The sequence below is a fragment of the Bidens hawaiensis genome, unplaced genomic scaffold (genome assembly GCF_021521415.1).
Source record: "Bidens hawaiensis isolate Kalapana, Puna unplaced genomic scaffold, B.hawaiensis_p1.1 tig00002181_1, whole genome shotgun sequence".
Lineage (NCBI taxonomy): Eukaryota > Viridiplantae > Streptophyta > Magnoliopsida > Asterales > Asteraceae > Bidens > Bidens hawaiensis.
The window spans coordinates 1,326,024-1,398,112 of record NW_027491116.1 but is presented as its reverse complement, the minus strand read 5'-3'; the positions used below and the strand labels follow the sequence as shown (position 1 = coordinate 1,398,112).

The following is a 72,089-nucleotide window of genomic DNA, read 5'->3' as shown; positions in this document are numbered from 1 at the left end:
CCGCCAACCCAATTGCGCCAACACCACCAGTCTACCCGCAGAACCCACAATCAATCTACCAAAACCCACGACCCAGGTCGTGCTATAACTGCGGTGATCCCAGTCATTTCCGGAACGCGTGCCCGAGACTACAAGTGCAAATCACACAAGCGAATCCGGTGAACCAGATTTCAAACCAAGTGACGCGTGGACGAGCTTTTAACATAACCGCGCACCAAGCGCAAGCGAATAATGACGTAGTTAATGGTACATTTTTGCTTAACGGATTTTATGCTTCTGTACTTTTTGATACTGGCGCCGATCGAAGTTTTATCTCTCGCGCCTTCGAGCAGAAGCTTGCGCGACCGCGCAACGATTTAAAAGAAGATTTTTCAGTTGAATTGGCTAACGGTGAAACTGTTTTAATTAACTCTGTGATTAAAGATTGCACGCTTAACCTTAACGAAAACGATTTCCTGATCGACCTCATCCCCATGCCTCTTGGAAGCTTTGATGTTATCATTGGTATGGACTGGCTTACGCATAATCGCGCCGAAGTTATTTGCGCCAAGAAGATGATTCGCATACCTCGAGAAAATGGTGATCTTCATATTTACGGCGAAAAACCCTCCAGTGGTCTTAAACTTATGTCTTGCGCCGAAGCCCAAAGACTCATGCGGAAGAAGTATGTTGCATTCTTAGCCCATGTGGTCAAACCTGCTGAAGAGAAGAAGCTTCGCGATATCCCTGTTGTGCGTGATTTCCCTGAAGTTTTTCCTGATGATCTTCCTGGTATCCCTCCCGCTCGTGAAGTCGAGTTCCGTATTGATCTTGTCCCTGGTGCTTCCCCCGTAGCTAAATCTCCTTACCGTCTTGCACCCGCTGAGATGCAAGAATTGGCCAGCCAACTTCAAGAGTTGACTGCTAAAGGATTCATTCGCCCTAGCTCTTCGCCCTGGGGTGCTCCGGTGTTGTTCGTTAAAAAGAAAGATGGATCGTTTCGCATGTGTATTGATTACCACGAGTTGAACAAACTCACCATTAAAAACCGGTATCCCTTACCGCGTATTGACGACCTCTTTGATCAACTCCAAGGTGCCTCTTGTTTCTCGAAGATTGATCTCCGCTCTGGTTATCACCAGTTGCGCATCCGCGATGAAGATGTTCCGAAGACTGCCTTTCGAACTCGTTATGGCCATTTTGAATTCTTGGTCATGTCCTTCGGTTTGACCAACGCACCCGCCGTTTTCATGGATCTAATGAACCGGGTGTGTAGGCCCTTCTTGGATAAATTCGTGATTGTGTTTATCGATGATGTTCTGGTGTATTCTAAGACCAAGGCCGAGCATGAGCAACATCTCCGATTGGTATTGCAAAAGCTTAGAGCTGAACAACTCTATGCTAAGCTTTCCAAGTGTGAATTTTGGTCTGATGAAGTACAGTTTCTTGGTCATGTTGTAAACAAGATGGGTATCCATGTCGACCCATCCAAGATTGAAGCAATCAAGAACTGGATTACGCCATCCTCTCCTTCCGAGATCCGTTCCTTTCTGGGCTTAGCTGTTTATTACCGGCGCTTCATTTCGAACTTCTCGAAGATCGCTTTGCCTTTAACAGCTCTAACGCACAAAGGTAAACCATATATTTGGGGCTCGAAGCAAGAAGAAGCCTTTCTAACGCTCAAGCGTTTGTTGTGTGAAGCTCCTGTTCTTGCGCTACCTGAGGGTAATGATGATTTTGTCGTGTATTGCGATGCATCCAACCAAGGTCTCGGTTGTGTTCTTATGCAACGAGGCAAGGTTATCGCTTACGCATCAAGGCAACTCAAGGTTCATGAAAAGAATTATACAACTCACGATCTCGAACTTGGTGCAGTTGTTTTTGCCTTGAAGATCTGGAGACACTACCTTTATGGTACTAAGTGTATCCTCTACACTGACCATAAAAGCCTTCAGCATATCTTTGATCAAAAGGAACTTAACATGAGGCAACGCCGATGGAACGAACTCATCAGCGATTACGATTGTGAGATCCGGTATCATCCTGGTAAGGCTAATGTGGTAGCCGATGCGCTCAGCCGAAAACCCTGCCAGCTTAACTGTATCTTGCCGCGCACCCAGCTTCACTTCGCGCCGATTCAAAGCAACCTTGAATCGCGTATTCGTGACGCGCAGCGCGCATCCATCAGTAATGGTAACTTTCGCGCCGAGTTAGCGTGTGGCGCGGAAGCGCACTTTGTCCCTAATCTGAGTGGAATTCTCTGCTATCTTAATCGCATCTGGATTCCCTTTGATGAGAATCTTCGCGCTAATATCCTGAGTGAAGCACACAAATCTCGGTATTCTATTCATCCTGGCGCTGATAAGATGTACAAGGATTTGCGCATTACTTATTGGTGGCCCGGTATGAAGAAGGATATTGCTGTGTTCGTAGCTAGATGCCTGACTTGTTCTAAAGTAAAAGCTGAACACCAACGCCCATCTGGTTTGCTCGAACAACCAGAAATTCCTACGTGGAAATGGGAATGTGTAGCGATGGACTTTATTACCAAGTTACCTTTGACAGCAAGCAAACATGATAGCATTTGGGTAATAGTGGATCGATTGACTAAGTCTGCTCACTTTCTGCCCATTCGTGAAAACTACCGTGTTGAGCAACTCGCGCAGCTTTATGTCAAGGAAATTGTCTGCCGCCATGGTACTCCTTTGAGCATCATATCCGATCGCGATGGCCGTTTTATATCTCGCTTTTGGAAATCTCTCCAATCTGCGCTAGGAACTCGCTTGGACATGAGTACGGCATATCATCCTCAGACTGACGGTCAGTCTGAGCGAACTATTCAAACTCTTGAGGATATGCTCCGATCTTGTGTTCTTGATTTTGGAGGTAATTGGGATTCGCACCTGCCTTTGATCGAGTTCTCTTATAATAACAGCTATCATTCCAGTATCGGTATGGCCCCATTTGAAGCACTTTACGGTCGTAAGTGCCGCTCCTCGATTTGTTGGAGCGAAGTGGGTGAAACTCAAATCACAGGACCCGAACTTGTTCAAGAGACAACCGATAAAATCGCCAAGATCCGTGATCATCTGCTGACTGCCACAAGCCGACAGAAGAGTTACGCAGATCGTAGGCGAAAGCCTCTCGAATTTCAAGTTGGTGATCTTGTTCTCCTCAAAGTGTCGCCTTGGAAAGGTGTTGTCCGCTTTGGGAAGAAAGGTAAGCTTGCTCCTCGTTATGTTGGTCCATTTAAGATTCTCGCGCGTGTGGGAAAAGTTGCCTACAGACTTGACCTGCCGCCCGCGCTCAGTAATGTGCATCCAACGTTCCATGTATCCAATCTCAAGAAGTGTTTAGCTGACGAGAACCTTCACATTCCACTTGATGAAGTTCAAGTTGATGAAACTATGCATTTCGTTGAGAAGCCTGTTGAGATTATGGATCGCGAGGTTAAGCAAACCAAGCGCAGTCGTATCCCTATCGTGAAAGTTCGCTGGGAGTCCAAGCGCGGAGCCGAGTTTACATGGGAAAGGGAAGATCAAATGAAGATCAAGTACCCGCACCTGTTCTCTGCGCAACCTACTTCGAGATAAATTTCGGGACGAAATTTCTTAAAGTAGGGGAGACTGTGACATCTGCCCCGATCCGACCCGACCCAGGTACCCGTTTCTCTGACCCGATCTCTTTCTTTTATGATTTAATATTTATTTATACTTATATTTTACTTTTAATAATAATAATATACTTTTCCCTCCCGCCTCTTTCTCTCTCTTTCTTTCCGCCGTTCCGTCCTTCTCCTCTCTTTCCGCCTTCTTTTCCCTCTTGTCGCCGTCCCGCCCTTAAGCCTTGAACCCTTTCCTTAACTCTTTGCTTGTCCTTTGGTTCTTCCCGCCTAAGGATGTCTGCAGCTCCACGCGCCAGACTCCTTACATGGAAGCCTGCGTGAAGACATCTTGTTCCTGCGATGCGTGAAGAGAACTCTTCTCGCAGCGCGCTAAGAATGCATGTTCTTCCCGCAATGCGCTAAGAATGTATGTTCTTCCCGCGATGCGCTTAGAATTCTAGTTCTTCACGCAGCACGCTAAGGATTTGTGATTCTTCCCGCAGTGCGCTAAGGATTGTTGTGCCAGCCTTCGCGCTCGCGCACTCAGCCTTCCCGCGCTTAACCCTTGTATCTTCTGTTTATTCTAGCCGTTTGCTTTTGTAATGTCTTTTCTTCTGAGCTGTTGACCTAACCTATCTAATGTCTGAATAGTTACTTTCGGCGCAGCATGCGCACCAACCCCATTGGTTGACAGATAAAGTGACTGACATAATCTTTTGAGAATCTGCTTTTGCCATGCTTGACCAGTACTTTATCTATCCTCTCCCTTGCCTTTTTCTGAATCCTGTCAGCCTTTTTCTCTTTTTCCCTGCTGCCATATCTTTTGATATCTTGCTTTTGGAATCTTTTTACTGTTGATATCTTTTCTTTTACTTTTGGAGATCTTTTCTAGGGTTTGTGTCCCCTAGGGTTTGCCTATATATAGTACTATTTTCTTAACACTTCACACACTACACTTATTATCTCTTCCTCCCTTTTTGCTCTCTGCCGTTGTCCTCCTGCCGCCTCCCTCTCTGCCTCCGTCTTCCTCCTTGTTCTTCCTGCTTTTCCGGTAATATATATTATATATAATAGTTTACTTATTAATTATGCTAACTTATAATCAAGACTTAAAACCAATCGTTAAAACAATAATCTTATTTATAGGTTAACTTGTGCTTGTTTAAAGTTGGTTCTTGCTTTATCTTACACCGCATCGTTTATCAAGTGAGTATTCTCGTACCTAATCCCTTTTTGCTTTTAATGTTTTGGGATGTTCATGTGTTCATACAAACTTAGAGTCTTAAACTTGTTTATGAACTTTAGTCGCGCAGTATCCCATGTGTTGAGGACGTTTACTTGGCTGTTTATTTGTATGTGTGTATCATTAACCGCTTTGTTCGGCCTATTCCGAAGTTTTCATGGATCCATTAGATGAACACGGGAGACCTATCGTTTACGGTTTTCTTTGTTTACACTTGCACAGATGTTTTCTCGTTTTTGTGCTCAATTGGGAGCACGGATTGAACTATGAACTATGAGCTATGATCTATCTAGGCTTGATCACAATCTGATTTCACCCTTGTTAAACACCAGACATACACGTGTTGCGCGCAGATTTATTGTTATCTATGTATTGTATTAAACTTGATTTCTCACCAACACGCAAGTGTTTGACGTTTATTTTAACACATGTTCAGGTTTGCAGTAGCTGTTTTGGAGCTTGTGGACACGTAGGACGTTTTTACTTTTGGACCTAGAATTAAAATGTATCAAGACAAGTTAATGTTGTTTGAATGTTATAATTTATAATATATTGATTTATGTTTGATTTATGTTCTTTATTTTCCCCGCTGCGCGTGCGTGATAAAATGTGTATTAATAAATATTGACACCAATAGTGTCGCGAGTAATGAAGCAATATGTGGCGCCCCGATGTATAATCCGCCTTTGGTCGGGGTGTTACACATAAACCTATCGCGATACGCTTATTTCAATTTTTGTACCTTTTATCAGTAATATTGGCTCATTTGAGAAAGTTGTACAATTATAAATTATATTTATAATAGTAATAAATATATTTGATTTTTTTTTTTGGAACGACCAACTAAGTAACGCCGGGTACTCCGTACGCGGCCCCCATTGGCTAAATGTAGCCTGAGTCGGCCACAAGTCCGGACGGACAGAGCCCCTAGCGATCCACCTATTGAGGGATTCCCCGGATAAAACGCGACCCCCACGCCCGCCAAACGGCACGACAGCGTGGAGCCGGTAAAACCGAGTGAGATCAGGACTCGAACCCTGGCAAGCCAGGGTTATCCCTCATATCTCCCATATAAATAGGTGATAGTAAGGTTTGAACCCTCTATCTCTCACTAGTAAAGTGAGTGCTCTACCATTGAGCCACATCCACTTAATGAAAAATAAATTAAATATTAAATTTAAAACAATCAATCAATCAATCAATCATACCCAGTAAAATCCCACCGACAGCAGAGCTATAGGTAGGGTCTGGGGAGGGTGGGATGTAGGCACACCGTACCTCTATCCAACAGAATAAAGAGGTGGCTTCCAGAGAGACCCTCGGCTCTAAGAACATGTGTATGAAAAAAAAAAAAAAAAAAAAAAAAAAAAAGTTTAACAGTTATAAAAAAAAAAACTACTACTAATTATAATAATATTAATAATAAGGTCGCAGTTTAACCGCAATATAAAAGCTAAAAATAATAATAATAAAATATGTAAGGGAAATACCATTATGGATATTCATGTAATACAATTAATTTCATACAACTAATTAATATTATTTATGCTATTTAATAAATGGTGAATACAATAATAGAATTAGTATTTATAAAATTTAAGAGAAGTGTATCTTAATTTGGACATTTATGTCGAGGTAGTTAGTAATTGTTATAGTATAAAATTTATTGGAATGGTCGGTCCACCTTCTCTTTTTTAGGCCCAACACATTTATTTTTTTAGTGGTCCAATAATATAAATCCGAAAAAATCACGCCATACTCCATACACGATTATAAGACCTAATTTTCCTTTGGCTATCTCATCAGAGGCATCTGTTCAGCAGTCAGTAGCACCGCGTGCCGCCGCAAAAAACCCTAATTGGTAAGCTTTTGGTTGCCGGTGCTAGAATAAAACAGCCGTCAAAAATTGAGGGTGGGAATTCTTATTTTGTTATTTATATTTTATTCGTGTTTGGAATTTTATCTGTAAGAATTCTATTTGCATTTTATCACTAACTTTTAGTTTTGTTACAACAGGACATGCTTACTTTAATGGGTTTCAACAGAAAGGAAACTGGGGTACTGAGATCGTATATAGCAATCATAAATAACATGTTGATTGTTCATAGCATACATATCAAGTGTTGTGAGATTTGTGAATTCACATGGTAATGTTAAAATTTAAAGTTATGAAACTTCAATTAAATTACCTATTAGATTTGTTACACTATGTCGCTACTTGAGATTGATTGTTAGTTTGTCTATGCTCAATAGGGACGAGCAAAAATCGGTATGGTACCGATTGGTACCGGTACCGAAATCGGTACCGATTTGGTATCGTCGGTATCGAATCGGTACCAAGGTTTTGAGTTTTCGGGACCGGTACTGGTACGATATCGGTATTTCCCGAATTTAACTTAAATGCTGGTACCATCCTACTACCGTACCGGTACCGAACCGAACATTTCGGTACCGGCACCGGTACCAAAAATTTGCGATTTTCGGGATCAGGATTTTCGATACCGGTACCTAATGCTCAATTAGAGTTTTTGTTTGATGCTATGTAGTTTTGTTGACTTGCTATATTGATTTTGACTCGTATTTTAATTAACTCTTTGCTTAATTAAAATTTACTGAATATGAATTTGCTTTTCACGCATCAAAATGTTTCCCTAAAGGTTATTCTAGATTAGCTATGCTCATAAAGATATATATTTTCTTTTTGTTTTAGCATGTTTTGACTTTTTAGTGATTTGTATATATTTTTGCACGATCGGACTTAAAAATTCATATCATAGAGGGTTACCCAATTAAAAAAAAGGCCAGCCTATATATATATATATAGTTCCCTTATTTATATTTTTTGGGAAATAATGAATTATCTACAAATGACAATGTCTTATTTCCTAAAACTAGATATTCCTGGTGATGTTATTCGCTTTATTAGAAATCATCATATCCGAGTGAGGAAGATCTATAAAATGTTTGGAGATGTGTTATTTTGTTTGGGTGTAATAAATACTATTTGTCAAATTTTAATTAAATTAAATTTATTTAGAGTTTGAATTCTATAGTATGAATCCGTGTTATGTATAGTAATTATAATGTTAAAGTTTCTTTGATCAAACATATTTTGTTAAGTATAAACTATTTTGAACTTACCATTTTGTGATTACTTGTTTAAGGGGAGCGGGCTAATGAAATTGTTAAATCTTAATCTCAGTGAACCGCCATCGGTTGATAACGAGCTAGAAGGCGGTCCAAGTAATCCTTTGATGCAAAGTGATCAACTAGATCATTTTCATGATTATGATGATGATGAAAATGACACCATCAATGCTAGGCTTCGGTTAAGCGAAGTCTTCAACCATAAGGGTTTGCACCACTAGCTAGACCAATGGTATGGCGGAATTGGATAGTGGTGATGAATAAGGTACATGATGAAGACACCGACCATTGTGACCCTTACGATGACAATGTTGATTGGTGATATGAATGAGCCGCTTTTTGTTGAACTGTGTAAACTCGACACATGGTTCACCATTTTCAACCACACGTGTGTGGAGGCGTGATGCATGGTGGGACTAGGAGAATGACAGATCTATTGAATGTAAGAATCTTTATTATTACTTAGTGATTTATTTTTTTTTAATATATTTATTATTAACAAGTTACTTACTTTTGAATGTTGAAATATTGGTTACAGGCTGTTTAGATCGATGCTAACTAGGTTTCCAGATTCAAACGTTACAGAGAAGGTCATCGAGAGGGAAAGATGTAAGTTAAGTGACATGTAACACCCCGGCTAAGCGGAAGTGTCTGAGTGTGACGTACAGATTGCTCAAAACATATGTGACACTATTAAGTGATAATATTATCATTAATTAATTTTAATATCAAGTACACAAGTTGTAACAAGAAATACAAGAAAATTTTGTGAACAATTAAAAAACTTGTCCATTTATTATTATAACCTAAGTTCTAGTGTCTTCCCCATGTCTCATCCTCTAATGACCGTGCATGTAGCACATATATAAAATAAAGGTTAACTAAACGAATAGTTGGTGAGTTCAAACAAGTTTTGATATATATAATATAAAAAAAACCATACAATTCCATGAGATATGTGTAAATCATGCAAATAAGGTCCTTTCCAATTGGTAACAACCAACATACTTGGATAATCGAGCAAGTAAGGTCCTTTCCAGTTGGTTGGATAATCGCAAGTAAGCTCCATTCCAGTTGGTAAACAACCAACGTACTCGGATCAAGGGTCCCTTTTTCACTCATAACAAAATGGTCATGAGTGCAAAGGGAGCGTATGATCATACTTATTGAGGATACCACGTGCAAGTAAGATTTGAGCAAGTAATCAAATAAACACACAAGTCCATGATACGGATTGTAGTTTTGTAAATGAATAAGTAAACAATTGAGTTGATAGGATATATATGCTACCCCAAAGTGTAAAAGCGTTAAAAAAAGGGGGTGCAAAAAACTCACCTCGAAAATAAGGATGATAGTTTAAACGAGTCGAACAAATGATGCGGAGAATCGTAGTGGATTATCCTAAACAAGTCATATGTATGCTAGATTTTAACACGAGTCTAAATGGAAAGGAAACTGTGACAAATTGGGACTTAGAGATTTTTTGATTAAAAATGAGTTTAACTAAAATGAAGTAAAGTTTATGTAAATCATTTGATATTTATTAGTTGAATAATGATTTGTAATGCATAATTATAATTTATTAATATAAGCTTAAATAACAAGATTAAAAACAATTTATAATTAAATGTTTTGTTTTTTTTAGTAACATAATAAGTTAATTTACTAATTAATTAGTTTAAAGGCTTTTCATAATTTATTTTAAGGATAATTATACATATTATTTTATTTTATAGGTTGAACAAAAATAAACAATAATTAATTTACTCAATTAATTATTTAGATATATGAAGTATATTAGTTCTATTATAAGAAATATTTGAATAAAAGTTTTTTTTTATAAATCATCTTATTTAAAAGAAAGTTTATAAGTTTATGTCATCAATTGATCATAAGATTTAGATAAATATTCATGCTTGTTCTTGAAAAATAACTATGTTTGATCAAATATTTAGAAAAAAATCAAAGTGTTAATCTTGGATATCCATGATCTTAGTGATTCTTAAAACCAAAATACAATATTTTTATTATAAAAGTATCATGGTTATGAAGAACAAGTTATGAACATTCAACATAAAATCAAAACAAAAACTATAAAATGCATGAAATCATAGAACTTACTTGTTATTGTTTTCAATCTTAAAGAAATAGTGTATTGAGATGTGAAAAAGATGGAGGATTAGTCCTCCTTTTATAAATGAATTTTTAGAGTGGCTATGTTTTATAGAATTTAAGAAATTACATCATGTTTAATATAATTAAAACACAAATTAAAAATAGTTTAATAGGGTTTTCAAAAGGTTTAACTTTTTTAATCAATTTTATTGAATTAAAACATTCATTAGGTTTTATTAGTTAAGTAACATATGAAAAGATGATAATGATGATATTAATAATAATAGCAGTAGTAGTAGTAGTAGCAGCAGTAGTAGTTCAAGAATAATTCAAGTAAATTGCATGGGACATGTACATGTATATATGATCTCGATTATAAATGTTTTACATGAGCATGCAATAGTACAAGGGTGATGAAAAATATAATTGCATAGAAATGATTGCATGATTGAAAGGTGAATTATGAATGTCACATAAAATACATGAAATGAAACTTGAGATTAATTAATAACATTATAAATAAATAAATATATATATAAATAAAAACACAACCGAAAATTTACAATGGGTCGGGTTTTCGGGTTTGAAAATTAACGAATGTTACATGACAGTGTGTGATCAACGTTTATGGGGTCTAGTCGTGCGGAGCCGCATGAGGAAACCGTTGAATTTCTTGCTTATGTTTCTTCCACAGTGTTAGATTATTTCATAGAAAAAAGGCACCTTGTATTGGGTGTGGAGTGTTTAACAACCGAGCAAAGGATAATTCAAGCGGAGAATAATCTGAGCGGAGGATAATCCAAGAGCAGAAGTTATCCTAGAGCAGGGATTATTATATAACGGTTATCAGAGTTGAAGTTATTCCTATAGTAGAGAATTAGTGCAGGGGATAATCTAGACGAGAGGTTGTTCTAGAGCCTAGTAAGAGCAAAGGTTATTTAATCAGCTGCTGAACAGAGAGCTAGCCTTAGTTTTTTCCCATGTAAATACTCTTTTGTTGTACCTGTAATCATTATTGGAGGCTTAGCACCTAATTGATAGATAACTAGTTCTGGAGAGCGGATGTAGATCAAAACTGATCGAACCACTATAAATCCTTGTGTTCATCTTGTTATTTCGGATTATTGTGTGTGTGTGTGTGTGTTAGGCCTCATTTTGTTTATTCATGTATTAGGATTTTGTATTAAATGAATATTATCATATATTTGTTTAATTAGCTTTCGTTTAGTCCAAGTTGTATTGGACCTAAGGCCATGAACATGCAATTGCCTAATTGGGTAGGCCCAAGTGGCCCATGGAATTAAACTAGGAGTGGAGTATAAATACCTGTTTATACTCCAAACTCCACAACTTTTGGCTATTATTCCTCTCTGTACTCCTACTTTCTCTTTTTAAAGTGTATGTGTGTGTTATATTCTTGATCCGAGATTGTATCTTTTTTCATCACTTTGTCTTTTACTCGTCATTGTGTATTTTTTTTTAATACTAATAGCACTGTTGTGTAATCTTAATATATAAATATAACGATAAAATAACAAAAAAATATTAAATAGATAAAACACAATTATGAATACATATTACACAATAACTTAAAACGTAAAATACAATAGTGAATACATATTACACAATGACCTGAAACATAAAACACAATGGAAAATAGATATTGTACAATGACTCGAACGTAATACACAATGAATCTAATACTCTTTTTCTCAAATTAAGTGAATAGCTCATGTCAATCCCGAACAAAAGACAATGAACGTAATACATAATGACTAAAGCACAATGATGAGTAGAAAAATGCAATGACAAATAAAAATTGATGAGCAGAAAGACACAATATGTAACATCCTAAAATTTATAATGTTGAATAAAGAAAGTTATGTTTAGTGATTTCACGTTTTAGTTATTTAACGTCGAGTAAGGAACGGGTCATGGGCTTAGATTACGTAAGATGGGTTAAATGAGAATGGGCCTTGGGTCCGTGGGCTTATAAATACCCATCCCAAGCCCAAGATATCATTTTATTTCCATCTTTCTCTTTTACACACTCAAAAGCACACATAACCGACCGAGATCCGAAGTCGAGACCCGAGATTTTTGCTGGTAGATCTGAGTTGGAAAGGTAAGAACTAATCCCGCAAAGCTAATATTACTGAAAATGGTTAGGATTTGACGGGTTAATCGGACCCGAAACACAACTGCCCAAATCGGACCCCTAAAACGTCGATTTTAGGCCGATTTGATGGTTGGGATTTGTAGGCGCCGATCATACGATTCCGTGGGTACCAAAATCGAGTTATTTGGCTAAGAAACGAAGGAGTTATGGGCAAACAGATCTGCAGCGCGACAACTTCGCCTTCATCTGGGCAACTTCGCCTTCAAGCGATGAACTTCGCCTGCAAGCTAAGTTCGCCTGATGAACTTCGCCTGCAAGCCAAGTTCGCCTGATGATAAGTTCGCCTGAAGCCAAGTTCGCCTGATGGCAACTTCGCTGAAATGGTAACTTCGCCTAAAAGCCAAGTTCGCCTGAGGTTTAACTTCGCCTAAAAGCCAAGTTCGCCTAAGGTTTAACTTCGCCTAAAAGCCAAGTTCGCCTAAGGTTTAACTTCGCCTGAAGCCAAGTTCGCCTAAGGTTTAACTTCGCCTGAAGCCAAGTTCGCCTAAGGTTTAACTTCGCCTGAAGTGAAGTTCGATTATAAAATAAATTAAAAACCTAATGGAAAATGTGTTAAGGCAGTTATCGAAAATAAAATTTTTCCAAGCTGACCTGGCAGCTTAACCCCAGCCAGGGGCTCTGCCCCTTGGACCCCGCTAGGGGCTGCCGCCCCTAGAACCCCGCTGCCAGGGGCGCTGCCCCCGGACCCCCGTTCGTTGTGGGTCATATATAGATAGAAATACAAAACGAGTAGTAGTAGTTAATTGATATGTGTAAATATTATACAGTTAGCCGAGCCCAGTTAAAGAAAGGAATTACGATCAACGGCGAACGTAACAGGATCCAGGTGAGTTTCTAGCCCCATTCCTTGTTATGTTTTCGGGGCTGTGTGCATACTTGATGTGTTGTTAATACATTTATCCTAAGTGATAAGTGTATGCCATATGTGATATATGTGATATGTATGAATGATTGCTTGATGGTACGTGAACGATCTTCGGATATTGCACGTACTGTCAGGTTGTAACGTTATAAATATGGTAAGTATGTTATGTATGAACGATTGCTTGATGGTACGTGAACGATCTTCGGATATTGCACGTACTGTCAGGTTGTAACGTTATAAATATGGCAAGTATGATATGTATGTTTATGTGTATGAACGTAATAAAGTTAATAAAAGAAGGAAATGACGGTTGTATGGTTGTATGGTTGCGAAAAGGGTACCGAGCCCTAATAATACTCGAGGTATGATGTATGGTTGTATGGTAACGAAGAGGGAATCGAACCCTACTAATATTCGAAAACAAGGGACCAGACCCTAATAATATCTGTGATGTTAGGGACCAGACCCTAATAATATCTGTGATGTTAGGGACCAGACCCTAATAATATCTGTGATGTTAGGGACCAGACCCTCATAATATCTGTGATGTTAGGGACCAGACCCTTATAATATCTGTGATGTTAGGGACCAGACCCTTATAATATCTGTGATGTTAGGGACCAGACCCTTATAATATCTGTGAGGTTATAGGGCGAAAGGCTCTTTAAAACGTATGATTATGAATAAAAAGAAAGTATGTAAGTAAGAAAGAAAGTATGTAAGTAAGAAAGAAAGTATGTAAGTAAGAATGAAGGTATGAGTACTTATGTGTGTATGAAAGAAAGTTATGAGGTTAAGTACGTATGTATGTAATAAGGTATTGTATGGTATTGTATGATTAACTAGAACTCACTCAGCGTAGCTGACTTTTAGTATGCACGCAGGTGAGTAGGTTGAGACAGCTGGCTTGAGTGGAGGACACATGGCAGAAGACTAAAGCCTGGCATCTGAAGATCTGATATGTTTTATAAGTTATGTTTTGATTTTGAAAGACAAGAGGAATGTTTTAAGACATGATTATGAATCGATATGTAATGTTTTATGAAGTTTTATATTCCGCGTAAAGTTTTTAATTAACTCTGATATTTAGAACTGTGTTTATGAGTAAATCCAACACGAAAGTAGGGTTACCGGTAACGGGGCCTTACAAGTTGGTATCAGAGCAAAGTTCGAGAGATTTAAGCATCCTACATGCTTAGACTCGAACAGAGAATGGGATTTAAGTAAGAAAAGAAAGAAGATGCCAGTTCAAGAATGCCATGTGTCGCTCAAGCAAGATCAGTAAAGGTGAAAGGTATGATTAAATGATATACGTTAATGAGAAAGAAAAGATATGAGAATGGTACGGATAGGAATAATTGATTGTTTTGAATTGACTAACTACTTAAGTAGAACCAGCACAAATAGACTCATAAAAGGAAGTGTATAGGACGCGGAAAGTAACGTGATCAGCTAATCACAACTGGCCACTGTTATTACCTGTTAGCCTTACTATCCTTGTACTAGATAGTTCCTTGAGTGATGATGTTTGTGTTTTCCCCTTTAGAATACTAATGGCTGGAGCTGGAGAATTTGTCGAAACTGGGGGTCGCACTGGGCGTCGTGGCAGTCCTCGTCTTTTCCGGCAACCCTCGGTGGAAGAAGCTTCCCACACCGAAGATGAAGGAAGCGCGGCTGGAGGAGACCAGAACAACAACGAAGAAGTTCAACTTAGCCCCGCAGTTCAAGCAGCCATCGTTCAGGCTGTAGTTGCTGCTGTGAAGAACCTGAATCCCGAAGGATCTGCTGGAAGCCGTGAGCGAACTGCTGAAGGGGCGGGTGGTGATGGTAGAAAGGATGGGGAAGGTGAAAGAGGGGCCTCGAGTGGGGATAAGTCAGTGAAAGTCGATGATAGGAGAGGAGGACAAGGTGGGTGCAGCTATAAGTCCTTCAAAGGTTGTGACCCGCCTAAGCTGACTGGTTTAGGAGACGCAATCGCTACTCTCCAGTGGATAACCGCTATGGACAAGGTTATCCGCATTAGCGAATGCCGTCCCGACCAAGCTGTGGGTTATGCTACTCAGTCATTCGTAGATGAGGCTATGTATTGGTGGGAGAGTGTGGAGCAGAGGAAGACCCGTGAAGAGATCAAAGAGATGAGGTGGGAAGATTTGAAAGAGTTGGTAATGAAGAAGTTCTGTGCAGATGTCGAGGTTGAAAGAACGGAGATGAAGTTCCAGAATTTGAAAGCCGGTATGATGACGCATCGTGAGTATACCACGGAGTTCAACCGACTATCTAGGTTGGTGCCTGACATGGTTGACACTGAGGTCAAGAGAATCAAATGTTATGTGAGAGGGTTGCCACAAAAGGTCCGCATGTTAGTCAGGGCGATTCAACCTGCTACTTTTGATTCGGCTGTTGGACTCGCGGAAATGGTCTTTGCTGACGTGGCCGCGGATGATAGGGTGGAAAGGGACGAAGAGAAAGAGAAGAAAGGGGTCACTCCTGCTAAACGACCCGGTACTCAGTTATGGAACTCCAAGGATAAGAAACAGAAAGTGTGGGAGAAGAGATCGTGTAAGACCTGCGGAAAGAGGCATGGTGGTGAATGCAAGTGGGGTAAAAGTTCTAATGTTTGTCTCAAATGTGGAAAGGCTCATGGTGGAGAATGCAGAATGGGGTCGAATGCCTGTTATAAGTGCGGGAAGGTAGGGCATTATGCCAATGAGTGCAGTGCGAAGCCAGCATGTTACAAATGTGGCAAGACAGGCCATATGTCAAGGGAGTGCACTGAAGGTGTAGCTGGAGGTAGTGGAAAGAAGGATGCCGATCAAGCTAGGCCCAGAACTAGAGCCTACATGCTGACCCAGGAACAAGCCAGGCAGATTCCGGATGTCGTCACAGGTACGTTTCTAGTGAACGATGTTTCCGCTTCTGTATTATTTGATTCTGGTGCGAATAGAAGTTTTGTAGCTACGACGTTTAGTAAACTAGCTAAAATGAAAGGCTGCCGAGTGTCTGAAACTTTTGTAGTAGAAACCGCAAGTGACACTTCGGTGAAAATAACAAAAATGGTTAAGAATTGTAAGATAGAGTTAGAGGGACATGAGTTCCCTGTTACTTTGTATGTTATGGCCTTAGGAGGGTTCGATGTAGTCTTGGGTATGGATTGGTTGTCTGAGTTTGAGGCTCAGATAGTATGTAAAAGTAAGATGATAAGATTAAAGTCATTGGATGGTAGTGCGGTGACGGTTTATGGTGATAAGGAGAGTTATGGGCTTAATGTCATTTCGATGATAAAAGCCGAGGGTTTGTTAAGGCGAGGGTGCGGTGCCTACCTGGCGTATGTTGTCAACGCTACGGCCGAGACGAAAGAAATGAAGAATGTTCCTATTGTGCGCGACTACCCAGAAGTATTCCCTGAGGATCTTCCGGGGTTGCCACCTGAGCGAGAGATAGAATTTCAGATAGATCTAGTACCAGGAGCCCAGCCCGTCGCGAAGGCGCCTTACCGTCTAGCACCGTCCGAGATGAAGGAATTGATGTCCCAACTGCAAGAACTCCTCGACAAGGGTTTTATCAGACCGAGTGTTTCTCCGTGGGGCGCACCGGTTTTGTTTGTGAAGAAAAAGGATGGAAGTATGAGAATGTGCATAGACTATCGTGAGTTGAATAAGCTTACGGTAAAGAATAGATACCCCTTGCCTAGGATTGACGATCTGTTTGACCAACTGCAAGGTTCGAGTTGGTTCTCACGAATAGATCTCAGATCAGGCTACCATCAGCTGAAGGTGAAAGAGGTAGACATCCCTAAAACAGCGTTCCGAACGCGGTATGGACACTACGAGTTCCTTGTAATGTCATTCGGTCTAACAAATGCTCCTGCAGCATTTATGGACATGATGAATAGGGTGTGTCGACCGATGTTGGATAAGTCGGTTATCGTCTTCATCGATGATATATTGATTTATTCAAAGAGTGAGTCTGACCATGCCGAGCATCTGAGAGAGGTATTGGAAGTTCTGAAGAAAGAAAGGTTGTACGCCAAGTTTTCGAAGTGCGCGTTCTGGTTAAGGGAAGTGCAATTTTTAGGTCATGTGGTTAATCCGGAGGGGATTACCGTGGACCCAGCTAAGATTGAAGCGATAGCGAATTGGAAGACTCCGCAGAATCCGACTGATATACGAAGCTTCCTAGGGTTAGCTGGCTACTATAGGAGATTCATCGAAGGTTTCTCCAAGATAGCCGCACCGCTGACCGGTATGACCCGAAAGACGATAGTATTCAATTGGGGAAAGTTTCAGGAGGAAGCCTTTGAAGAATTGAAGAAGAGACTCACGCAAGCTCCAATCCTTACTTTACCCGATGGTGATGAGGATTTCGTTGTTTGTGCTGATGCCTCGCATCAAGGGTTAGGTTGCGTGTTGATGCAACGAGGGAAGGTGATAGCTTACGCGTCTAGACAGTTGAAAGTCCATGAGAGTACGTATCCGACGCATGATTTGGAGTTAGCAGCTGTAGTGCATGCTCTTAAGATATGGAGGCATTACCTGTACGGTACTAAGTGCACTATCTATACAGATCATAAGAGTTTAAAGTACTTCTTCGAGCAGAAAGAATTGAACATGAGGCAGAGAAGATGGTTAGAATTGATAAAGGATTACGACTGTGAGATTAAGTATTACCCCGGTAAAGCTAACGTGGTCGCTGATGCGCTAAGTCGTAAGAATGAGGAAGTCCTTGCAACCGTGAAATCATACAAGTTGATCATGAACTCAAGTCTTTTTGAAGAAATCATCAAAGTGCAGTCAGAAGTGTTAGTAGACGAAGGGTTAGTAAAGAAAGAAAGGATTTATGGCCAGCAAGATGAGTTGATGGAAAACACTCATGGAGTTAAGACTAGGTTCGACCGTATGTGGATCCCACGCCATGGTGATCTTAGAAGTCGAATCTTAGATGAAGCTCATAAGTCAAGGTACTCAATCCATCCAGGAGCTACAAAGATGTACCAAGACTTGAAAAGAGATTACTGGTGGCCAGGAATGAAGAACGATGTAGTGGATTATGTTAGTAAGTGCTTAACTTGCTTACAAGTCAAAGCCGAGCACCAAAAGCCTTATGGGAAGATGCAACCGCTAGAGATACCTGAGTGGAAATGGGAACACATCACCATGGATTTCATAACTAAGCTACCTCGTACAGCTAAGCAACATGATACCATCTGGGTGATTGTGGACCGTTTGACCAAGAGTGCTCACTTTCTGCCCATACGAGAGGCCATCTCGTCAGAAATGTTAGCAAGCTTGTTCATCAAGGAAGTGGTAACCAAGCATGGAGTACCGTTATCGATCGTGTCTGATAGGGACACACGGTTTACTTCGAGGTTCTGGGAGAAATTTCATGAAGCTATGGGGACGAGGTTGAACATCAGTACGGCGTATCATCCTCAAACCGATGGACAGTCTGAAAGGACGATCCAAACCCTTGAGGATATGCTACGTGCTTGCGTTTTAGATTTTGGTGGAAGTTGGGATGATCATCTGCATCTGGCAGAGTTCTCCTATAACAACAGTTACCATTCGAGTATTGGTATGCCACCGTTTGAGATGCTTTACGGTAGACGATGTAGAACCCCGGTGTGTTGGGGTGAGATTGGTCAGAAAGAAATGGGAAGCCTAGAAGTGGTTCAAGAAACGTCTTCAAAGTTCGATCAGATCAAAGCAAGAATGAAAGCCGCTCAAGACAGACAAAAGTCTTATGCAGATAAGCGGCGACGACCAATTGAGTTTAACGTTGGCGACAATGTGATGCTTAAGGTCTCGCCTTGGAAAGGAATTATCCGTTTTAGAAAGAGAGGGAAGCTAAGTCCGAGGTACATTGGACCATTTAAAATTTTGTATCGTGTGGGGGAAGTAGCTTATAAGCTGGATTTACCCGATGAGTTAGAAGGAATTCATTCAACCTTCCATGTTTCTCATCTGAGGAAGTGTCTAGCTGATGACACGTCTCACGTGCCATTAATGGACATTGAGGTTGATGAACAATTGAACTACATCGAGCAACCGATAAAGATCGTTGATCGCAAGGAGAAGCAGCTTCGTCACAAAACTATACCTTTGGTAAAAGTAATATGGAAACACCGCAAGGGATCAGATGCTACTTGGGAAGCCGAGGATGAGATGCGCAAGTTTTACCCTAGTTTGTTTATATAATAGTTAGGTTTCGGGGACGAAACCTCCTTAAGGGGGGAAGACTTGTAACATCCTAAAATTTATAATGTTGAATAAAGAAAGTTATGTTTAGTGATTTCACGTTTTAGTTATTTAATGTCGAGTAAGGAACGGGTCATGGGCTTAGATTACGTAAGATGGGTTAAATGAGAATGGGCCTTGGGTCCGTGGGCTTATAAATACCCATCCCAAGCCCAAGATATCATTTTATTTCCATCTTTCTCTTTTACACACTCAAAAGCACACATAACCGACCGAGATCCGAAGTCGAGACCCGAGATTTTTGCTGGTAGATCTGAGTTGGAAAGGTAAGAACTAATCCCGCAAAGCTAATATTACTGAAAATGGTTAGGATTTGACGGGTTAATCGGACCCGAAACACAACTGCCCAAATCGGACCCCTAAAACGTCGATTTTAGGCCGATTTGATGGTTGGGATTTGTAGGCGCCGATCATACGATTCCGTGGGTACCAAAATCGAGTTATTTGGCTAAGAAACGAAGGAGTTATGGGCAAACAGATCTGCAGCGCGACAACTTCGCCTTCATCTGGGCAACTTCGCCTTCAAGCGATGAACTTCGCCTGCAAGCTAAGTTCGCCTGATGAACTTCGCCTGCAAGCCAAGTTCGCCTGATGATAAGTTCGCCTGAAGCCAAGTTCGCCTGATGGCAACTTCGCTGAAATGGTAACTTCGCCTAAAAGCCAAGTTCGCCTGAGGTTTAACTTCGCCTAAAAGCCAAGTTCGCCTAAGGTTTAACTTCGCCTAAAAGCCAAGTTCGCCTAAGGTTTAACTTCGCCTGAAGCCAAGTTCGCCTAAGGTTTAACTTCGCCTGAAGCCAAGTTCGCCTAAGGTTTAACTTCGCCTGAAGTGAAGTTCGATTATAAAATAAATTAAAAACCTAATGGAAAATGTGTTAAGGCAGTTATCGAAAATAAAATTTTTCCAAGCTGACCTGGCAGCTTAACCCCAGCCAGGGGCTCTGCCCCTTGGACCCCGCTAGGGGCTGCCGCCCCTAGAACCCCGCTGCCAGGGGCGCTGCCCCCGGACCCCCGTTCGTTGTGGGTCATATATAGATAGAAATACAAAACGAGTAGTAGTAGTTAATTGATATGTGTAAATATTATACAGTTAGCCGAGCCCAGTTAAAGAAAGGAATTACGATCAACGGCGAACGTAACAGGATCCAGGTGAGTTTCTAGCCCCATTCCTTGTTATGTTTTCGGGGCTGTGTGCATACTTGATGTGTTGTTAATACATTTATCCTAAGTGATAAGTGTATGCCATATGTGATATATGTGATATGTATGAATGATTGCTTGATGGTACGTGAACGATCTTCGGATATTGCACGTACTGTCAGGTTGTAACGTTATAAATATGGTAAGTATGTTATGTATGAACGATTGCTTGATGGTACGTGAACGATCTTCGGATATTGCACGTACTGTCAGGTTGTAACGTTATAAATATGGCAAGTATGATATGTATGTTTATGTGTATGAACGTAATAAAGTTAATAAAAGAAGGAAATGACGGTTGTATGGTTGTATGGTTGCGAAAAGGGTACCGAGCCCTAATAATACTCGAGGTATGATGTATGGTTGTATGGTAACGAAGAGGGAATCGAACCCTACTAATATTCGAAAACAAGGGACCAGACCCTAATAATATCTGTGATGTTAGGGACCAGACCCTAATAATATCTGTGATGTTAGGGACCAGACCCTAATAATATCTGTGATGTTAGGGACCAGACCCTCATAATATCTGTGATGTTAGGGACCAGACCCTTATAATATCTGTGATGTTAGGGACCAGACCCTTATAATATCTGTGATGTTAGGGACCAGACCCTTATAATATCTGTGAGGTTATAGGGCGAAAGGCTCTTTAAAACGTATGATTATGAATAAAAAGAAAGTATGTAAGTAAGAAAGAAAGTATGTAAGTAAGAAAGAAAGTATGTAAGTAAGAATGAAGGTATGAGTACTTATGTGTGTATGAAAGAAAGTTATGAGGTTAAGTACGTATGTATGTAATAAGGTATTGTATGGTATTGTATGATTAACTAGAACTCACTCAGCGTAGCTGACTTTTAGTATGCACGCAGGTGAGTAGGTTGAGACAGCTGGCTTGAGTGGAGGACACATGGCAGAAGACTAAAGCCTGGCATCTGAAGATCTGATATGTTTTATAAGTTATGTTTTGATTTTGAAAGACAAGAGGAATGTTTTAAGACATGATTATGAATCGATATGTAATGTTTTATGAAGTTTTATATTCCGCGTAAAGTTTTTAATTAACTCTGATATTTAGAACTGTGTTTATGAGTAAATCCAACACGAAAGTAGGGTTACCGGTAACGGGGCCTTACACAATAACGTAATTTTTGTTTTAACCTTTATATTTAATATGAGTACCAATTAAAAAACACGATGATCAGAACCTATAACACAATGCATCGAAAATTTAATTAAAAACCCAACAACCAACCAATAACACAATGTATAACAACCCATTAATTTTTTTTATTTTTATATAACAATATGATACTCATATTAAAGATAAAAAAAGATGCTTTTTATTATGGTGATTTTTTTTAATTATCGTACTAAAAAGTTATGAGCGTTTTAAAATGATGGAGGAATTAACATGTGTTTTGCATATTGAGAGAGAGAGAGAGTCAACAAATATGTGTTGCTTTTGGATCAAATACTAATTAAATTAGCGTGTTAACTGTGAGGATCAGTTAATGCAATTATATATACAATATAGAGTAATTATAGTGTAGTGTAATTAGAGCATAGTGTAATAACATTATGATGTAATTACATAACTATACTACTTATATACATATAATTACACTACTTGATTTTCATAGTTATTTGTACGTTAACTTTCCTCTTCTTTTTATGCCCTTTTTATTAATTATTTTACTTTTTTTCAAAAAGTAAACTTCTATAAAAAAAAGCCGACGACAAGAACCTCCCGGCAACAAAACCCCTCTCCACAAGCCGGAGAGGAGCACCAAGCAAACTTTATAGCAAATTAAGTTTACAATAATTCATCCAATTTATAGATTTATACTTTGACCTATTTTCGAACCAAAGAAACCAAGAGATCTAATGCCTCCAATTATATCAGCTACCTTGACCTCTTTGTCTTCAACCAATTCGTCCATCTTATTAATTTGTAGCATCCGACGTTTTAGAAATAATAAATAAAAAATTATTATTAATTATGTGTTATTATTCGTTGACGATTAGATAATAATAAAATTATATAAAGGATGGTAGACTTAAAATAGATGGACCTAGAGTAATTATGGACTTATGCGCTAATGGGCCTAAGGTACATGAGCTTAAGGTATAAATATGACTTAAACCCTTAAACCCTAGCCACTTTCCATTTTGAAAACACATACTAAAAAACACACACTCCTTGAATCCAAGAAATTTCAATAACAAGCCCTATACGTTTCAAGAAAACAAAAGATCCTCTAAACCGATTCAAGGTACGCTTAAGATATAAGCTCGTTCATTTATGTTCGGTTCATTAAGAATTTCAATATCTAGCTAAACCGGGTTTATAAATCGTTAAAGATTCAAACTTTATCCTGAACGAGCTAGATTTTGGTTGATAATAATAATAATAATAATAATAATAATAATAATAATAATAATAATAATAATTGTCACACCCCGTTGAGCGATTTGCGGAAGAGTAAACGGAAATATAACATATATAATTAGTATCAAATACATTGTTCATAAAGAAACATTACTAACTAATTTACAATATATTACATCGTTCTAACATCTTTTACAAACTAAGTGATACAGTCAAAACTAGCTCTTCAACTACTTTACTTCTAGCTCAAATGCTCACAATAGCGATCACAATCCGAACACGTAACTCATAAGCAATCTACTCCATTTTTTTGATTACCTGAAAAGCATGTTTAAAGAAAAGGTCAACTACGAATAGTTGGTGAGTTTCGAAGTTTTAACGAAATCAGTTCTGCGTACCACACAGTCGTAGTTTGCATGTATGCCGGTATATAAAAATTGTATTTACGTTTGTATATATGTATAGCTGTGTCTCTGTGTGTACATATGCATTCATGTAAGTTTATAATATAAATTTGAATTTACGATAAAATCATGAATGTTTGTTCGTACTACGCGTTTCCAATTTCCGTGTTTAATCAACCATTGTGGCTTCCCTTCCGCCCACAACGGTTCCACATAAAACAACCAATGTGGCCCCCCTTCCGCCCACAACGGTTCCGCGTAACATCAACCACTGTGCCCCTCTTTCGCCTACAATGGTTCTACGTGAAATCCAACATTACACAGTGTATACACAAATAATTAATATTTCCTACACTACATTATTTCCTACTACTATTCACATAGCATGTATATAGACTTACACACACACACACACACACATATATATTTATGCACATATATAGCATTTATCACGTATCACCAAACACTGTGGCCCTCCTTTCGCCCACAATATCCTCGTGGCCTCCACTGCCCTCGTTATCCCCATGGCCGTTACAGACCACGTTATCCCCATGGCCGTTAAAGACCACGTTATTCCCCATGGCCGTTCCAGATCTTATTATTCACCCATGGCCGTTACAGACCACGTTATTCACCCATGGCCATTAAAGACCACGTTATTCACCCATGGCGATTATAGACCACGTATTCACCCATAGCCATTAAAGACCACGTTATTCACCCAAGGCCATTACAGATCATGTTATTCACCCAGCTTGTTATGTTTAACAATACACAGCGTATTTGTATAAACGTATTGTCATGTGTAATTTCATTATGTTTTGGTATTCATACCATATCCACTTAATTTGCCATTCAAGAATACTATGGACCATTCATTCGCATGTAATCAATCATTATGTTTGTAGGGACTTTTTGTATGTAAACGTTCAGATGATTTATATCTTGAACCGTTTTCAGATAGAAAACGTATATAAATATGCTTTTCACCCCAAAAGGTTCGTAAACAGTTGGAAAAGAGGGGTCATGAAACTCACGGTTTTGTAGGCACTCAGTGCGAGGTCAGCTCGGGGTTCGTTTTCCTTGCTATCTCTTAGTCCCTATAGTCAATATTATAATAATATTAATATTTTAATATTATTATAATCTTCATACTAGACTGTGCTGTATATCTAGTCTAGGTATAGCTGTAACGCCCAGAAAGCGTCAATAGGCTTAGATTGTGATGTTGTTCAATGTCTAATGCTTAAAATCGAACTTGGCTCAGTTTCCCTGTTTCACCAACTGGGCCAAGTTGCTCGTTTATGCGTTTGGAAAACATTTATGGGAATGTAAACTTGGGTAAACGTGTTGGTTGATGAAATGATTAAGTTATAAAGAAAGATCACAATTTAGGGGTCTGGATTTGCTACGGGGCTCGTTTCCGTTTATTCAGTTTGAGTTGGAGAAAAACGCGCAAAATCTACCCAAATTGTCCGGATTTCTCACCGAACGTTCGTTTTTACATAATTAATCCAAAAATATGCTTCTTGATCTTTTTTGATGTTCTGATATTCCAACAGGTTCGTTAATCACGAACTTGCTGGTTTTCGTTAGAATTGAATTTATTTAATCTTCAAATTAGCATAATTAATTATCCGTTAATCATTAGATCATGAAATTTAGACACTTATAAAAAAAATATGTACATTTATATAAAAATATTTCTGGAATTATTTACTGATTATAAATTTATAAAAAATCATTTTGTATGCTATATTTAGCCCGAAAATCATCCGTTTATACCAAATGATTTCCGAAAAATCCGCCAAAATTCCTGAGTGACCAAAACACTTCCCAAAATAACCTATAGCAATTCCAGAAGCTAACAATCTTGCCAACTATCATTTTCGAGCCAAAAACGGCTATGAAAATCCGAATAAACGCAAATGCACCAAACACACCTGGGGTTTTCCAAATGACCCTAAATTTCATATGTGATCATAATATATCAAATCTGAGTTCCCCATAAAATTTCTTAAGTTTTCAAGTATTTTAACTATTTTTCCCAAATAAACGTCCCAATTCGGTAAGAAATTTGCCAAATTTTCTCGGATGGTCGAAAAGTTATCAAATTTGTACAGGGACTTAAAGACATGATCTCTGATGTCCCTGAAAATTTTTATTAGCTAACAACAAGCACATTACAATCGAATCCTTAACAGTCCATAAACGAGCAATTCGGCATTACCTTTGCGGTTTTCGTTCGTTTTCGCTCTCTTATTCAAGTTTCCAGGTTCTTGTGCTTCTAATAAGCTAAGTACAGGTCCTATATCATAAACCAAGCATGTATCATCAAGAGACCATCCATGAAAGTTAGGGTTTCGGTTAGGTTCTAAACCGAGCTTTTGAACCGTAAAAACGTCGTTTAAACCCTCTAATCTGTGTTTTTGGCCAAAAAAGATATCAATTCAGATTCTTAACCATGTGTAGGATCAAAACATGTTTTTGGACAATTTTTAGAATTTTTGCATGATTTGGAATGATTTTAGGTCATCAAGCTATGTTTATATAATATTAAACATGATTAATAACTTGAAAAACATGATTAATATGCAAAATTTACCTATGCTTGCTCTTGAGAAAATTTCCAGAAGCTATTTTGATGCAGGGATGTAATGAGAATTGTGCACAAATATCTTTGTCTATCTAATATATATAAAAAAAAAGAAAGCTTAGGGGGTGGGTTTTCCCCCTTGCGTACGGGAGTTAAAATCCCCCGCCCCTAGGCCTTTTTTTTGTCCACATGCCTCGTTATGCGTGCCCGACGTGAAAGACCAAGTTCAAATTTAATTCGGGTTCGGTTTTTGGCGCGAAAAATCTCGGGTACGACAAACTGTGCGAAAACGAGTGTTTTTCGGCTAATTTATTGTAAATTTAGAAAAACATAGTATTTTTTTGTAAAAATAGAAAATATTTTCACGGATCACTTAAAACATTCCCAAAAAGTGTTTGGTAGATCTTTTTCGGCTTAACGGATGATACAATGCTTGTTTCGGAACTATAGCGGGTAGTTAAACGAGCATGATTTCGTTTAACTCGTTTAACTAGTTTGCTATCATACTAAGGCCTTAATATCAATATGTTAGCTAATAATAGACATATATTACTTATAGATGGCCCCTCGGGATATCTGTGTCATAACCAGACCCGTTCGGTTAATCGTTTGATTGCTACGCAATAAGCGGTTAATCGCTTATTCGATAAACAAATACTAAGGCATACTCGATTTTGTCACGAATGTCACAATAATAATAATAATAATAATAATAATAATAAGGGAGGGAAACAAGAAAAGATTTGCATATAAGGTTATGGAAGGAGTACAAAACCATACAAGCACCCTTAGTCTAATGGTATGTTGTTGTGTTAGCTAAGGCACCCGAGTTCGAACCCCGGGTGGCGAACATTATTTATATATATATATATATATATATATATATATATATATATATATATATATATATATATATATATATGAGAAGGGGTAGCGAACACCAGATCCATTAATTCGAACCCGAATGCCCATATCCGAACAGCGAACCCGATCAAGAGACCCGAACATCGAACCAAACCCACATCCGAACACCGAACCCGAACCCAGGTCCCTGTTCCACGAACACCCAAACTCCAATCCAGAACACCGAACCTGAACTCCAATCCAGAAACACCCAAACCCGAATATCTAACACCATGATCCGAACCCAAATAGCGAGCAATGGGCCTGGATGAGAGCCCAGTTCCATCTACAACCTATATGGGCATGGACTACAATGTTTGGGCCTGAAGTTCAATACATGTGGGCTTGGTCCATGTTTAGCCGTGTTGATTCAAGACGAAATAAATCGAACTAGCCATCCTCGTAAAATCTGTAAAGCCTCGTTAACTATACCCGCTAAGTTTTCAAACTAAAAAGGTCGTGGGTAACCCCGTTAAAGTTTATAAAACAAAATATAAGTAACAAATAATAAAATAAGCATAAAAGATTAGGATTTAAGAATTGTCTTGTTAATTCTAATTAACTATGATTAATTTAGAGAGGAAGCGAGATGGATCTAATTAGCATGGTTCGTTGTCTAATTTAACTTAGCTGACCTCGTTAGCTCGGTTAATTTAAGTTATTTATCTTCGTTAATTAAGACGACCCCGTTAGGTTAGTTAAGCCTAACAGACGAGCCTAGTTTAACGAGTAAGCTTAGCTAACTTAATTACAAACTTAGTTAATCATGTTAGTCAGTTAAACAGTTAATTAACAAATGTATATGTTAAACAGTTAGTCACGCTCAATTAAAGAAAGGGATCACGATTAACTCCAACTGCTTAAGGATCTAGGTAAGTTTCTAGCCCCCTTTCTCTGTGTATGTTTTCGGGGTTGTGTGCATACTCGTAAATGATAAGTCAATACACTTACTTTAACTAGTCAGTGTATGTTATGTGAATGTTGTATGTATGTAGGAAAGTTATGAATATATATATCTGTGGAATTTACGTACTGTTGTATGGTTAAAGGGTTGCAGACCCTAACAATATCGGCGAAGGATAAAGGGTTACTGACCCTAAAAATATATACAAATGTTAAAGGGTTGCAGACCCTAATAATATCTATGAAGGTCAAAGGGTTGCAGACCATAATAATATCTGCGAAAGTTAAAGGGTTGCAGACCCCAATAATATCTGCGAAGGTTATAGGGCGAAAGGCCCTTAAGAATATGTGTTAATGATTATGTATGCAAAAGTGAGGTAAGTAAAAATGGAAAGTACGGAATTAAACATGCATATACGTATAAAGGAAAGATTAATAGGTTAAGTAGGTAATGTGAATCTCCAGGTACCTATATGCAAGTATGCGAATGAATGACATGTTGTCTGTTAAACTAGAACTCACTCAGCGTAGCTGACTTTTAATATGCACGAGGGCAAATAGGATGAAACAGCTGGCTTGAGGAGCACACATGGGAGAAGAATAATTATTCCGCGAAAGTTTTAATTCACTATGATATTTAGAACTGTGTTTATGAGTAAATTTAACGCCAAAGTATGGCACCCGGGCTCGAAGCCTTACATAATTATTTTACTTAATTTATCACAATCACTCAAATAGAAAATGAATCACATTTACATTTTTGTTGCGACCCTTTGTAACTTTAGGTAAGGCCCCGTTCCCGGTAACCCTACTTTGGTGTTGGATTTACTCATAAACACAGTTCTAAAATCAGAGTTAATTAAAACTTTCGCGGAATGATTAAAACTTCATGAATTATATTACAAAACATCAAATATTGTCTTAACATAAGTTAACTTGTCTAAAACATAACATGATAAAGCAAACATTTCTTCCCAAGATGCCAGTCTTCTAGTCCCTGTCACGTGCCATCCTCAAGCCAGCTCCTTCAACCTATTTACCTGCGTGCATACTAAAAGTCAGCTACGCTGAGTGAGTTATAGTTTAACAAGTTACAGGATTATTCTTACACACTTGTACCCGTAGGTACCGTTCTTACCTTTGTCCTGTTCTTGTTTCCCTTTCGTCATACATTTACATTACTTTATTCTTTCATTTACAAATAATTATTCTTATACATTCTTTTATTTACAAACAAACATTACTTGTATTATTCTTACATTATTCTTACACTTTCTTACAAACATACAGTTATTCTTACATTCTTGCACATATATTATAAGGGTCTGCCACCCGACCTCTTGCACAGATATTATAAGGGTCTGCCACCCGACCTCTTGCACCGATATCATAAAGTCGGCCACTCTATTCTTGCCCAGGTATTATAAGGGCCTGTCACCCTGACTCTTACATTAGACTCTTACTACTCTTGCCCATGTATTATAAGGGCCTGTCACCCTGACTCTTACAATCAAGTTAAGTTAACAACTAGGCACATACAAGTTCTTACAACTTTCTTTCATTCTAGCATTAATTATTCACATTAACCATACACACATACATATCACTAGTCTTACAAGTATGCACACAGCCCCGAAAACATTTCAAGAGAAATGGGGCTAGAACTCACTTGAAGCCGGTTTCTCTCGCCGTTAATGGTAATGCCCTTCCTTAGTTGAGCAAGGCTAACTGTACAATACATTACGAGTGTCAATTATCTATTACTACTACTTCTTACATCTAAGTTAATGCAACCCTCAACTAACGGGGGTCTTGGGGCAGCGCCCCTGGTAGTGGGGTCTAGGGGCGGCATCCCCTAGCAGGGTCCAAAGGGCAGAGTCCCTGGCTGGGGTTGAGCATTAATAGGTCCTTTATCAAAACGCATCAAAAAATGGATTTCATGAAATTTCGCATGGCCATTTCGCATGAAATTTCGCATAGGAAGGTTTCGCTTCGCATGGGAAGGTTTCGCTTCGCATGCGATTTCGCTTCGCATAGGAAGGTTTCGCTTCGCATGCGTTTTCGCTTCGCATGGGAAGGTTTCGCTTCACATGGGAAGGTTTCGCTTCGCATGTGATTTCGCTTCGTATGGCTTGCGATGCGAAATTTTGCCTTTCTTCGTTTTTACCATTTTAAGGCCATTTTCCTCCGAGACTCTTCCTTAGGACCCGATTTTACCCTTTTTATGGGTTTTGGGTTGTACCAACTTTGTATACCCGTGTTTTATGAGGTCCGAATATCATCTTTTGATCCATAACACACCCGTGAGGTTATAACTCACCAAGTTTATGTTTTTCTTACATCTTACTACCCGATCTATCGTTCTATCAGTTTACATGTCGAAATCCATCACAAAAACTTAACCTTGTTGGCCAAAACTCACCTTTGGCTTCGGGTTTGGTTCGGAACTGGACAACACATAGATCTGGATGTGTTCTTGTTATTTGAAGACACTTGAACACCAAATTCTTCCTTACTTTAACCTGGATTTGGATTTGGGTCTCGAGAGAGTACGTGTGTTCTATGGTGGTGTGTGAAAGTGTGTGGAGAGAAAGAAAATGGTGAAAGGGTGGAGGGGTTGGGTTTATATAGGGGGTTATGGGCCCTACAACCCACTCACAATTCCAAATCCAAATATTATCCAAACATTTACACACACAATCAAATTAGCGACATGCACGTAATAATAAATTCTCTTTTATTTATAAATCTCGAAAATACGGATGTTACACTTTATCTAAGAGCATTCTCATCCTATCCTCTAACATTATGTGAGGGAAGTTTGTAAATTATAGGGAGGTGTTTTGAGTGGTTGTGAGTGTAAATTAAAATGTGGAGAGAAAAGATAATGATTTTTTGTAAATTTGGGTAACATTGATTCTTTCAATTTATTTTTTTTAATATTTGTTGAATTGATTGTGAGTAGAGAAGATAGAAAACTTTAATGATAAATGTATTAAAAAATGTCTGGGTTATATACACACTAGGAAGGTTATTCACACACCAGGAGAACCTATACGCCTCGTATAGGGGCTATACGAGTCGTATAGGTGCAAAGTTATGTCATTTTGTGTCAGCTAGTGTCAGGTCTTGTTTCGTCATATTGTATAGCCCCTATACGAGTCGTATAGGGCTATATGACTCGTATAGGCTTTTTTTTTTAATTTAAAATTACAAAATATTAAAAATAGCAGCCGAGTTGGTTATAAAGCAGAAACACGTAATTTAAAAGTAAATATTTTGCTCCATAATAATCAAACAAATACAAACAACATAAGCGTTTCAGGGTAATGACTTTTTAGATGTCGTCATGCCATCGTTTATGGTTGACACATATATAAGTTATCTAAGCTTTTGAAATATAGTATTAGAAAAATAATTTCGTTTATTAACGTAGATGTTTTGACTCGTGTTAACGCAACTCTTGATATAATCTTACAAAGCAGCACAAAAATCTTACATAGTTGGAGCAAGGAAATCTGGATACCTTGTTTGTACAGGTCGTACACCATCTATACGGCTTGTATAGACCAGAAAATAATTATAAATCTCCGGTCAAATTGCATATTGACATGCTGTCTATACGAGTCGTATATCTCCTATACGACTCTATAGGTCACATATGGTAAGTGATTATACGAGCCAGAAAACCTATACAGCTCGTATTAAATCTACATATGATATAGACTGAAAAAAGCTGTCTATGACGAATGTAAATAAATGTGGGTTTGGATAGCATGAGTAAGGTTTTAAGGCGGTGAAATTAGTCAAAAGAGAGAAGTATTCGTCAGCCTCACGTAATCCGTACCAGAAACCGTTTGGTCTGGTGTATATCAATTAATCAATCAATCAATGCATTTTCATTGAATACACCACCGCCAATGGGTTCTTCCGATCTGAAATCCGCCGCCTTGCTGGAACAGATGAAAGTTCATCTATCCACCGACGCCGGCAAAGCCATCACCAAGAAGATCGGTCTCGTTTACCAATTCAATATTGCTCCCAAGGTAAGGTTTTTGTTAATTTAATTGAATTGATTGATTGAACTGATTGATCAATTGACAGAAACTTGGATTTAACGAGGAGAGTTACGTTGTTGATCTTAAGAAAGGAGAGGTTACCAAAGGTATGAGGTTTTTGTACTTTGTTTTTATGTCTTTGCTTAACATTAGCTTATCAATTGTTTGTTACTTTGTTCAATTTCGGAAAGGGGTTGTGGCGCAGCTTGTTGCCCGGTTTGCCACTGGATTGATTATTTGATCCTGCTTTAATCTTTATAAAACTAAAGACTTTTACTCTTCTGTGGACTGTGATCAGACTGCTTCAAGGCTTCTAGATTTACGGTTTGAGTTTTCAAATTTATATAAGAGTACACTGCGGTTTTCGTCTATGTGGTTTGCCCAAATCTGCGGTTTTACTCCAGTAGTTTCAAATTTGCGATTTTCGTACTTGTGGTTTCATTTCACTTGCAATTAAACCCGATCCCACTAACCCCGTTAAGTCTGGCCGTTAAACCCATCAGCGTGCCCCCTCACGTGAGGGGGCATTTTTGTCCTTTTTCTTCCCAAATACACCCCAGCCTCTCATGTGAGGGGGCTTGCGAATTAGAGCTGGGGTTTATTTGGGGAGAAAAAGGACAAAACTGCCCCTCAAGGGGGCTTGTAACTTTTGGTATGTTAATTATCGTCAAGTTAGAATACACATGAAATGGATTTTTGGATACAATCTGAGGCATTGGGGTTGGTTAATAATATGAAAAGGGTTCACACGGAGAACGTTTTTCATTTGACTTATGTTCACGAGGATTGCAGGTCCATATGAAGGTGGAAAACCGGATGCCACTTTTTCTTTCACGGATGAAGACTTCTTCAAAGTTGCCACTGGGAAAATGAACCCTCAAATGGCTTTCATGAGGTACACATTATCCGACTTCCCAAACCAGTGTAATATTATACCTACATTTGCAAAAATCAGCATGTTTTTATGGCATCTAAAGAGCAATGATTAGTTACAGTATCATATAGTTGGAAATTTGATGAATTATATTATGGTTTGTTTATGCGCACAGGGGTGCAATGAAGGTGAAAGGCAGTTTGAGTGCTGCCCAGAAGTTCACACCTGATATCTTCCCGAAACCCGCAAAGATGTAATGTTGTTGATTATGAAATTAGATTATGTAAACAAGGTAATAAGTATGTTCCCTAAACCCACAATAATGCTTGTTAATGGAAATGATTATGACACCCCAATTGTTTTGAAAATAATCAAATATTATTGTGACATGAGTAAACATCAGAAACAATACCAAGAAAAGCTTAACAATAACATGTAGGAATTTGAAATCAATCAACCTGTATAAATATCCTGCCTAAAGTTCAAAATTGCAAGACCACCAAAAATTCATGAAAACATTTTAGCATAACCACTTTAGTAAACAAGTATAACAGCATATATATGCTAGCTAAGGTGGTTCAGTGAGTTTTCCACTAAGTTGTTTCCTCGTGGGGAGGTATCAGGTTTAATCCCTACTAAGTGCAAATTCTGTAAACATGGGCGGGCGCCACTGGGAAGGATTCGAACTTGGGGTATGGAGAGCATTGATGCCACCAAGCTAGCGTCGTTAAAAAATAGTTATATAGACTATAGTCTTGAAGCTAATATCTATAGACAAATTTCTGATAACAATTTGGATACCACCCCTTAAACGAAGTGGACACAAGAGTCATGTACGTATGTAAAATCAATCAACCATAAGCATATGTTTTTGTTGGAAACAAATATCGCAAGCCGCCAAGCCACCGTATAAAGAGTTAAAAACAACGCTAAGACCAACTTGGACACCTTAAGAAAAATAAAACAGTGAATGCTAAGACCAAATAATGCTATATTTGTTATTGGTTACTACTAAAAGATAACTTCAAAAAGGTAAAAATCACAATTACTTGGTACTAGGTAGTTCAATATGTTCCTCGTCTCTTTGCAACTTGGCAAAAAAATTAGGGTCGTGCTAAGATTGAGTTAGTGTCAAATGCCAAATGGTTCTGGCCAAAACTGAGTTGGTGCCAGCTGCCCTTAATCAGCCACCCTTGTCGGTCTCCTTTCTGGACGCTGATCACATCAACTGCGTTCTGATTTTTAACCCTGTATTCTCTCGAACTAGTGCAGCACTTTCTCTACATTTATTCATGAAGACCACTTGAAGCCATGCAGAGCTTCAATTTATCCAACAATCTCAGCTTATCAAACAATGACGGCATCATACATTTGAGAACTACTTTGAAACTTGACGACTCATCACCATAATTTTATTACGTGGTAGACTTTTGCGATTAAGGTAGAAGCCTTGTGTAGTGCATTTAAGTTCACAGGTTAGTCCGTATTTTATGTTTTATTTGAAAACACTTCACACGTGTATATTTAACACAACTATTCAAAAAAGATTAACACAAAGGTAAAAATAACACAAGGATTGAAAACTTAACATCAAATGAAAACCAAGCAATTCAGGCATTACAACAATATTGTTGCTAGCAACTAAAATACAATCAATCTTTCCATAATATTGTTTAACCGAAGTCATTACTAAGAACAATAATCAAACATATTAAGCATAAGAAAGCCTGCTACTTGATATACTGAAAGAGCTAACTTTCAGTGGAGTAGCAACAACCAAAGGAGCTTCTGGTGAGTCACTGACCGCAAACTTCTCGTGCATGAACCTACTATCAACAATTGAGTCGTCTTTAGGGACAATCTTGTAGCAGTAGCAACTCTTTAGACCCACTTGGTTTCGGTAGCACTCATGGGACCCGTCTTTCACCTGCTGGAAGTTCCATATCACACTAAATTTGCCCACCGTGGCCACCAGGTGGCGTTCTTGCTTCCCGCCCTCAGTGACCTGTCATTTCATTCAAATTCTCATAAATAAATCAAAATTCAACTGCAGATGGCTTTTAAGACGCTGCATAATCACCAATAAAGAGTGGTGTGCAAAAAACCGAAATTACCAAACCGTAACCGAAAAAATCAAACCCAACAAAAAATTGACGATTTATTTTAAGTTTAAAAAATAATTTTTTGATCTGCTTTTAATTTTGCAATCAAACGAGCCAAACTGTTGGAACCAAAAAGACAGATTTTAAGTAACTTCTAAGAAACTTATAAAATAGTGTAGCCTAAAAATCAAATGTGTAACAAACAATTAACTGAATTAACAAACATTTTAGACCCGAAGTCATCAACTGAGCCAATTTTACAGCCCAGACTCAAGCCCTTCCAGTAAAACCAAGAAACCATAAACCAAACGACAAAAGATCAGCTTAAAATAACTTAAAGAATATAAAATGTGTATTAATTAGTTAATCGTTAAATAACAGAAAAACTTATTGCCAAAGTTTTAGACTCACATTCATAATTTTCAATTTTGGGGTCATATCTTTCAAGCCCAGAAGATAAAACCAACAAACCAAAACTATAAAGATTTCAAAAACCCAAAAACCGACCTGTGCACAACCTCTAGGCTTGTTAAGGAACCGAACAAACACTATGTTTGTGTCCTTTCTTTAACTTTAACTGACCAGACGATCGAACACAAACAATTAAATGAACTGGGCTTTCTTATTCGCTCATTAACAATACAAACAATTAACAAATGCAAATGAACAATCATTAGTGACCTAAGCCAATTAAAGTAAACGTGAACAACAATGTGTTGGCCCTAAAAAGTTTACTGAAACTAGACTAAATTGTAACAAGCCTAAACATTTAAGGGAATATATTAACAAATGTGACCAAATGACCATAAACAAATGTATACTGACCTACAAAAATGAATGTTCACAAATATAAAAAAAATAACAAATCAGGAGTGTTCATGTGGAACGTTTAATATATATGTGAACACGAACTACCTACCAAACGGTTCACTGAATATTTAGTTCGTTTATAGACCAATAACTATCTTACGAAACCAGATGTTGCAATCACCATAAAATGTTAATAAACAGCATAACACGATGCGAATAAACAGAATAAAGAAAGTATAACCGATACATACCCAAGAGAATTGAGCACCACGAAACTTGTTAAACATTCCAGCCCTATGCGAATCAAGTGGATTCAACTTCAACAACCTCGGAGCTGAAATTCTATTCCCCATACGTCCTGCAAAACCCGTCTTCGATTTCCCATCTTTATCAGTAAACAAAGTGCAAATAAGAATCAGATACGTATCAGTTGTGCCCAATATCCACTTCCCGTCAAAAGTAACATCCACGTGTGTTATTGGCGACCCAAGCCCCGGGAATGCAGTCTTTGCCTGTCTCATTGAACTAGCCGAATACAACCGTATCTTCCCATCAATCGACCCAACAACAATTGACCCGTCACCAGTTGTTGCAAAACACTGAAAGTTAGTCCCTCTAGAAAACTGATGCCCTTGTGTCCAGTTCAAAACAGGAGTGTTTGAGTCAGCAAGATTCTGAACAATCCCGTGTCGGTCCCGCATGTCCCATCTGCAAAGACGGTTATCATCGAGACCCAAGAAAGTCGTCCCCGAAGGGTCCATTTGGGCTCCTTTACTGTCATTTGTCACGTCCCGCATTGTAATATCCGTACCATCTTTTGCAAACTTCCACTCGGTCACAACCTTCCCGGTTTCAATATCAAACTGGTGAACCCCATTCATGTGCGGTTTCCCGTTAACCATTGGGTGTTATGTTGTGGTCTCCGATCCATCATGGGTCGGGTCCGGACAGAATTAGGAGATTAAGCTGTTTGAGTTTTGGTCAAGCCCAAAAGCTCTAATCAGGCCCAGTTTAGTTAAAGGGTTAAACCCTAATTGTCTAGTCTATATATTCTCTCCTGTACTTGTAAGTTGGTATCACTCAATAATAAGAAAACCCTAGTTATCGACAGTGGACGTAGGTCATACACCGTGACCGAACCACTTAAATCCTTGTGTCTCTTTCGTTTATTCTTTCGGTTTTACTACTGTATTCGTGTTTGTGTGTGACTCCGAACCTAACAATTGGCATCAGAGCCTGGTTCTCGATTATACACACAGTTCCACCGCCGCTGCTACAGTACCGCGCCGCCGCTACAGTACCGCCGCCGCCGCTACAGTCCCGCCGCCGCCGATTAGGGTTCCGCAGCTGCTGGTTCGTTTTTTCTGATCAGTTTCCAGTCCTTTTATTCCTTGGGTAGTTTGGTTGTTTGCTGTAATCAAAACTCAGTTTGGATAATGGCTGAGGACGGAAAGATCAAGATTGAGAAGTTTGATGGTCAGGATTTTGGATGGTGGAAAATGCAAATTGAGGATTTGCTATGTCAGAAAGACTTAATGGAAGCACTAGAAGAGAGGAAACCGGAAAGTATGAAAGATGATGAGTGGAAGGTACTTGACAGAAAAGCCATAGCTGTTATTAGACTCTCACTAGCTAAGAATGTGGCATTCAATATTGTAAATGAAACTACCACGTATGGTCTTATGAAAGCCTTGTCAAATATGTATGAAAAGCCTTCTGCATCAAACAAGGTATTTCTGATTAGACAGCTAGTTAACACCAGAATGAAGGAAGGGGCATCTGTTACCTCTCATGTTAATGACTTCAACACTATTATTTCTCGTTTGTCTTCTGTTGATATCAAGTTTGATGATGAAGTTCAAGCGTTACTCTTGTTATCCTCGTTACCCGAAAGTTGGTCAGGGACTGTTACTGCAGTTAGTAGTTCTTCTGGCAATACTAAGCTTACTTTTGAAGGAGTCCGGGATTTGATTTTAGGGGAGGACATAAGAAGAAGGAATTCTGGTGAGACATCTAGTTCTATATTGAGCACCGAAGGGAGAGGTAGGAGAAGAGAGAAAGGTAATGGCAGGGGTAGGTCAAAGTCTAGAAGAAGAAGTCAGTCAAAGCCCAGAAAAGACATTGAGTGTTGGAATTGCAAAGATGGGGCATTACAGAAACCAATGCCCTAACCCCTCAATTTCAAAAGAAAAGAAAGAATCTAAGAAGGAAGTTAATCTGGCCACCGGTTCAGATGATTCAGAAGGTTCAGAAGAGACTCTTATCTGCTGTGTTGAAGAATCAACAGATTCATGGATTATGGGTTCTGGTGCATCTTTTCATGCCACTTATAGCACGAAGAAGATGAAGAATCTCCGAATAGGTAATTTTGGTAAAGTTCGTTTGGCTAATAATCATGCTGTTGATATCACGGGGATGGGGGATATTGAACTAAAAACTTCATTGGGCACCTCATGGACTCTAAAGGATGTTCGGGTCGTTCCTAGCCTTAGAAGAAAGCTAATTTCTGTTGGGCAGTTAGATGACCAAGGATATGACGTTATGTTTGGTGGGGGTAAATGGAAAGTTGTGAAAGGGAATCTTGTGATCGCCAGAGGTAAAAAGAAGGGCACTTTATACATGGTTGAAATTCCAGCTGATGGGGTAAATGCAGTGACTAGTGGACCGAGTCAGTCTAGTTTGTGGCACCAACGACTCGGCCACATGAGTGAAAAAGGGATGAAAATGCTCGTTGCTAGAGGAAAAATTCCAGAACTGAAGAAGGTTGAATCTGAATTTTGTGAACCATGTGTTTTCGGTAAAAAGAAGAAAGTATCTTTTGTGAAGACCGGAAAACAACCGAAAGCTCAGAAATTGGAGCTTATTCACTCTGATGTCTATGGACCAACTTCAGTCTCTTCTTTGGGAGGATCGCACTATTATGTCACCTTCATTGATGATTCGACACGCAAGGTATGGGTTTACTTTCTTAAAAATAAATCTGATGTTTTTGATACTTTTAAGAAATGGAAAACTGCTGTTGAATTGGAAACTGATTTGAAGGTGAAATGCTTGAAGTCGGATAACGGTGGTGAATACGTTAGCAAAGAATTCCGTGATTATTGTGAAGAGTACGGTATTCGGATGATCTTTACAGTCCCTGGCACTCCTCAACAAAATGGAGTGGCAGAACGAATGAACAGGACGTTAAATGAAAGAGCAAGAAGTATGAGACTTAATGCCGGGCTTCCAAAGACGTTCTGGGCAGATGCAGTTAACACTGCAGCTTATTTAATTAACCGGGGATTGTCAGTACCGTTGGGTTTCAAGACACCAGAAGAAGAGTGGAAAGGTAAAGCTGCAGATTATAAGCATTTGAAAGTCTTTGGGTGTAGCGCTTATGATCTAGTGAAAAATGACAAGCTTGATGCTAAAGCTAAAAAATATGTTTTCATTGGATATGGATCAAACGAAATGGGCTACAGGCTTTGGGATTTAGAAAGCAGAAAAGTAGTCAGAAGCAAGCATGCAACTTTTAATGAGGCTGAGTTATACAAAGATAGAAACACTTCAAAATCAAGGGTTCAGAAAGAGCAGGTTGAATATGAAATTGATGCTCAGAAAAAGACAGTTGAGTCAGCTACCGAACCCGAGACAGAAACTGAAGAAACCACAGTTCCTGAATTTGAAGATGATGATATTGGTGGAAATGAAGAGTCAGAGGGAGTCTCTGACAGTGGGAGTTCAGAGTCTGAGGATGAACAGTCTCCACAAGAACCTGACCCGCCTCAGCACTGGGTTAGGAGGTCCACCAGAGTTTCTAAACAGCCGGTACGTTACAAACCTTCAGTTAATTATCTCCTTTTAACTGAAAATGGTGAGCCAGAGAGTTATTATGAAGCACTTAAGTTGAAAGATTCGCTCCAGTGGGAGCATGCTATGAAGGAGGAGATGAACTCTTTGAGTAAAAACCAGACATGGGTTTTAACCAAGTTTCCACCAGATAAAAGAGTTCTACAGAATAAATGGGTCTATAGAGTCAAGGAAGAACATGATGGGTCTAAACAATACAAAGCTCGTTTAGTGGTCAAGGGTTTCCAGCAAAAGAAGGGAATTGATTATAATGAAATATTCTCTCCAGTTGTGAAAATGACCACCATCAGATTGATCTTAAGTATTGTTGCTGCAGAAAATTTACATCTAGAGCAATTAGATGTTAAGACAGCATTTTTACATGGTGATCTTGACGAGGAGATCTATATGGCACAACCTGAGGGATTTCAGGTTGCCGGGAAAGAAAAATGGGTCTGCAAATTGAAGAAAAGCTTGTATGGTCTGAAGCAGGCACCTAGGCAATGGTACCTAAAGTTTGATGATTTTATGGTGAGAACTGGGTACAAGAAATGCGAGGCCGACCATTGCTGCTACTTAAAGAAGTTTAAAGGCTCATATATCATTCTACTTCTTTATGTAGATGATATGTTAATTGCGGATCTGATATGAAGGAGATTCGCAAGTTGAAGAAACAGTTGTCTGATGAATTTGAGATGAAAGATCTTGGTCCAGCCAAACAGATTTTGGGGATGAGTATATCCAGAAAGAAAGATGGCTCCATAACACTATCCCAAGAGAAATACATAGGGAAAGTGTTAGAAATATTCAGGATGAATGATGAGAAGACTAAACCGAGAAACACACCTCTGGGAAGTCATTTCAAACTTACCAAAGACCAGTCTCCCAGAACAGAGATGGCTAAAGTTCCGTATGCATCTGCTGTTGGCAGTCTCATGTACGCCATGGTTTGTACACGGCCAGACATTGCTCATGCTGTCGGGGTAGTTAGTCGTTTTATGTCGGATCCGGGAAAGGAACATTGGGAAGCGGTGAAATGGTTACTCAGATACTTAAAGGGTACTTCCAGTTTGGGGTTATGTTTTAAGGAGAAGGATACAATTCTCAGGGGTTATTCAGATGCTGATCTGGGTGGATGTAAGAAGACGTTTAAAAGCACTACTGGTTATGTTTTCACAGTTGGGGGAACAGCAGTATGTTGGATGTCCAGACTTCAGAAAAGTGTTGCTTTATCAACCACTGAGGCAGAATATATGGCAGCAGCCGAAGCAAGTAAAGAATTAGTATGGTTGAGAACTTTTCTTGAAGAGTTGAAAAAGAAACAGGCAGAGTTCTTCTTATATTGTGACAATGAGAGTGCAGTGAAACTTGCGAAGAATCCAGTCTATCATTCGAAGACTAAGCACATCGGGAGGAGATATCACTTTGTCAGAGATTTGATCAGTGATGGTGTTTTCAGTTTGAAAAATATCTCAGGTGCTAAGAATCCAGCAGATATGTTCACCAAGCCGGTGATGCTGGATAAGCTGAAGCTGTGCAGAGCTTCAGCAGGCCTTCAGGAATAATGTTGAGAAGGCGAAGGGTAGCTAGGAGGTGCAAAACTAGATGAGTTTTATTTTACATGTACAAGGCAATGCAGGTGAAGACATTTTACGTCTCCAAATGGGAGCAGGTTGAAATGTTTGACGCATCCAAGTGGTGGTTTAGAGAAGATGTCTCGAAGCCCAAGTGGGAGATTGTTATGTTGTGGTCTCCGATCCATCATGGGTCGGGTCCGGACAGAATTAGGAGATTAAGCTGTTTGAGTTTTGGCCAAGCCCAAAAGCTCTAATCAGGCCCAGTTTAGTTAAAGGGTTAAACCCTAATTGTCTAGTCTATATATTCTCTCCTGTACTTGTAAGTTGGTATCACTCAATAATAAGAAAACCCTAGTTATCGACAGTGGACGTAGGTCATACACCGTGACCGAACCACTTAAATCCTTGTGTCTCTTTCGTTTATTCTTTCGGTTTTACTACTGTATTCGTGTTTGTGTGTGACTCCGAACCTAACATTGGGCTCATTAACAACATGTTAGTTTCAGCTTTCATTAACAAAGCCTTTCTAGGAGTCGAATCAACGTGGCTTTTTATCACGTTCTCAAACCCAACATAAACCCCTTTCCCATGTATCCCGTGACTAAAATTCTTAACCACCTGAATACCCGAATCACTTACTAAAAAACTGTTGTCTAAAGCACCTAAAGCAAGGCTTTTTATGCTTCCGCCTTTCACAGCCTCCTCAAACTCCTCTCTCAGATCATGGTTGGCCCGAACCAGGGTCTTGAAAACCAGACTCTGCGCAAAACTATCCTCCGCATCCTCCCACATCGAATCATCCGCAGCTTCCGGGTTAGCCCACGCCACAAAATCCTTACCAAAAACCTTAGCTTTATTAGCCACGTTGCACTCGAACCCATAAGTGTTTTCAAACAAGCACTTCTCATACTCCTCAACAAACTTCTTATACTCATCAACATTAAAAAACTTCATTGCTTAAACCCCATTCGCCACGAAATCAATCCGCAATTGTTCCGCAATCGGCTTCAACTGCAGCTGCTGATCAACCAAAGCCTTAACCTTGGACCCAACTTTCAAAACCCAATACAAATCCCCATCTGGGTCATCTTCATTGTCGGTATCTTCGTCTCCGTTCGATGCCGATTTGACAAAACTAAACGAAACAAGCTTTTCGGCAACGACCCATTTGGAATCAGCAGTGTTTCCACCGGTGTGGATGTAAAGCTTGACTGGGTTCTTTAGCGTTTGGTTCTTGGACTGGTATTTGAGCTTTAGGGCTTTGAGTTTAGCTTCAATTAGGTCGACGGAATTGGGGGTTTTGATTGGTGATTGATGGTCTTTGACATCTTCATAGTCTTCTTCTTCATCTTCTTCGTGTTCGGAGTCGGATATCTCTAAATCTTGGCGGCTTTCAGCGGCACCCATTTGGATTGGTTTGATTTGGGTGTTAGGGTTTGTTGTGAGATTTGATTTGAAATGAGGAAAGAGGAGCGTCGGTAGGTGTAGGTGTAGGTGAAGAGGCGGGCAACTTTAAATTTTCAAATTCATACCTTTTCAAGCTGACGGATTTGGGTCATGTTTGCTACAATTTTACAATTAATTATAATTATAATTATAATTATAGCAACATTAATTAAGTAATTGATGACTTTGGAGAGAAAAGTATAGTATTGTGGATTAGAAAGTTTATGTAACTTTAAGTTGTAAATTATTTTGTTACCAAGTATCGATATTTATAACATCAAAACAACTACTAAGAAATACTATTTAGGAGGCAAACGCCGTAAACCTATATGGTTAGGTTGAAAAAGATATCATCCAAAACCGTAGGTAAAATCATAACAGCGTTTTGATTATGGTCTTTTATTTTTTGATCGACCATATATCCATTCAAAATGTTTATCTAGGGAAGCTTTGAAGTTAGGGTTTTTGTGAGACCTTTAAGATCCAATATCATTGGGTCATTTTGTGATTATAACAAAACAATTAGAGTTAATTTCAGTATTCCACTTATGGTAAGTACAAATAACAACAGTTCGAGTTATTATTTTGGTCCTTTCCTTTTTCTTTAAAAATTTATGCTTATGAATTATGGCTTAACTATCACCATTTGCTTCGGTGAAATGGATGTTTATTAAAAACTACCATTAATGCATTCAACGTGAATTTTACTCTAGATATAAAACCGGCAAACCCCTCATTTCGTCCTTTTCTTCTTTTATCTTTAAATCTTACAAGAATTTAAACTTATCATCTTACTTTTGTAAGTGGAGATACCATAACACTAGACCAGTAGTCATGGGTGGTATCGTCTTCACTATGAATCACTCTACTATGATGACCAACCTCCCCTTTTCCAACTATGCAAATCCATTGGTGATTTGGTGTCCTCATAGACGTGTTTTAAGGCCATGTTAACATGGAACTAACTTGGAAACATCTTGTTGATTGAGAGTCATCATAACCAAGCTACAAGGGTCCAACTTAACTAACAATCGTGTGAGTTCAACAAAATGCATAAAAACGTAACAAACAAATGACTAAGGAAACAAAGCAAGGACTAAGGAGACGATGAAGATAGTGAATACCAAGTATTTATGACTTTAAAATAAAGTATTATTTTTATATTATTATTATTATTATTATTATTATTATTATTATTCTTTGTTGTTTTATTTTCTTTTAATGCAAACTTGGATTTATTGTTGTTTTTAAAGGTTTTGCATAATGATAGTGTGGATTATCTACTCCATATGAGCAGTGATGGACACATGAAATCTTTTTTATGAGAGGCGATAGGGGGCTTAACACTAATTTTAAGGGGCGCGATCGGGATTTTCACATACGAATAACACTAAAAAAAAAAGAAATTTAAGGTGGGCGGTCGACTCCTCTCTAAAGGGTTGGTCTGCCCCTGCATTTGAGGCGTTCTTCCATATCCATGTACCTGTGTCATGCCATGTAAAATTGTTTTTAACCTGTGTTATAAGATTCTAGCATAAATATGTAATTGTTAGCTTGAAATTGAAAAGAACTATAGAGCTTCATCCTGTTAGCTAGTACAACAAATCCACATCTGCAATAGATTAGGTAAATCCACATGTAAACATTAATAGTTTAATACCAATATTATGTAGACATTTACTAAATCTGCTTGGTGTTGCTAAAGATATAACGAATGCTTTTTAGTGAAAAGATATGCTGCCATTTTTTTCCTTTTAATATTTTGGATTATGTTGACATCTATATGCCTATAATGTGTATATATAGGCATCCATTCAACTTATTCACAAAGCCATGATTGATGATATACTTGAATAGTCGTCTTAAAGTCTTCGATAAATAAATAGGTAAAAACCATATAAACCACATAGAAAAATTTTCATCAAATAGATCCGACGGTGATAAATGATTCTCAAGTTTGAAAATACTTATCAAATATTTAATGGTTCTTGTACAACCATAGATGGCTGCTTAATATAAAACCAATTTTAAGTAGACAACGGTGAAAACCATGTAAACGTTTGTATAATTTACTACGTAAAAGTACTTATGAGGTTCTCATAGTTTTCTATTTAAAATTGGTTTTGTATATTTAACAGACCACTATGTGTACTTTTGTGTTTCAAAAAGATGATTTGTGTCCAAATAAGCATAAATACTATATCTTTTACTTACACAAATGAACATTACACAACCCAAACCCCAATTTTGTTACACAATAAGAATAAGAATGATCATAACACAACTTACTCATGTACAATAACATCTTCCTTCCACCATTTCCCTCACTTACTCAACTATGTTTCCTTCTTTCTCAACACCGTAAAAACCCGTGGGGAAATCAACTCTTTTTTGTTTAAACGCCCCACCTCAGGTGACCATTCAGCTGTCTTCAACACGGGCCTCGAGTGCTGGTTCAAAGGGCTAACGGGCCTTACACTAAACCTCTTCACCTCTTCAAAACCTTCCCTAGTCCCCCCCCCCCTCCCCCCAGGCCTAACTTCCGCCTTTGTCCGTGTTCAACCCTCCAGTTTCTCAAATCCTGTTCAACACCCAGCTTTCTTTGATTCGCCTTTTCGGCTTTTTGCAATGCAGCATCAAAAGCTTGCTTTGTTGCAGCTAATTCTAAAGTCATTTGTTCCAGTTTACTCAAGCTTTTAGATTCAGATTCCTTTGCTACATCAATTAATGATATTACTTTAGCAACCCGTGTTTGAGCCGCCTCTTCTGCTTCACGGGCTTTCTTACTTAGTTCATAATATTCCTCCAAAGAAACTGTAACTTCCACTTCCTGCTTGTTTTCAGTCCTGTTTTCGGGCCTTTGACGTGCATCAATGCCTGCCAGAGCTAGCTTTTCTAAAGCTTTAGTTTGTTCAACAGTTTCCTTTGCTTTCTTAACTTCATCATGGGCTTCTTGAGCTCGTGATTTCGCTTGATCCGCTTCTCGGGCTGCCTTTTGCAGTCGTTTCGGAAGGTCCACCATTTGTTCTCGTTTTTCCTTTTCTTTTGATCGGACACAAGCAATTTCTGATCTTGTTTGGTTTAGCTCGGCTTCAAGAGAAGCAACCACAGCTGCCGCCATCCCTTGTCGCCTCCTAGTGGCGGCAAGGGCGGCCTTTTCTCTCTTGACCTTTGTTTTTAACGAATCCGTAGTCGCTTTTAAATAATCAATCTCCTCTATTGCTTTTGCAATGTTTTCTTTCACATCTTCAACATTCTTCTTTTGAGCCAACTTTGACTCCTTGTAAGCGGTTAATTCAGTTTTCAATTCATGAAGCAAAGATGTAGCGGTATCTAGTTTAGATTTCTGATATTCGGTTGCGTTAACTTGTTGCTTGACTTTCTCAAGTTCTTCTTGTGCTTGTTTCAATTCTTGCTTCCAATTCAAAGCATCTTGTTCATGTGCAATGACTGCTTCAATCCTGTGTTCTTCAGCCTTTAAATAAGCAGCATTTGTTGATTCCAAAGATTCTTTTGTCATCATCAGTTGAATAGTGAGGCTTTCCACTTGTTTCTCAACATCTTTTGATGAAGATGCTGCATCTCGAGCTCGTTTGACAGCTATATCTTTCTCAGACACCAAGAAATCATAGTCTTTATGAAGAGTTTCAAGCTCGTTTTTAACAGTTGCCTGCTCAGCAGCTGCAGCTGCAACAAGTTCAGAATCTTGTTTGGCTTCGTGTTCTTCGGTTTCTGCCCTTTTGAGGTTCAATGTTAGTTCGTGTACGAGTTTTTTAGTGCAGTCTAGCTCCTTGAATACTTGCAGTTTAGCCTCTTCTTCTGCTTCAAATTTGTTCTTCATTAATGCAATCTCATCATTCGTGTTCTCAAGTTGTTGATCTATATCCACGTGTTTCTGCAAGTTCACATAAAACTACGTACCCTTAAAATGGTGATTTTATATACTATGGACGTGTTATATGTCACAGTTAATATGTTACAGAACAAGAAAATATAAGTTAAAGAAGATTATACCTCGGTCGTCTGAACTTTATGGGCTTTCCGGTTAACGATGGAACCAAACATTGAAACGGCTTCATTAACCGACTCAAAAGGTGAAGCTGTATCAATATCACCTACTTTCAAGCTCGGGCTCTTGAGTTGTTTAACTTTAGGTTCATCCATCCCAGAAAGATCATATAGCATTAATACATGTGATGTTGCACTAAAGAGAGTAGGAAATAGAAATGAATCTCAGTAAATTTAGGATTTATAAATTGGTGTCATTGGCAAATTTATAAGCAACTGAATCATAATTTAACTCAAATGTATCATACTAACTCTTGGCATTAAGTTAAAGGTAATCAATTAACATTAATATGCAACAACTAAAGAATAAACAATACCTACTCCATTTCAACTTCCCTGTCAAAATGGGTCCAGTAAATCGATGTTAAAACGAAAAGCTTAAGCATAACGATGACAGATTAATGTAAGTTACGAAAAGATACCTACTCCATTTTAATGTATTTTTAGATTCTTAAAACTTGCTATGTCGGGTTACGCGCGCGCCCACCGTATCACAAAGACACTCAACTTATTATTAAAAAGAGTGATGATGCGTATTTTAGATGGAAAAATTCTCAAAATGACCCATTTTAGAAGAGAGAGTCTAAAAATGTCTACACTTTTGATTAATTCTATAAATAGCCCCTCCAAATCCAATCGTGACGATGAGATTTATAAACTAGTGACAAGATGACACGCTGCGTCCAAGCTCATCGTCGGAGATGAGTTTGAGGTCAAATCTCACTGTGAAAGATGAGTTTGAGGTCAAAACTCATCATCACGATGATTTTTGGATGCCTGCTTGTCAATTTTTTATTGGTTTTTAAAAGTAATCGCTGACTTCAAAAATCTCATCGCCACGATTGGGTTTGAAGAGGCTAATTCTGAAATTGAGCAAAAGTAGGAGACATTTTTAGGCTCTCTCTCCTAAAATAGGACATTTTGGGAATTTTCAAGTAAATAAAATGATGAGAATGAATGTCTAGACTACATATATATGACATGAGATATTTTATTTATTATGCAGCATACATAAATATAGATATAGATTTAACTAAAACAACATTTATTCATAAAATATATTCATCTTTTAAAAATCTACATCTACATGCGATTCATCATATCTATCTCTATTATTTTTTTTTGTTGTATTTTCTTTTTTATTCCGCTCATAAAAATATTTTCAGGTCTTTAAGTTGTGAAGATTGGGTCTAAATCTGATTTCAATGTGCTTCACATCGTAGCGTAACAAGGCTATTTATACAATTCTGGTTACTTTATCTCTCTCCTTGTTCCCTAGATCTTATCAATTTGATTCAACCAATTAGTATTAGGGGTTTTGTAATATGCTCGAATTAGCAAAAACAACAGTAAAGCTACTCAAAAAAGTTATGTTTTTAACAATCAATCAAGATAACATATTGCTAGTTTGGTTGTGTGCGTATAGACAATTTTAATTTGAAATGGCCTTGAATATATCACTCGATTGTCTTTTTCGCTCCTAATTGGAAGGCTCTGATACCACCTGATAGAATAGAATTGAAAAATCAGAGAATAAAGTTATTCGATCAATCGATCAATCAAGCATAGTCGCTCTCATTCGTTTATTAGGAATTTAACCACATTAACCAACTAACAGATTGTTAGTTGAGCTAGTTCAAGCTATTACACAATTAGTACTTGTCTTCCAACTAATACAACATTTTGTCCCTGCTCTATTACAATTTTACAATTAAGCTCCTATACTCTTTCACTATGCAACAAAACATTTAAATAATATAGAAAGAAATAATGAAAATGCAGTAAGGTAATAAATTGATTATTTATAAGATAATTACAAAGAAAAACATATTCTAATCATAACTGTGAAAAACATAACTACTTACAATAAATCTTTTCTACATAACATACCCTAACTAATTTATTTTGTGTAACTAACAAGACTTCTAAAAGATATACACCATCTGTATTTCAAATATAAATGAATGGAAGCAACTCCAATGTTCAATGTTAGCTACTTGAATAATTATGTTTCTGTATGGTCCTACCGATACAGGAACTAAGGTACGTATGTAATTACATTCTCACGAAAATCTTTAGTCACTCGATGGTCGGGGGTGGAAGCTTCCAGAAGTTCCACGAGTTATAATCCTCCTGCTAACAGAACACCGAAAACGAATTAAAAAAAGTTAGATAAAATGTCAAGAGAAGTTAAAAGTAAATCAAACCTCTTCATGCAAAGATATTGGCGGGAAAATTCCGTTAACGAGTGCATGGATTGAAGCATATGATCTTGAGTCGATGCAGCGGTTTATAACAACCTCACCCTGTAAAACCCCCAAACAGAAGGACAAGATAGACTAAATCATTGTAGTTAATGAAGTTATGATAAGTTATAGCAGTTGTTAAGGTCTATAAGCACCTTAGGATTGATAATGAATATTTTTCCCTTGGGTATGCCGACTTTCAGGTAACTAAACTCGTCCGTGTGCCTATTTCCAAAACCAGCATAGAATGGATTCCTATCGGGTGGAAAACATACCCTGATATCCTAGAAACCGAAACAAGTTTAAAGTTTTACGAGCCTCATTTTGTCATCAATATAAACAATCATAGAAGCAAAATAATACTCCTCCAAATGTGTAAACAAGCTAATGGTGTACACGAACCGAAATAACTTAACTGTAATTGGAATAATCGATATAGCCAAACCTAAATAACCGAACCCTATAAGAAGCCAACGACTTGGTTTAAAAAACGATTTTTCATTTTGGTTTTGGATTTGCTGTCATCTAAAAGCCAAAAATACTGAACTGGACCAAAAAACTAAATTTGAGTAATTTGTAAGAAATAAAAAATGGCATAGCCCAAAAACTTTAGGTTTAAATGTGTAATAATCAATTAATTATTAATTAAAGAAAATAGGCTTAAAGTTTCAGGCCCACATTTATTATTTTGAGCCACTTTTTTGCCCAGACTAAATGGTAAAACAGAAAAAAGTCAAAAACCAAACCGAACCCATTGTGAAAAACAAAAACTAACGGTTTTCGAAAACCAAAAACCAAATTGTTTGTTTTTGGTTTGGTTTGAGGCAAAAACCAACCCATGCACACCCTTAAAAACCCGAGCTTGTTCAAGCTTGGCTCGATTGAAGCTTTTAGGGAGCTGATATCGAGTAGCTCACGGGAGACTTGGCTCGTTAACACCCCGACTCCTTTGTCTCAAAAAGACAAAACTTTCTTATTCTGGATGACCCGTGAAAAAAGTTGGCTATTAACATCAGAAAATAAGTGTTTACTTCAAACTTTTGACTATTTTATATATTTTGGAGGGTATTTTAGAGATTTGACATATTTAAATTTTGTGGAAGTCAAAAATTGTAACTTTCATGGGAAGGAGTATTTAGCAACTAACTAGGAACTAACCTCCAAGCAAGCAATTTTGAATTCATGTGGAACTCTTCTTATAACTGCAAAAGGGTAATAAAGTAATTTCAGAGACCATCCTAAAAGGACTTTTTATAGCTATATGCTATATAGCGGGATAAAAGTTGTTTAAACTAATCTAAGAGCAATGCTAAAAAGTGACAATAATAAAAGCTTGCCATAATAACAGTTTTGTTACAGAGTGATTAAAAGTTGATACAATAGGCATCCATTATTTGCAGTCGACTCATTTGCAAGGGCCCGACAGGCAAACTTTTATGAAAAATCAAGATGCATCAAATCAATACCTTCACGAAAAAGAGAAGGAAAAAGCCCGTCAGGAGAAATAACTACAGGCCCATCAGGCAAAGTCTTCCCATCCTGCATATTATAAAACATAATCATGAGCATGCAGTTAAGAATTTAGAAACAAATTATCCATAAATCAGCTGCCTTTTAGGCAAGAGAATCAAGAGTTAAACTGTTCAAGTATCTGCTTAAGGTTGAACAAGAACTGCCTAGTGATAGACGCCTGAGAAACTGCCCGAGCACTTAGATAAAGCATTTGATATCCATTTTCCTACAACACACAACCAACAAAATATTCACGTGTGCCTAAACGCATATCAGCTCGAGAACGAAAGATAATTGTTTGGTCGATCGGTTCTTTACTTTATTCCATGAGAAAAAAACAACTGTTGGCCACTATTATCCCACCATAACACATGTTATGATTTTGTGTTGTTCAAGGGTCCTACAAAAAATAACAAGGGGCCAACAAACCTTTATTGCCGAAAAGAGATGCGTTACACCAATATGTGACCAATCTCTTCCAACCAAAGGCATGAATTGTCCAAGAACATCGGATCTGTAAGACATGTGTGGTAAATTTAATATTTGATATACTAAAACTTGGTGTGAGAACCAGTGGACTTAGTGATACTTACTTGGTGATTGTTCCATCAACATCTGAGATGACAATACGAGAATCCCACCTCCACAAATAAATTCTAGCATCCACCTAAAATATATGCATGTCGAGTAAGCTGCACACAAAATGCACAAACACATAATAGTAAACTAAAAACTAACCTTTTGAGTCCCTAGAACTGATGTTGAAAACGTGAACGTTACTGTGTTTTGCCCTTCTGATAAATTCAAAGAAGCTAGCTGCTCGGGAGTTGGAATAAGTGTGCACACATGCACCTTATTGCACTTTGGTGGAGACCATTCTTTTTCAACATTAGTTTTTGCTACAGCATCAACCTTAGTTTCGGCTACAACATCAACCTTAGTTTCGGCTACAACATCAACATCAGAATCTTTTTTAATGTTCTCAGAAACATTTTTACTTCCCAATCTTCTAAACGGCCACAACCTCCACCTTCCACTGCCACCAATGTTGGGAGGACCACCTACAAAAAGGTTTTCTTCATTAATATTCAAATCTTGATATAACTATATATAACTGATATGAATCCAAATATAGATATCTTATCTATTACCACTTGCAACGCTACCGTCTTTAAGATCATTTGAGAAATTATCAACATTTTGTGGTGGTTTGTTTTCCAAGTTTGCTTCTTTGATCCTTGAAACATCAGCTTCCCTGAGCAAATCCCAATTTGAGGATTTAAGTTTGTCAACAGCACAGTCAATTTGCGGATCCTCGTCAATATCTTCTTCAATTGGATCATTAAACTGGCCCCACATGTTGGGAAGGGATTTTGCCTGCCGACCAACTTCGGCCTCAACTTCGCAACTTCTGGAAATATCCAAATTACTTGGACACCTTCTAATATTACCATTTAACCCTTCAAGATCATCTGGACAGTACATCACACTCGTTGACTCACTCCCCGCTTGTTTGACTTCTTGTTCTTTATTGATGCTTGGTTTTGAATCATCAAGATCACCAAATATCAACTGTTCTTCCACATACTGTTCAGATACTTGAAAGTCACCATTCATATCATTCGTATCATCTACTTCGTTTTCAAGATTATCGTCATGATCAGTATTCTCCAACTTATTTACAAAGTGTTGCTCATGCAAAACCAAACTTGCCTCTAATCTTCCACTAGTAATCTCGCCATTATCATTTCTTGATTCTCGACCGATCTTCTTATTACTAATAGTTTTAGGCGAAAGATTCGTTGACCACCTCATTTCCAAAAGATCAGCAGCAATCTCAGCACTTTCAAGTGATGTCTTTCTACCAACATTTGACTCATTCTCTTCCTTTGGCAAAACTTGTTCATTCACAGACCGGTTTCCTAAAACAAACCCCAAAAGCCTAGACCGTTTAGAGCTCGTTCTAGACATAACCGCACCGTCATAACTCACACTTGTAGACGAATGTGATGAAGCCGATTCCTCTACATCAACCTCCCTTAGAAAATACGCCTCTCCGCGTGGATCCAAATGCATATGAAAATCAGCATCAACTCCATTAACATTAATATCTACAACTCTTACTCTCGCCTTCAAAACCCCTTGAAACTTCCCAAATCTAACATACCAAGGAGACGATTTCAAGCTACCGTCTTGTTGTTGCACCACAACAATATCAACCGCGCCACCAAAGGGATGAAACGGGCCAGAAACAGTATAAACCCCTTGACTTATATAGCTACCTAACCGCCCTACCGCATACATCTTTTCCTAAATTCACCAAAATTGCATCCCCAATTTCAAGATTTCTAAACCAAGTGGGGGCAAAACTAAACAAGGTCAATTTTTTTGAAATACCCAATTGATTTCTATCAATTCAAACAGTTCCAAAACAATACACAACCCAGTTGGGGTGGGGGGCAGAACTAAACAAGATTAAAATTTTCAAAATACCCGATTCGTTTAAACCAAAGACAGAAGCTTGACAACGAAAATGATAAAATCTTTACCTAAATTCTTCACCAAAATCGGATCCCCTATTCAAACACAAAACTCAAACCAATTGGTGTCAGAAAGAACTAAACAAGATCAAAAATTTGGAAATACACAATTGATTCCAATCAAAGATGGAAGCTTGACGGTTGAAATTAATCAAAATCACATCCCCAATTGAAGCAGAACTAAAGAAGATCAAATTTCTCGAAATAGTTTCAACCAAAGATTGAAGCTTGAATACTAAATTCAGACGAACACAACTGAAAGCTTTGTAATGAATAAATAAATAAATAAAGGAATGAAGGAAGGAAGGTCAAATGGATAGAATTGTTATTATTATTACACACACAGTTGTCAAATGGGTATAAAAAGCATATTCGTTTTCAGATTATTCGATTGCGAGGAATGGATGACGACAGTCAAATCTAATGGCCGCCGATGATTGTTTGTTGTTAAATTAAACAGATCGCTGGAGATTTAAGGTGAATAGGATGTAATTTAATGTAACGATGACTTGGGGTTGTGACTCAGATAGATGATGAATCTAGGAAACAACAGAACGGAAGAAGTTAATGATTTGATTTGATTTGATTTGATTTTATTTTATTTTATTTTATCGAGTGAATTAGGGGTGTGTGTGTGTGTGTGTGTGTCCAGGGACCTTCTCGTCGTTTAATTTCCCACCTCCTACATACATGCATACTTAACCGTCTTCACTTATTAGCATCACCCTAACTCAAAAGACTAGAATTTTAAATCATTAGCTTGCATGCGGCGGAGGGTTATTCAAAAACTCCAAATCCGAATCCAACTTCGAATCCGAAAATTCTTATATCCGAACTACCCAAAATATTTTTAATTATTAAATAATAAATATTATTTACAAATTTCGTATAGTTTTTGGATATTTCGCATAATTTCTCGAATATTTCGGATGTTTCATATAATTTTCGAATACTTCGGATAACTTTTTGAATATTTCAGATATCTGAAATACTTTAAAAGTAGTTCTTTACATTTATTTGTAAATAATTTTTTTTATAAAAAGAATCTGAATCCGAAATTTTGGATATGAATTCGAATAGTGAAATCCACTATCCGAAATATTCAGATATCCAAAACTCCAAATATCCGAATTTGAACACCCCCGGCGAAGAGTGGGGAGGCATCATTGGTCATCTCATCCCACCAAACCACATCTTCAAATGCCATGGTCTTCCCCACACAACACCATTCGGGAGCTATGGTGATAAGGGCGCTATCAAAATAAAGGTGATGTCCACCTCCTCTAAGAACCAATCATTTTTTTTATAAAGAAAATCTATTTAAACATATTTAACCTACAACCCTTAAATTCACGGGTTGTTAGTTATTGTCACACTGCCTACATAACAGTGACGTAACATGATAACTCACTCTTGCTACTTATCTCACACCACACAACCTTATTATCTTACAAATCATCATATATTTTGATCATACAAAGCATACGAGGTTGTAAGAATGTAATACGTGTTCTTGGGGTAATGGTTAACTTCATTCGCATTATAATTACACACGAAACTAAATAATCATGTAACTCGTATAAAAATTACGCATGTACATAATTATCCAGCTTGTAAAAATAGTTACGTAACTTAAAGAAATAATTGCGCAACAAATTTTCATAATTATGCATGCACACAATTATACAGGTTATATTATAGTAGTACAACTAAGTTTATTTTTTTTAAATCAATTTAAAGAAAAACCATAGCAATAAATTACGTAACCATAACAATGCTTGATTATGGTGTAATCAAACACTGGTATGTTACATACCTTATTATGGTGTAATGTTTATATAAAAAAAATGTTTTAGACATTTGACAAAGAAGAGAATTTGAAAAGGTTAACAATGATAGGCTATACCATATTTATCCCTTTAGCTATATCTTATGTGGAAAATTGATGAGGATACCCTTAATATCAATCATTAATTTCTTAATGTAATGATTTAAAATTGAATAAAGTGTCAAAATCGTCCCTAATGTTTTGTCAGTTATGCGACGTTCATCCAAAAAGTTTATTTTATGAACTGGACCATCGAGGTTTTCTCATTCTTGTCAATTGTCATCTAAATCATTAACTCCATTTATTTTTAAAGTTAACTCAAGGATAAAATTTTCATTTCATTTTTTTATTTTTCTTTTTGCACCTAAGACACAAACCAACCAACCCACCCCTTCAACACCCCCCTCCCTTTTTTTCTTTTTTCTTCTACGTCAATAACATGCTATTACCACCATCACCCACCCAAGCCAGCCACCATCCGAAATCGTCTCAACCACCGTCTCCCTAGTCTTATGTCATCCGGTAAACTTGTCTCAGCCGCCCCCTTGTGCATCACTATCGTCCCTATTCTTATCTTTCTTCAGATTCGACTCACTAGAATTCGGAAACAAGTTCTGCCTCTATCGCCTTCTCTCTGTTCGGGTCTCGCATTAACAGATCTAATTTCGTGTGGAGTACGAGGTGCTTTGTGAATTGGGGGGGGGGGGGGGTATTTGATGTGAAAAGGATGAAAATGGCCCTTTTTAACTATGAGAAAAGTCGGTTTTTCCCTTAAGTTAATGATGATAATTAACAGAGTTAATATTTTGGACATAATTGGCAAGAAGTGGAAAACTTGATGGTCCAATTGCAAAAATTAATCATTTTGAACGAAAGTTGCATAATTAACCAAACCTTAGGGACAGTTTTGACACTATACTCTTCAAAATTCTTCTTAGCAATAAGGTACAAAAAATTACAAAAAGTTAAATGTTTGATTATGCTTTATTAAAAAATAAATAAAAAATAATATCGTATAAAAAAATTATAGACGTTTAACAAAGAAGATAATTTGAAAAAATTAACAATGATAGGCTATACCATTACCCCTCTAGCTATTTCTTTTATAAAAAATTGATGAGGGCATTAATATCAATCATTAGTTTCTTAATCCTATTTTTTTTTCTAATGGTCAACAAACATAGAATGCCTAAGTAATTCATACGAGGTGACTCAATGCCAAAATGAAACCGTCAGCTGGCCCAACCCAGTCATACGAAGTCCTTAAGCGTCTCCAAGTTATCTCCAATTCCGGGGAAAACTCTCCCGCTTGAAGGCCACTGGTGGTAAAACCCAGGCGCCCTCAAGATCGAACTGGAGATCACAAATATCTCAGTTTTTCTTCATTAAGGCACCCATATCTCTCTAAAGTATTGTAGGTGGGGATTAAACTTGAGTCTCAATTGAAAAACTCATACTTTATATCACTACATCACATTGAAAACGACAATTTCTTAATCCAATAATCCAAAATTCTTCTTAAATTTTGTACGATTAAAAGGCTTTGTATTCAAACAGTTTTCTTTATATAGTTATTAAACTCCTTTTGTTATAATATGTTTAGCATATTTTCATATGACCATATTGAAGCTGATCCGTTGTTTAAAATTTTCCATTAACTTGAAAAATAACAAAAATAGTTGGTACGTATTCATGTTAAATAAAGAAACGTGTAATTAACGTATTTTTAGGAAGTGTTTAACGTCTATATTTGATGTTAGAATTAGAAAACGTGGAGTAAAGGATTACGTAAATGTTTTGTTTATTATATTAAAATAAAAGGTAACAAGGTATAAATGCAATATTTGGGTAATTTAAAATTTTTTTAGAATGACTAAGTATTTACACGTTATAGGGTTTAAACCCATAACCTCTTGTTTCACACCCTAGCTAACTTCTCACCACATCAAATTGAGAACGACATGATTAATTTAATTTTATGTTTAATTATGTTACGTTAAAAGATAAATAGTGTTAAAATGACAAAGTTAAACGCATCATTCTCATTCCTTAAACCCAGCCACGCGGTCACGCACCCACTAATATTGGCCTTCGCGTCCGTCTCGACACTTTATAATTTGGTGTTTGGCTAAAACTGAAGTTGACACATTAGGTAATTCTTGTATTAACTTAATAAGAAAAAAATAAAAAAGTAAAATAAAAATAAAACTTGCCCGGCATAATATTAGAAAAATAAACTAATAAAGTGTTAAAAACAAAATTTTATTTAAAACTCTAAACCAACACTATGCTTAGAGACATCCTAACGAGAGAGCTCACAAACGGTCATAGCACACCACATGAATATTTCTTTCCTTTCTTCCACATTCTTTATATGTGATTACATATTTATTCATTGGAAAAGACTCAACGTATGCAGTTTCTCTTCTTCATATCAGCATCACCTCCTTCACAAATAGTAAAAAAAACGTCTCACTAGAGGATATAAAGCACCACGTCTTATATCAACCATAAAAAAATATATTTTAGTTTAGTTTTTCTTAGGTCTTAAAATGACTTTAATAAAATAATTTTGTGTATGATTTGCTTTCAACTTGAGATGAGATGTTGTAATATTGTTTTATATTCAAATTTCAATTGCAAGGTTATCTAATTATGAAATTATATAACAGTAGTAAATGTAACATATGAAATGAATTTTCAAGGAAAGAATTTTGTATGTAACATATTCGCTGAGTTAAGACGTCAATATAGAGCAAGAATAGATTTATACAAGAACACATTTTAAGTTATTACGTTGAATAGATGTCAATTGTCAAAGATAAGATCTCATCTTGGAAATTCACAAGTGTGAATTCTATAACATATGAAAATTAAAGTATATAGTCTATACTCTATAGATGACTATAATGGATCTTGTGAGATTCGCATGCTTTATTGGAAGTTATCGTGAAAAAAATTACAAGCATGAATTCAAACATATGAACACATCATATGTTATACTATTAACTTCCGAGATTCATTGAAAAGTCTTTCACCAATTCACTGTTGATGAAAAAAGGTGTATAGGTGCGTCTACAACCTTTATGTTGTTGAAGCTATGTAGAAGACTCAACCTCCAATGTGGGAGAGTATCCTAGATGCATAGCTTCAAGGAATAACAATGGAAATTTATACGCCACTTAAGGATAATGTTGTAAATACCATGTTGTTTAGTCTCAAACTAATTGACTTCGTCTCGTGACGATAGTGAATTAGTGATGGCATGAAAAAGCCATTCATCTTGTCGATGACTTGGACTAATACTCATGATGGAGAATGTACAAGTTAATAGTGATGTGTGTGGAGATTAATGGCTAATAAGCCATGATCCAAAACTAAATGATGAAGTTAAGTACGTGTGTGACATACAATAACTGTTGAGACTTTCTTAAAAAATATGGTTTAGGATGATTAGTAAGGCTTGTGATATTCTCTAAACTCAGGAATGAATGTTAATAATGGATGAAGTGATATTCTTTATAAGGCTGTAAAGTATCAAAATAATGTCTCTTTTGTTTACATGTTAGAGCATTGTAGTCTATAGCAAAGACAACTACTCGTTAGGTATGGTGCTTAGTGAAAATCATACTAACTCTAAAACATTCAAAATATATGGACACAAGAAATTGTGTATAGACAAAACTTTCAAGAACTTCATCTTAGAACGAGAACTTGTGGAGAATGGGATTATTGAGATCAAAACCATTGTTCGTTGTAGTTAATTTATCGCTTCCTTTAGTGTTTTGGACCCTCGATTTCGACAAAAATAAAAGGGAAACTAACTTGGTTGAGTTGTAGTGATATTTAAATCATCCTAGCTAGTCCAACTCAACTTCAACACTTAAGTACTCATTTAGTCTATAGCAACCTCCTATAGTGTAACGTACGTAAACTCAACCTTATATTATCTTCCCACGAAAACATATTTAGTTTAGTTTTCTTGTCTACGATATTTCCACTTTTGTATCTTGATATGCATGATGAATATTTCAGAACGTAAAAGCATAATATTTTGAGAAACTCACAATTAACCCTTTATGTAAGCATATTAATATATACGACATCCGATGTTATCTACATGAATATTTGCGTGGATCATATTATTTGAATCATATTTGTGTGCATGATTCCACCAACCGTCTAAGAATGACTTAGTGTACAGCTTAAAGACCGACTTATGTATCTTATCCACATTAATTCATATATATTTGCATTCATATAAATATTTATGTGGATAACATTATTTTCTAAAAAAATAATTTCTTATTCAAAATATTCAGTGTCATTTTGCGTACTCCAAAGCCCTTGCATCCCAGGATGCCGAGTTCGACTTTTCCATAAAATTTAAATGTCTTAAATATTATAAATGAATATTTGTAATTGCAATCTGAAAGTTATTTTATTCTATCATGCTAGTTTACGATATATAATTAAAGTAGAATGCTAAAATCAAGAGGAAGTTACAAACCAAATAAATATACAATTAATATAAGCATCTACCAATAATAGATTCATATAATAACGCATGAAATAAGGATTGAATCAATTCAAAATATATTTGAATTAATAATGCTAATCTTGTGTCTTAATATGCCCCCACAATATGGACGGTCCAGTAATGAGTCCAATCTTGGACATTAGAAGATGAAATCTTGAACGTGGTGTCGGTTTTGTAAGGGCATCGGCTAGTTGGTCATCTCCGGCAATATGTGTAACACGAATAGATTGATCAGCCACCTTTTCACGAACAAAATGGAAATCAAGTGCTAGATGTTTCATGCGGGAGTGAAAAACGGGATTTGCGGAGTATTGAGTGGCACTTAGATTGTCACAAAAAATAGTTGGGATAGTGGCTGATTTGAAACCGAGTTCTTTTAGGAGGGAATTTATTCATGTAATTTCTGTTGTTGTAGAGGCAACAGCTCGAAATGCCGATTCGGTTGATGAACGAGCAATTGTTGGTTGTCTTTTAGAGCTCCATGCAATTGGGTTGGAACCAAGGTATACGATATAACCGGCTGTATTTCTATAGGTGTCTTTGTCACCCGCCCAATCTGCATCAGTGAAAGCATGAAGTTGTAATGGAGATTTATAATGAAGCAAAATACCTTTATTTATGGAACCATGAAGATACCAAAGTAGCCTTAAGGGCATTCCAATGGGTAGTCGTGGGTGCATGCATAATTGAGATAGTTCGTTCACGGTAAAAGCAACATCGGGTCGTGTAAGGGAAAGGTATTGTAGAGCACTGACTAATGCTCTATATTCAGTGGGGGGATGATAGAGGGGTACCACCATGTAGTGTGATGGTCTCGGAGCATGTAATAGGTGTAGGCATCGGCTTACAATCACCCATATTGGCTCGTTTTAGGATATCATAAATGTATTTTGTTTGAGATAGGAATATTCCAAGAGAATGAGGAAGAACTTCAATACCAAGAAAATAGGAAAGATTACCTAGGTCATTGAGTGAAAATTTGATGGCAAGGGAGGAAATAAATGAATCAAGGATTTGAGGGTTAGGTCCGGTGACAATAATGTCATCAACATAGACTAGAATATAGATGGGAGATGCGCTGTTAGTGTGGATGAACAACGAAGGACCTGAGACAGTGGGTTGGAATCCATTTAAGGTAAGATGATATTTTAATTCTTCGTACCAAGCGCGAGAGGCTTGGTGAAGGCCATATATAGCTTTATTTAACTTGCATATATGAGACGGGAAGGATGGGTTGACAAAACCAGGTGGTTGTGCCATGTAAACATTTTCATTCAACGTGCCTTGTAAAAAGGCATTGTTGATGTCAAGTTGGCGGAGGTTCCAGTTTTGTGAAACAGCCAAGGCGAGTTTGACAAATGGACTAAAGGTTTCGGCATAGTCAATTCCAGGTCGTTGATGGAAACCTTTGGCTACAAGACGAGCCTTAAGGCGATCAATGGAGCCATCCGGTTTGTACTTTGTACGAAATACCCATTTAGAGCCGACAATATTGGAAGCTTGAGTGGAAGGTACAAGATTCCATGTGTGATTTCTCATTAGGGCCTCATACTCTTCCGTCATGGCGTCTCGCCAAAGAGGGTGTTTTAAGGCTTGAGTGATGGTGGATGGTTTAGTAATGGGACCATTAATGGCAGTATATAATTGAAAGGATGGGTTGTGGTAGCGGGGGTTTGGTTTGCGTATTATGTTTTGAGCCATGGCATGGGTTTGGTTTTGACTGGTTGTGAAGGTGTAGATTGGGATGTTGATTCAGGGGATTGGGACGGTAACTGATGGGTTGAATTGTCATCAATAGGAAGATTTGGATATGAGGAGGGAATATTAGTGGGTTGTTGGGCTATAGATGATGGTTGGGTATGGGTTTCATTGGTTACATGTAAGGATGTTGATTAGTCTGAGCTAGATGAAGCAATAGAGGCATTATGGTAGGTTATTTCGTTTGGGCTTAGGGAATTAGATGGAGATGTTGGGTCAGGTATTGTAGTGGTATTGTTGGAAATAATTTGAAGAGTTAGGGGTAACCATTCGTCTACATTAGGAGATGAAACCTTAGTAGTTGTGAGTTCTTCATAAAGGAATTGATTTTCAATAAAATTTACGTGTCTAGAGGTATAATTTTATTATATGTGGGGTCGAGTGCTTAGTAAGCACTTTGAGAAGATGAGTAACCAACGAGGATGCATGGTTTAGATTTAGGAAGAAGTTTGTGAGAAGAGTATGGTCGCAACCAAGGATAACAAAGACAACCGAACCTCTTAGTTTGTCGTAGTTCGGTTGTTTATTAAAGAGTTTTTTGTATGGTGAGTCATTTTGAAGAGTTAGTGTGGGAAGTCGATTGATAAGATAAGCGGCAGTAGAAATAGCAAAGGTCCAATAAGTTGTTGGTAATTTTGCATGTGTTAATAGGGATAAACCGGTTTCAACTAGGTGACGGTGTCTACGCTCGGCGTATCCGTTATGCTCCGGTGTATGTGGTGATGAAGTGAGATGAGATATTTCTCGGGATTGCAAATGAGAGGAATGTTTTATATATTCACCGTCATTGTCGGAGAATAATTGTTTAATAGTTGTTTTGAAATAATTTTCAACTAAATTTTGAAAATGAATGAAAGTGGTTAAAGAGTCGGACTTGTTTTTAAGTGGACATAACCATATGTATTTCGTATAATGATCTACAAAAATGATATAATATTTGTGACCATCAAAAGAGGTAATTGGAGATATCCAGACATCCGAGAAAATTAATTGCAGGGGAGCATTTGAGGAAAGAGTAGATGTAGAAAATGACAATTGACTCTTATTTATCTGACAAGAGCTACAATTGTTATTTGAATTTGAAATGCAAGGAAAAAAGGAAGATAAAAATTTTAGGACCTTAGTATTAGGATGTCCCAATCTATGATGCCAAAATGTTGATTTAGTCTTTTGGATCGTGAATGTAGAAGGTGATGAATGAGAAGTTGAACGAAGTTAATAAATCCTGTGGCTAGCTTTTCTTTCAAGAATCAAGAGATGTGAATTTGGATCCTTTATAAGAAAAGCAGATTGAAAGAATTGAACTAGAACATAATTGCCATCACATAAACGAGATATGGAAATAATGTTTCTAGATATACTAGGAACACAAAAGAACGTTTTTAAGTATAAGAGTAGTAGTTGGTGTGTTTATGACAATTGAACCAATATCAGTGATTGTAAAGATGAACCGTCACCAATTATGAGCTCCTCGGTTCCATTGTAAGGTTCATGGTTGGCTAATGCGTTTAGGTCATTGATGAGATGATGAGTTGCATGATGTGTCCAAATTTATTCATATTTATTGCACATCTTTTACCTCATTTTACACACTTTTGGTGGTGTCACACCCCGCCTTTGAGCCTAGGCGTGTGACTCACAGTTGGTACCACTTTTGTCAATTTATCAAAGTTTGCAGCGGAAAATGTTATTATAAAATATTTACTTTCATAACATAGGGAATTAAATACCCTTGTTTGTTTTACAAAATTACTTGTTTAAAAACAAGTTTAATATATATATATATGCCTCAATACAAAATTAGCTGTCACACCCGGCCCTGAGCGGCGGAAACAGCCGGGCGCGCACGAGTGGGGATTGATAATTAAGCACGGGCCATTGCAAAACATTCAAAGATTTTTATTGCGCATGAGAAGTTTAGTACAAACACATTACATTGTTCAAAGATTACAAAAAGAAACATCCAAGTATAAAACTGAAGATTTCCTCGCCATATCCCCTTGCGCGGCGGGTAACCGTGCGCATCGAGGGGATAAAACCAAAATCTTCCAAAAAGCTTGTTTTAGATGTTCAGCGTGTGGTGCTCTAAGTGTGACTCCATGCGCTACCTAGTTATCTCCTGAAAGACACGTAAAAACATTTGAATCAGTATAAACTGAGTGAGTTCACAAGTTTTAGTAACTTGATAAAATCATTCTGAATCATTTCTGGCAACCTCATTAACATCTGCTTGGTAAAATCGTAATAACACATAATTCTGACAATATTCTGATAAAAATCGTTCCGCGGGTTACGCGTGAACAAATTCTGGATACGGTGCGTCTAAGTGGCGCAGCCACTACGAGCTAAAATAACGTAAAACCGTCCCGCGAGTTACGCGCAGACGTTTCTGGAAAACTATGCTCGTCTATGCAAAGAGGCATTGCCCCTACGAGCTAAGGATACTGTCCCGCGGGTTACGCGCGAACAATTCTGAGAAACTGTGCTCGTCCATGCAAAGAGGCATTGCCCCTACGAGCTAAGGATACCGTCCCGCGGGTTACGCGCAGACGTTGTGCCGGAAAACAAGGCGCTCGTCCATGCAAAGAGGCGCGACCCCTACGAGCGGGCTCAACCCCATAGTACTGCCCCATGCCAGGCACTCGTCCATGCAAAGAGGTGCGACCCCTACGAGTGGGCGGATCAAACCAGCAGTCCCTACCCTTAGAGTTCCAATGGTAAAGTGATCACTTACTCGAGTTCTAGCGCACATACATTGAAAACCTTAGATAACCGTTTGCATTGCTCATCATGAAACATAACTTAAACACATAATCGCTTGCATAGCTTGTAAGTATACCATGATAAAACATTATTTAAGTACGTGTCCCTCGCCCCGAAAGCAGTTTAAAAACAGTGAAAACAGTGAAAATAGGGGCTGTGAGACTCACCTGTGGTTCTTGTTAAGGGATTAATCGAGATTCGGGTTTTCTTGGTGTTGGCCTCGGAATCGAAGGTCTAGAATACGATTAAATAACAAGTATATATATTAAGATCAAGAAATAGGAGAATATAAGGGTTGGATAGTAGGTCTCAAGGTTATATTCTCGGCTTACCTAGTAACAGGATCGGAGCTGGAAACAACGGATGCTTGGGAAAGGATTAGTGCAAGTTTGTAGTTCTTTGAAGTGTGTTTTGGGTGATAATTTAGGCTACAAATTTATAGGCAAACTCAAGGGAACACAATCCCTTGCTTTAGGGGATTGAAATCTTTTCATATCTAAATGTAATGATGATAAAGTATGGAAGTTATTATTATTTACTTAAGAGTGGAGTGGTGGATAAAAGATTTTGATTTGATTTGGACAGAACATGCAGGTCTGGGGTTGGTGAGAATAGGGTGGCTGACAGTTGACTTTTCATGTTACAGTGTGCTTTTTCAGGTACTTTTGTCAGTGTACAGTAAAAAGTGGAAAATCTTTGAAACACGCTACTGTTTCCTTTCGGGCGGGAGTAATCTCCTTAACTGGAGAATAGACCAAGTGTTCTGCGCGTATAACTTGGTGCGCATAGCTTTCTGCGTATAGGACATGTCTTTGCTGCGGGTAGGTGCGTAACCTTCTCGCAGTTAGGGACATTTGAGTTTCATTTGTAGATTCTCCAGGTGGTCTTGGTATTTCAACATAGTGATCAGTCATGTTGAAGTCAATTCCATCTTGGAGCTTCAGACAAACTAGCTCTCATCGTTCCCGCCATGCGGGTAGGTTAGTTCCCTTCCGCACGCGCATAAACGATGTAGGATGCACCCGCCTTAGCATCATGCGGGATGGTCAACCCATAGACAACATAACGTAAAGTTACATGAAAACATAAAGCCAAATCATTCACGCATGGCGCATATAACATATGCTCACGCTGGTTCTTAACATGGTGCGCTCGCGCAGGGCGCACATAACAAATGCACGCGCTTAATATTTACAATCACCTAATTATTAGGTTGATTACTTAGCTTATGGGTTTGGGAAATTACCGGTTGTCACATTCTCCCCTCGTTAAACGAATTTCGTCCCGAAATTTAGGAGACGTTGCTGGCAGAAGCCATGTTCTGAAAGAGGTGTGGGTATTTTGTGCGCATCTGGTCTTCTCTTTCCCAAGTGAATTCAGGCCCACGCCTCGAGTTCCATTGAACCTTTACTAACTTGATTTTGCTTCTGCGTAACTTTTGTTCTTTCCAATCGGTTACTGCTATGGGTTCTTCTACGAAGTGCAGCTGTTTGTCAATATGAATTTCTCCCAATGGTAAAATCAACGTTTCGTCAGATAAACACTTCTTGAGGTTGGATACATGAAACGTATCGTGAACTCCACTGAGTTCGGCGGGTAGACGGAGTTTATAAGCAACTGGACCGATCCTCTCCAGGATCTCAAATGGTCCAATGTAGCGCGGATTTAGCTTTCCTCGCTTACCGAAACGGGGGACTCCCTTCCATGGAGAGACTTTCAAAAGTACTTTATCCCCCACTTGAAACTCCAACGGTTTCCTTTTCATATCAGCATAACTTTTCTGTCTGTCGCGTGCTGCCTTAAGGCGATCCCTTATCTGAAAAATCTTGTCTGTTGTTTCTTGGATCACTTCTGGACCAGTCATTTGCTTGTCGCCCACTTCAGCCCAACACAGTGGGGATCTACACTTGCGCCCATATAACGCTTCAAACGGTGCTGCCTTGAGGCTTGTGTGATAACTGTTATTGTAAGAAAATTCAACCAACGGAAGGTGGGTATCCCAACTACCTCCAAAATCGATCGCGCACGCGCGCAGCATATCTTCCAATGTCTGGATCGTTCGTTCGCTTTGTCCATCCGTTTGGGGGTGATAAGCCGTACTCATGTCCAGTCGAGTACCTAACCCCTCTTGTAATGATCTCCAAAACCTTGAGGTGAACCGACTATCTCTATCAGAAATGATGGACACTGGGACTCCATGTTTTGAAACTACTTCTCGAATATATAGTCGGGCTAACTTTTCCATTTTATCAGTTTCTTTAATCGGCAGGAAGTGCGCTGACTTAGTTAGCCGATCTACAATAACCCATATCGTGTCGTAACCCCCAGGTGTCCTTGGTAGTTTGGTGATGAAATCCATGGAGATTTGTTCCCACTTCCACATGGGAATTTCTGGCTGTTGAAGTAACCCCGACGGCTTCTGGTATTCAGCCTTTACCTTTGAACACGTCAGGCACTTACTGACATGTGTCGCGATGGCGCCTTTAAGATTGGGCCACCAATACAACATTTTAACATCTTGGTACATCTTGTCTGCGCCAGGATGTACGGAATACCGCGTCTTGTGAGCTTCGTTTAATACCTGCTCGCGCAGTCCTCCCTTGAGAGGGACCCATATGCGGTTGGCAAAATATCGAGTGTTCCCTTTAAGTTTCAAATTCTTAATCATACCCCCAAGGGATTCAGTTTTAACAAACTCTGGTTTCAAGGCTTCTTGCTGAGCGTCTCGGATGCGCGTAGAGAGCTCTGCGTGAATTGTTAGCTTTAGGGCCTTGACCCGTAGTGTTTTTATTCGCTCCTTTCTGCTTAGCGCGTCTGCTACCACATTCGCTTTCCCCGGATGATACTTGATCTCGCAATCATAATCATTCAACAATTCAACCCATCTTCGTTGCCTCATGTTTAAATCCTTCTGATTGAATATATGTTGGAGGCTCTTATGATCCGTAAAGATTACACATTTCGTACCGTAGAGGTAATGGCGCCAAATCTTTAGCGCGAAGACAACCGCTCCAAGTTCTAAATCATGCGTTGTGTAGTTCTTTTCATTGGTCTTGAGTTGGCGCGAGGCATACGCTATAACTTTGTCTCGCTGCATAAGGACACATCCGAGTCCCTGGTGTGAAGCGTCGCAATAAACGACGATGTCATCCGTCCCCTCTGGTAAAGATAAAATTGGCGCACTACATAACTTCTGTTTCAACATTTGAAATGCCGCTTCCTGATTCTCGCCCCAAATAAACGCCTTGTCTTTCTGAGTTAGCGCGGTCAGAGGTAGAGCTAACTTGGAGAAGTTCTCAATGAAGCGTCGATAGTAGCCAGCTAGTCCAAGGAATTGCCTCACCTCAGTTGGGGTTTTTGGCGCTTCCCAGTTTTCGATGGCTTTAACCTTAGAAGGATCGACGTGTATTCCTTTCTCGTTTACAACGTGACCGAGAAAGTGAACCTCTCTAAGCCAAAACTCACATTTAGAAAACTTTGCATACAACCTTTCTTTCCTTAACAATTCCAAAATCAACCTCAAGTGTTGCTCATGCTCGGCCTTGGTTCGAGAGTAAATTAGAATATCATCTATAAACACAATCACAAACTTGTCCAAGTATGGTTTGCACACACGGTTCATCAGATCCATGAATATAGCCGGCGCATTAGTTAGCCCGAAAGGCATCACTAAGAACTCATAATGGCCATATCTGGTTCGGAAGGCTGTCTTTGGCGCGTCTTCCTCATGGACCCTAAGTTGGTGGTATCCTGACCGTAGATCTATCTTCGAATAATAACTGGATCCCTGCAACTGGTCAAATAAGTCGTCAATCCTCGGTAAGGGGTACCGATTTTTGACTGTCAGCTTATTCAGCTCCCTGTAGTCAATACACATCCGGAACGAACCATCCTTCTTCTTAACAAACAGTACTGGAGCTCCCCAAGGTGAAAAGCTTGGGCGTATGAAACCCTTATCCAAAAGTTCCTGTAACTGATTGGATAGCTCTTGCATCTCAGATGGAGCTAATCGATAAGGCGCTCGGGCTACTGGCACAGCTCCTGGGACCAAATCAATTCGAAACTCGATTTGTCGCGGTGGCGGCAATCCGGGCAGATCTTTAGGAAAAACTTCTGGAAATTCGCGCACTACAGGTAAGTCTTCAATTCTTCGCTCATCTCCCTTCTCCATTACATGCGCCAGGAAGGCGTAGTACCCTTTCCTTAGGCACTTGCGCGCCTTTAGGCACGAAATCAGTTTCGTCGCAACTCCCTTTCTTTCCCCTTGAATCATCAAAGTTTCTCCGTTCAACAGTGGAATCCGAACCTGCTTCTCATGACAAACAATCTCCGCGAGATTCTCGACCAACCAATCCATACCTACCACAATATCGAAACTTCCCAAATCTATTGGCAACAAGTTTATATTGAACTCATGACCTCCCATGACTAATACACATTGCTCAGTCCTTTCATTCGCGCATAACTGTCTACCATTGGCTAGTTCTATAGTATAAGGTTTGTCTAGCCTACTGGTCGCTAAGCCCAGGGAGTTTTTAAACTCATGGGATATAAAACTTAGGTCAGCGCCAGTATCAAATAAGACAGATGCATAATGACCGTTAAGCAAAAACGTACCGGTTACCACATTCGGCTCTTCCTTTGCTTCACCCGCGCCGATCACAAAAGCTCTCCCGCGAGCTTGGTTTCCTTTCTGTGGGCAATCCCGACTGAAGTGTCCAGGCTTCCCGCATGCGTAGCAGCTATCGCTCGATCCAGCTTCTCTGATGCGACAATTCATCGCCTTGTGTCCTGGTCTGCCACATTTGGCGCATTCGATTTTTGCGCATTCACCCTCGTGGTGATACTTGCATTTGCTGCACCATGGGCGAGGCCCGCTGTATCCTTTCCTTGATGGTTCCGCGGCTTGAATCGCGTAAACCCTTGTGCTTTCCTGCTTCTTGGGCGGTGGCTGCTTAAAGTCTGACCCTCGGTGGGAGTTCCATTTCCTCTTGGAGTCAGAGGTTCGCTGCTCGTTCAAGCGAGCGGTCAACATACCCGCACGAACCGTATCCCTTGTAAGGGTGATGGCTCGCGCAACCGCCTCGTCAAAGGTCGGAGGTGCGGCGGCGTTGAGCGGGACTCTAACGACAGGAGGTAACCCAAAGATGTACCTCTCGATTTTCTTTTCTTCTGTGTTTGCCATGTCTGGCACCAGCTGGCAAAGCTCGTTGAAACGATTGGTGTAGGCATCGATATCCGTTCCTACCATGGTGTGGTTCCAGAATTCTTGTTGCAAGCTCTGAATTTCTGCGCGAGAGCAGAACTTTCTCATCATCATTTCTTTCAATTCTTCCCAGGTCTTGTGAAGAGCAACTTCTCGCCCCAAAGTCTTTACTTGGAGCTTCCACCAAGACGAAGCTGCTTCTTGGAACATGCAGGTCGCGTAAAGGACCTTCTGGTTTTCACTACATCCGCTGATGGAGAGAACGGTCTCCATCTTGTCAATCCAATTGTAGAGCCCAATGGCTCCTTCGGTGCCTTTGAACGGCCAAGGCCTACAGGCCATGAATGTTTTATAGGAGCATCCTTTGTTCAAGGCTCCTGATTCGGGTTCTGGGGTCTCGTTCTCTTGGCGACCCTGACTAGACTCGGCCTTGCTGGCCTCATGCGTTGCAATCGCCTGCGCGATTATTTCTGCGAGCTCCTCGGGTGTCATGGTAATTCCCTTGGCTCTGGTTGGAGGCATTCTTTTCATAAAAAGAAAATATAACAAACTTAGCGCATGTACTCAGAGCACATAATGTTCTTATCTCTAGACACTGTGACCCGTGTTCCTAAGTGCGTGTGTGATTTTTCTTTTGAAAATATTTTGAAAATATTCTTTGAAAAATATTTCATGCGATTCCCCAAAGGTTATAGTCTAGGTTAAAAACTTCTTTTCCTAGTTCGCTATAACCAGTGCTCTGATACCAATCTGTCACACCCGGCCCTGAGCGGCGGAAACAGCCGGGCGCGCACGAGTGGGGATTGATAATTAAGCACGGGCCATTGCAAAACATTCAAAGATTTTTATTGCGCATGAGAAGTTTAGTACAAACACATTACATTGTTCAAAGATTACAAAAAGAAACATCCAAGTATAAAACTGAAGATTTCCTCGCCATATCCCCTTGCGCGGCGGGTAACCGTGCGCATCGAGGGGATAAAACCAAAATCTTCCAAAAAGCTTGTTTTAGATGTTCAGCGTGTGGTGCTCTAAGTGTGACTCCATGCGCTACCTAGTTATCTCCTGAAAGACACGTAAAAACATTTGAATCAGTATAAACTGAGTGAGTTCACAAGTTTTAGTAACTTGATAAAATCATTCTGAATCATTTCTGGCAACCTCATTAACATCTGCTTGGTAAAATCGTAATAACACATAATTCTGACAATATTCTGATAAAAATCGTTCCGCGGGTTACGCGTGAACAAATTCTGGATACGGTGCGTCTAAGTGGCGCAGCCACTACGAGCTAAAATAACGTAAAACCGTCCCGCGAGTTACGCGCAGACGTTTCTGGAAAACTATGCTCGTCTATGCAAAGAGGCATTGCCCCTACGAGCTAAGGATACTGTCCCGCGGGTTACGCGCGAACAATTCTGAGAAACTGTGCTCGTCCATGCAAAGAGGCATTGCCCCTACGAGCTAAGGATACCGTCCCGCGGGTTACGCGCAGACGTTGTGCCGGAAAACAAGGCGCTCGTCCATGCAAAGAGGCGCGACCCCTACGAGCGGGCTCAACCCCATAGTACTGCCCCATGCCAGGCACTCGTCCATGCAAAGAGGTGCGACCCCTACGAGTGGGCGGATCAAACCAGCAGTCCCTACCCTTAGAGTTCCAATGGTAAAGTGATCACTTACTCGAGTTCTAGCGCACATACATTGAAAACCTTAGATAACCGTTTGCATTGCTCATCATGAAACATAACTTAAACACATAATCGCTTGCATAGCTTGTAAGTATACCATGATAAAACATTATTTAAGTACGTGTCCCTCGCCCCGAAAGCAGTTTAAAAACAGTGAAAACAGTGAAAATAGGGGCTGTGAGACTCACCTGTGGTTCTTGTTAAGGGATTAATCGAGATTCGGGTTTTCTTGGTGTTGGCCTCGGAATCGAAGGTCTAGAATACGATTAAATAACAAGTATATATATTAAGATCAAGAAATAGGAGAATATAAGGGTTGGATAGTAGGTCTCAAGGTTATATTCTCGGCTTACCTAGTAACAGGATCGGAGCTGGAAACAACGGATGCTTGGGAAAGGATTAGTGCAAGTTTGTAGTTCTTTGAAGTGTGTTTTGGGTGATAATTTAGGCTACAAATTTATAGGCAAACTCAAGGGAACACAATCCCTTGCTTTAGGGGATTGAAATCTTTTCATATCTAAATGTAATGATGATAAAGTATGGAAGTTATTATTATTTACTTAAGAGTGGAGTGGTGGATAAAAGATTTTGATTTGATTTGGACAGAACATGCAGGTCTGGGGTTGGTGAGAATAGGGTGGCTGACAGTTGACTTTTCATGTTACAGTGTGCTTTTTCAGGTACTTTTGTCAGTGTACAGTAAAAAGTGGAAAATCTCTGAAACACGCTACTGTTTCCTTTCGGGCGGGAGTAATCTCCTTAACTGGAGAATAGACCAAGTGTTCTGCGCGTATAACTTGGTGCGCATAGCTTTCTGCGTATAGGACATGTCTTTGCTGCGGGTAGGTGCGTAACCTTCTCGCAGTTAGGGACATTTGAGTTTCATTTGTAGATTCTCCAGGTGGTCTTGGTATTTCAACATAGTGATCAGTCATGTTGAAGTCAATTCCATCTTGGAGCTTCAGACAAACTAGCTCTCATCGTTCCCGCCATGCGGGTAGGTTAGTTCCCTTCCGCACGCGCATAAACGATGTAGGATGCACCCGCCTTAGCATCATGCGGGATGGTCAACCCATAGACAACATAACGTAAAGTTACATGAAAACATAAAGCCAAATCATTCACGCATGGCGCATATAACATATGCTCACGCTGGTTCTTAACATGGTGCGCTCGCGCAGGGCGCACATAACAAATGCACGCGCTTAATATTTACAATCACCTAATTATTAGGTTGATTACTTAGCTTATGGGTTTGGGAAATTACCGGTTGTCACATTAGCTGAGCCACCAGCTGCATTTTATGCCTAGTGATCCTCTATCTCCATTGGCATATCCATCTCTATACCTTACTCTTGATTACCTGAAAACAGTTTGAAAATACGTCAGCTATATGCTGGTGAATACGCTGACTCAATAAAACATTTTCACAATTCGTAATGACACAACACCAATAGTGTT

At 38.5% G+C, this 72,089-nt stretch overlaps 2 protein-coding genes and 2 pseudogenes across 3 annotated transcripts; 1 reads left to right on the top strand and 3 right to left on the bottom strand.

Annotated features, from left to right (window-relative positions):
• The first annotated feature begins 31,699 nt into the window (after positions 1-31,699).
• LOC143608922 (sterol carrier protein 2-like) lies at positions 31,700-33,038 on the top strand. The gene is made up of 4 exons (XM_077083823.1): positions 31,700-31,827; positions 31,886-31,946; positions 32,632-32,734; positions 32,889-33,038. The coding sequence occupies exons 1-4, from the start codon at positions 31,702-31,704 to the stop codon at positions 32,968-32,970; spliced, it is 372 nt and encodes a 123-aa protein (XP_076939938.1). The 5' UTR covers positions 31,700-31,701; the 3' UTR covers positions 32,971-33,038.
• A 1,261-nt stretch (positions 33,039-34,299) lies between these two features.
• LOC143608911 (protein CYPRO4-like) lies at positions 34,300-42,440 on the bottom strand (annotated as a pseudogene). Its single transcript, XR_013149349.1, has 3 exons — positions 41,515-42,440; positions 35,877-36,531; positions 34,300-34,718 (listed from the first exon to the last, which is right to left on the bottom strand). The product of XR_013149349.1 is annotated as a protein CYPRO4-like (transcript).
• Positions 42,441-44,803: 2,363 nt separating this feature from the next.
• Positions 44,804-46,664, bottom strand: LOC143609411 (protein WEAK CHLOROPLAST MOVEMENT UNDER BLUE LIGHT 1 pseudogene; annotated as a pseudogene).
• A 1,875-nt stretch (positions 46,665-48,539) lies between these two features.
• LOC143609617 (phosphatidate phosphatase PAH2-like) lies at positions 48,540-52,701 on the bottom strand. The gene is made up of 10 exons (XM_077084328.1): positions 51,457-52,701; positions 51,044-51,366; positions 50,899-50,972; positions 50,735-50,819; positions 50,449-50,531; positions 50,260-50,336; positions 49,952-49,995; positions 48,949-49,077; positions 48,755-48,853; positions 48,540-48,680 (listed from the first exon to the last, which is right to left on the bottom strand). Exons 1-10 carry the CDS (start codon positions 52,607-52,609, stop codon positions 48,627-48,629), a joined length of 2,121 nt encoding a protein of 706 aa, XP_076940443.1. The 5' UTR covers positions 52,610-52,701; the 3' UTR covers positions 48,540-48,626.
• Between the last annotated feature and the right edge of the window lie 19,388 nt (positions 52,702-72,089).

Excerpts from the sequence above, each read along its gene's own strand:
- LOC143608922 (XM_077083823.1), top strand. The coding sequence starts at position 31,702 with ATGGGTTCTTCCGATCTGAAATCCGCCGCCTTGCTGGAACAGATGAAA. Across the intron at positions 31,828-31,885 it reads AATTCAATATTGCTCCCAAG|AAACTTGGATTTAACGAGGA; the intron begins GTAAGGTTTTTG and ends ATCAATTGACAG. Across the intron at positions 31,947-32,631 it reads GAAAGGAGAGGTTACCAAAG|GTCCATATGAAGGTGGAAAA; the intron begins GTATGAGGTTTT and ends CGAGGATTGCAG.
- LOC143609617 (XM_077084328.1), bottom strand. The coding sequence starts at position 52,609 with ATGTATGCGGTAGGGCGGTTAGGTAGCTATATAAGTCAAGGGGTTTAT. Across the intron at positions 50,973-51,043 it reads CAGTTCTAGGGACTCAAAAG|GTGGATGCTAGAATTTATTT; the intron begins GTTAGTTTTTAG and ends CATATATTTTAG. Across the intron at positions 49,078-49,951 it reads TCAAAATTGCTTGCTTGGAG|GATATCAGGGTATGTTTTCC; the intron begins GTTAGTTCCTAG and ends TTCGGTTTCTAG.